At 41.0% G+C, this 72,089-nt stretch overlaps 3 long non-coding RNA genes across 3 annotated transcripts in view; all 3 read right to left on the bottom strand.

The window, feature by feature from the left end:
* The window catches only part of LOC110080509 (uncharacterized), a 26,776-nt gene extending 4,706 nt beyond the window's left edge, over nt 1-22,070 (bottom strand). Inside the window, exons 1-4 of the long non-coding RNA XR_013544054.1 lie at nt 14,562-22,070; nt 2,177-4,749; nt 1,770-1,825; nt 1-828 (exon numbers count right to left, since the gene is read on the bottom strand). The exon at nt 1-828 is cut by the window's left edge and continues 4,706 nt beyond it. This is a non-coding gene — a long non-coding RNA (uncharacterized LOC110080509). The remainder of the gene's footprint in view (nt 829-1,769; nt 1,826-2,176; nt 4,750-14,561) is intronic.
* A 24,594-nt stretch (nt 22,071-46,664) lies between these two features.
* Nucleotides 46,665-50,171, bottom strand: LOC140705794 (uncharacterized). The gene is made up of 2 exons (XR_012085313.2): nt 50,066-50,171; nt 46,665-48,457 (listed from the first exon to the last, which is right to left on the bottom strand). It is a non-coding gene; the product is annotated as an uncharacterized LOC140705794 (long non-coding RNA).
* A 6,905-nt stretch (nt 50,172-57,076) lies between these two features.
* LOC144588474 (uncharacterized) lies at nt 57,077-58,191 on the bottom strand. Its single transcript, XR_013544053.1, has 2 exons — nt 58,082-58,191; nt 57,077-57,312 (listed from the first exon to the last, which is right to left on the bottom strand). It is a non-coding gene; the product is annotated as an uncharacterized LOC144588474 (long non-coding RNA).
* Nucleotides 58,192-72,089: the final 13,898 nt, after the last annotated feature.

The following is a 72,089-nucleotide window of genomic DNA, read 5'->3' as shown; positions in this document are numbered from 1 at the left end:
ACTGTGCATTTGTATGCTTTATTTTGTAGCTAGCCTTTACGATATAAGTGATGTCTTTGGGAGTTTCCATATACAAAACACTGCTGGAATAACAAGGCTTAAACTGTGATTTCAGCTCTAACTACAGGCTACCTCTAATGAATAGTTAGGTCCATACCTAATCCTAACCCTCTACAATTGGCCCATTGAGTCATGATTGCACTGCCTGTTCCCATTTCACAGGCGGGCCAGGAACACTAACAGCTTCCTCTGGTCTAAGGCCGTAATGCTAAAGCACATACAAAGCTGGCTGCTAAGAAGAAAAGAAACTAGAATGTGGTTGGATTAACATTTGATCACCTTCCTGGTAGAACTTGGAAATATGGGAAAAGTTGACTAGTAAGACGGTAAAAAACTTAATGTCTACCAGCCTCCTATGCATAAAGATTGTGGGAGCAGAGAAATGAAGAAGGAAACTTTTGGGAAGCTTTCGTATAATTAAATTGAAATGCCTTATGATGTTTTCCAGGAAAAAAGTTCAAATACAACATCTTCCAGAATGTGTGCACCAACCCTGCCCTCATTTTTCTTCCTTCTGCCACCTTGTTCCTCCTGAAAAACATTCTGTGTGTGAGTTTCTCCTTTCTCACTCCCTACATCTTATATGCAGGTCTTGTTTTCAAAAAGTAGCAGACACTGAATTTGAGAAATGGAGTCAGATCCACAGTCTTGGTCCTGTGGGGTTAGGGGTCCAGGTTTGCTAGGTTTCAGGGTGCTGTCTTGAAGTTTCAAGGAATTGCTTTGCTTCTCTGGTCTCCTGGTATTTTACACATCTTAAGGAAAGTGGCACTGGAGGAGGAGAGAAGTTTATGTGTCAGGAGACTTCCAAAGCCTGGGCACCAATCTCCATGTATTTCCAACTGCTGCAGAATTCATTGTCTCAGTGTGAAAATGTTACTTTAAATGGTGTGATGGGTGCTAAGTATGGCACCCCACTGTCTCCCTCCTCAGTCCCCTTAACCTACTCCTAGCTTTTTGGTGCACTGAAGCTGAGCCCCTGAAGAAAGACATGGTGTGGACACAAGTTATGAAATTTCCTCTTGCACAAGCTTTGGCAATGGTGGTGCAAAGCCGGAACACTCTGACCCCCTACCAACCCTAGCCTGCCCCATTTCTGTGACATCATAAGGATATACTCCTTGTTCTCAAATGATGGCCCTGTAGGGGGATGGGATGATCCTGACCTGGCAAATCTTCATGGGTCACATACATGCATACATGCGCGCACACAGGTATATGAGGGCTCAAGATCTCAGAGATCAGAACCTGGAAAAATAACTTTTTTAAAAAAATTGTAACTCTCCACGTATCTCAGCCTATGAAGAGCTATGCAGTTGTAGTCCAGCTTTTCTAGGCTTTAACCAGGATACAGAGGAGGCTCCAACAGTGGGGTTGCTAATTCTGCACCAAAATGAGCAGCAGAAAAACATGGGCTCCAGTTACTAGCGGTTGTGCATTCAGTAATGGTGATGGGCCTGAGATGCATGTTAGACCTTGGGAGGCCACCTGCGATGCAGGATTGTACACTGCTGCTTTACAGAAGCATGCTTGTTGGACAAAGTATTACTGTGGTGACATTTGCTTTTTCCCTCTTTTTACCTGTTATCTCTCACATCCGCATAAAACACTGTCAGGGAGACTTCTCTCTTAGTATTACATATTTCTTTCTCCTTATAGCTGCAAGGTGAATTTAGGGATTTGAACGGGGCCAGATCCAATTTGATATTTACCTGCTTGATGACAGTCCTCCTGTCCAGGACGACAAGATGGCTCTTCCTCTTCCTCCCTGGAGGCACAAAAGACAACTGGACTAGCAGGACACCATCCTTTGTTGCCCCTGGGAATAGTGGCCTAACTTTGGGGACAAAGAGCAGAACACATGGCACACCCAGTTTTGACCGCTAGCACCTTTAGGATCTGCTGCTTGAGGCTGTTAAGGGTTATGTGATGATAGGCTTTGTAGCACCAGCAGAGAGGAATATAATTCTCTTAATTGCACAATGAAAACACTAGTAACTTTGGGAGTGAAAATTGAGTAGCAAGTCCCCCCAAAATACACATTCCACTGCATTTAACCAGCTTAAGTAATTATTCAGACATTGCTTTTAATATAAGAAGAAAATAGATCTTTACTCACTGATGCTGAAAGTTCTAGGCTTGATCTTGATTACATAAGTTTCAATAAGGTCCAAAAGACTCCAGAGATTTATAGAAGGAATGAAGAACAAGGTTAAAATAGTAAAACAAAAGGTGGGTTCTCTCAGGCCTCATGGCTGAGAAAATGGTGGGCACCCTCTCCCACTTAGATGTCCCAAAAACATGTGGGCCTGAACAAAGGCTTTAAAATAATTGAAGATATGGGAAGGGTAATCTTTGCCAGCCAAAAAAATGGAGTGTTTGTTAATTGATCAAGAAGAGGAGAGGAGGTCATGCAAGCTACCCAGCATGTTAGTTTACAAGCACTTCCTTCCTCTGATGTGATCATGAGAGATGGGTATGAACCACAGCTCAGTGGCTTGGCTCAGTTTGGTGTGTCACTGACACAGGTGTTCTGCAGATGCCGTACACTCCCCTCTCCTGCCTCCTTTTCAGGCTCCCCCATTCCCAGTGCAATTGACCACTTACCGATCACAGTGCACCTCTTCTGATGGCTGCACACTCAAAGGCAGGCAGCTCTGTGGGCTTCCCTGCCCCACCTCCTCATCTGAGTGGGGGGCTTTTGGAGGAGGCAGAAAAGGGGAGCACACACTGCAATAAGTGAGTGGGCAGTTGTGTAGAGGAGGCGGAGAGGGAAGCGTGCATTGTCTGGGAAATGGGCAAGCATGCAGAGGAGGCAGGAGAGGGGAGTGCACAGAGCCCATGGAACACCTGTGTGAGTGCCGTGCCAAACTGGGCTGAACTGTGGTTCACACCCATCTCTAGCGATCGTGCATTAATTTGCATGTTGAATTGCTAACAGCTCCAACAGAGGCAGCTCTCTCACTTTGGCTATAGGCTTGCTCATCATCCTCTCCTCATACACACAACTGAATAGTGTGTGTTGTTAGTGTACCATGCAGAGATCCTATACACACAGCTGCTTGTGTAATATGATTCTTCCTTTTCAAATAAGGTAAGATTGAGAGGCTGTGCCTCTCAAACGAAAGCTGAACCTCCCCTCTTCCCCTCCACACCCCTACCTCAAAGGCACCACTGTGACCGTGGGCAGTTACACAGTATACACAGATAGGGAAAGAAAAATATTTTCTTAATTTAAAAAAGTGATGCATTGCTTCAGTGATGGAGATAATTTCACTTCCCCTGATCCTCTGCAGATGATCAAGGGAAGCATTTAATTGACAGCAGGAGCCAAAGTGCTGTTTGCACAGGAGTTGTGTGCCACATGTCACATCACTCCTCCCCAAACTCAACTTTTAGGCCCAATTCAGCCTGCACCAAATATCATGTTTTTGGAAGGTACCATCACAAAATTCTAGAACTGCTAAAGTTGTTAAAAACAGTTTAGCAGCTCTATTTTTGTCAGTTCATATATATATGACTACACATATGTATATGACTACACAGATATTTGTGGTAAATTGTTATATCAGAGCTCTCTCTCTCTCGCTCTCTCTCGCTCTGATATAACAATTTACCACAAATATCTGTGTAGTCATATATTTAAATGTTAGCCATCACAATATCCTTCCCAAATGCAATGTATAATTCCAGAAATCTCCTTAGGTTCCAACTACAGCACATGTTATGGTTTATCCATTGACTGGGAACCATCATCATACAAATTGGAAATCATGTTATCTCCCTTTCTTTTTCTTGAGTTAGTTAGTGAAGAAAAAGGGGGCAAGCAAATCAGTTTTGTTTTGATATTATGGGCATTTCAATGAAATGGATGACAACATTTTGCCTTGGTAAAATGAAAATGTAGTCTTGTGGTTTACGGCCAGAAACTGATGTGGAAGATTCCAGGGGTACTCTTAATTCTCACCTAATCACAAAGAAGCAGATCCCCACCCTAGATTGTCCATTGCTTAGACATATCTGGTCTGTGCTGCATACACTCTTAACAGAACTATGAAAAGGAAAAGGAAATAAAGGAAAGGAAACACACAGCCAAGCAGCATTTCCCTGGATCATCCAGTAAAACTGGCCAGATCCTCAATAGTTAGGATTCTGAGAAAACTGGCTTCATCAGTGATTAAATATTTATCCAGACTTCAGGGTCATATTCAGTGCTGGCCAACTAGCCAGTAGAATGGAAACTGCTGGGAGAATAGATTCCTTCTTTTTCCTGTACACACCAGTCATCATATGGAGGCTCTCCAACTCTGTGTCTGTATCATTTGTATGTATTGCAGCATGGAAGTCACTTGCTAGCTGAAGATAGTTACTTTACTACTAGTAGTAATGTACTTAGTAGTTACAAGTTACTATTTAGGTGTAATGAGTAATACTTCAGTTACTTAAATATAATAAACAAGACTTTGTTACTTTCAAAAATTACTTTAAAACATTTTAGAGGCATTCTGACAGAGATTTTTCACATTTTATGCCACCCTTAAATGCAAAAGAATTCTTTAGTTTTGCCTTTTGTCTTTTTGTATATTTCTGATATTGGTCACTAAAGAGAATTGGTCACTAAAGTTACCTGGAGTGTCCTGTGTTTTTCTGGCCAGCAGATAACAAAAATGCAGTGTGTTGAGAGCCCATAACCTATTGGATGAACAGTGGTAAAATCAGCCTAGCTGCCTCTAAAATAATAAGTAACACAAGTTTCTTCTAAAATATAATCTTCCAGGCTCTAATCTAGACCTACATCCACATCTATGTTTTTTATAGCCCAGATTTCACACCAGTTCTATACTATCTTGTCTATTAAACTATGGTGTATATAATTATTTCTAAGTTTGGACCCTCTTTTGTTTTCCTTTCTATCTGGGCTCTGATAATTCAGAAACATAATTTTCCCATCTCCCCCTAGTTTACATCATGTTATGGACACTGAAAGTGCTCTCAGCTCTACGCGTGAAGCATTGTGTGATCTGTGTTATACGCACAAATGAAGAGGAAACACAGCAGTAATTTAATTACTCCTATATATGCATTACATACATAATGAAGCATAATAAACAGAAATGAAGCAGGAGAACGACTCATAGAGTTCTGCAAACCAACGATCTGTATAGGCAAATACATGCTTCAAACAACCAAACAGATGTCTGTTCACATGGATATCATCGGATGGTCAATAAAGAAATTAAATAGAATACATAATTGGAAGCAAGCGATGGAGAAGCAGTTTCTTGTCTGCTGAAACATGACTAGTAGCAGATTGTGGTGTTGACCATGAACTGTAAATATCCAACATTTGAGTAAAGCTGAGAAAGAACACTAAAAGAATTGTAGTGCCAAAATATAATTTAAATAGTATTCATCATGAATTTACAGTAAAATCCATGTAAGGAACAGATTTGCATTTGCAAACTCAGTTGACCATGAACAAGAATAACTGTAAATTGTAAAGGCCAGGTGAGAAACAAAAGTAAAAGATGACAGAAATAGGGTCAAAACTTCGAATGCAACTTTTCAGCAACTGTCATGTAGAAATATAGAGAACTATTACAATATCCAGTGCAAAGAAATAGAAAACAATAAGAGGGGGAAAAATGAGGGATCTCTTCCAGAAGATCCAAGAAATCAAGGGGAAATTTAAGCCTAGATTAGGAATGCTGAATGACCAACAGGGAAGCATACTATTTGATGAGGAGAAATAAAGAGCAGGCAGAAAGAGTATACTGAAGCTCTATACAGAAAAGGATGACAGATTCCTTTGAAGAGGAATCCTATGATGAAGAACTTGCAGTTCTAGAAAGTGAAATGAAAGTTGTTCTGAAAGTACTTGGAAGAAATAAATCACCGGGGTAGATGGAATACCAATAGAAATATATCAAGCCACAGAAACAGAATCTGTCAAAAGCCTAATGAACCTATGTGAACAAATATGGAAAATGAAACAATGGCCCACAGACTGGAAATGTTAAATATAAATTCCAATCCCAAGGAGGGAGATTATTGATATGATTTCAGCAATGCTTTGAAAAGTTTTTATAAAAAGTGCCATCAAAACATTGCTGATTTGCTACATTATTTAGTAACCATTAAAAACAGGAGGAGGTTTCTGAGTAGCTACATACAGCATTGCACAAATTAGTTCAGAACTGTAAAAAGTGTTACAAAAGCCATTGCAAACACCAGTTGCAGTCTCCATCTGCCGTTCATGGTACTGCCCGAAGCAAATTACTTCACTTTGCCACATGGCAGGGCCAGCTCTGCTTTCCTTCTGCACTCCGCAATAAATGTCCCACCTACATTTATTGCCTCTGTTGCTTTTTATGTTGTCAACATTAAACATGTCCTTGTATGTGTTAGGCAGGCCTTTGGCAACTGACCTTGTGTTTGGCAACTGACTCTCTTCAGATGGGGCTTTTTACTGGGTGGATGCTGTATTTTCTTCTTCTGATCTGGGTTTTACGTTGCATTTTAAGTCCTCTAGGTTTCTATTCTTTTTATCTTGCAACTGCAGTTATCTTATTTTGTTGGTGGAATATAGATTAGTCAGCCAATAATGATGTTATGCTGTTTTATTCCTTTAATAGCTCTACTGCTGTTTTTCTTCCTTGAGTGAAAATCCATGAATAAAGTATAGGGTTTCAGGTTGTGTGTGTGTGTTTTTTTAAAATTAGAATTGATATAATAAATAATCCCAGCTTTCAGATACGTTTGTTCCTGTGCTCATTTACAGTTAATGCATTCCAAAGGAAGAAGGATAGTTAAAGAAGAAAGCATGGCTTGATTCATAAGTGCACTGAAAGAAGGACAGATTAATCAGTCTGTATTTTTCATTACATTTTTTGAGGAGAATATACTCGAGCAGTCAGACATCCAAGAAAACTTCAGGCATCTGAATTACCAAGGACTGAATGAACTGTTGCCCAATGGCAAATATTTTTCCATTGTGACAGATGCATATTCCAGATATCCGTTACTGGCATTTTTTCATCGACCTCATCGGATACTTTGCTTCCTGCTCTGGATCCAGTATTAAGCACATGTGGTATCCCATCTTTTATCAAATATGACAGTCGGCCAGTGTTCAGGCATCTTGCGGTTGTTGGGCTTTTTTCAGGGGGGGGTCCCTCCCCCTTCAAAATCTTTTGGAACTTTGGAGGATTTCAAATAGAGAGGCTTATGTCTTGTTGGCCGTACGCCAGCGGCATGGCTAGGATACTTTATGCAAAACAATTTAAACTCAAGATTATAAATTGAATCCTATTAAAAGCACTCTGTAAATCCATTTTGAGATACTGCAGGCCCATGCCTTATCCCAGAAGATGAAAATGTCTGGAGAATATATGTATATTTCTTTTAGATAGGAAAGGTTGCTCTCTTTCGTTGTAGCTAAATGAGATATCTCAAGAATATGGCTAAGGGCTGTTGACATCAAAGAAAAGAAACATTAGAAAGGGTGATAATACCAATTCCCCAAAATTAGCTAAACAGTCGCTGGACTGTGGCTTTCCAGAGTCGCCATTCCTAGTTAATAGTCATACATTTAGCATTGGCCTGCTGTACACTGCAAGCATAAATATAAAATATTCTTACAGATCTCATTCGAGAAGACAAAGGTAAACAGATTAATTATGGTCCAAGCAGGTTCATTGCCCAACTTTGTAATTTGCCTTGCACACATACCATAATTAAAAGTCTGTGCAGTTGAGCTACAGGTTTACCTCTCAGTTCTTATCCCTGCCTACTACTGTTGTTATGTGCCACCAAGTCTCTTCTGACTCATGGCAACCCTATGAATGAGTGTAATCTCTGATATGCCTTATCCTTAACTGTCCTGCTCAGTTCTTGCAAGCTCAAGCCTATGGCTTCCTCTAGAGAGTCAATCCATTCTTGGTCCTCCTCTTCTGCTGCTGCCTTCTGTCTTTCCTAGCATTATAGACTTTTTCAGAGAACCCCACTTTCTCATGATGAGCCCAAAGTAGAACAGTCTCAGTTTCAACTTTTTTTGCCTCTAGAGATAGTTCAGATTTGATTTGATCTAATATCCACTTGTTCCTCTTTCTGGCAGTCCAGGGTATCCGCAAAGCTCTCCTCCAGCATCTCATTTCAAAGGAATCATAGAATCATATAAAAGCAAAGTTGAAAGGGGCCTACAAGGCCATCAAGTCCAGCCCCCTGCTCAGTGCAGGAATACAATCAAAGCATATCTGCCAGGTCATTATCCAAGTTTTTCTTGAATGTCTCCAGTGTTGGAGCACTCACCAACTCCCGAGGTAACTGGTTCCACTGCCGTACCTCTCTAACAGTTAGGAAGTTTTTCCTTATATTCAACTGAAATCTGGCTTCCTTTAACTTGAGCCCATTGTTGCGTGTCCTGCACTCTGGGATGTTTGAGACCAGATCTTACTCCTCCTCTTGAAAAGTGCTATCATATCACCCCTCAATCTTCTTTTCTCAAGGCTAAACATGCCCAATTCTTTCAGCCTTTCTTCATGAGGCTTGGTTTCCAGCCCTCAGATCATCCTTGTCACCTTCCTCTGAACTTGTTCCAGTTTGTCAGCATCCTTCTTGAATTGTGGTGTCCAGAACTGGACACAATACAGTGGTGCCTTGACTTACAAACTTAATTGGTTCCAGACCTCCAATCGTAACTCGAAATGGTCGTAAGTCGAAGCACCATTTCTCACAGGAATGTATTGAAATGCAATTTGTCCATTCCAGCCAAAGAAAAAAAAAATCACTGAAGAAAAGCAATCAAGCATGCAAGACCCATTGCAAATGCACAGAAAACAAACAGAGCAGATTGGAAATGCACAGAGAACAAAGGGACAAGGTCGGAAATGCACAGAAAATAAAGGAAAAAGCAAGGGAAGCATGCAGGACCCATTACAAATGCACAGAAAAAGGAGCAGATTGGAAATGCACAGAGAACAAAGGGACAAGGTTGGAAATGCACAGAAAACAAAGGAAAAAGCAAGGAAATGCAAGACCCATTACAAATGGGGGAAAAAACCCCAAAAGCAACCAAACCCCAAGACCCATCAGAAATGGAGAGGGAGCCAAAAAGCAACCAAAGCCCCAAGATCCATTGGAAATGGAGGGGAAAAAACCCCCAAAACAAACAAACCCCCCAAGACCCATCACAGCACAGAAACATAACCCCCAGCCTAAAACCATGCTGCAAAAACACCCAGAACAGTTTTTAAAAAGCAGAAAACAGCACCTTACCTTACCTAACAGGCAGTCCCAAGCCCCCTGCAAACACACACACACTCACGGAGAAGCCAGGCAGTCCCTCCTTGATCACACTCACTCTAACCATTGGGGCAAAAGAGCTACAAAGAAGCAGCCTCTTTTGCCACCTACAGTGAGCAATTTGAATTACCCACCTTTTTTTCTGTTTGTAAGTGGAAGTTCCAGTTGCAAGTAGAAGCAAAATTTTAGCACCGGAGCTGTTCATAAGTCAAATTGGTTGTAAGTAGGGACGGTCGTAAGTGGAGGCACCACTGTACTCAAGGTGAGGCCTAACCAATGCTGAATAGAGGGGGACTAGTGCCTCACAGGATTTGGAAACTACGTATACTTCTATTAATGCAGCCTAAAATAGCATTAGCCTTTTTTGTAGCCACATCACACTGTTGGCTTATATTTAGCTTGTGATCTAGGACAATTCCGAGATCCTTCTCACTCGTAGTTTTGCTGAGACAGGTATCCCCCATCTTGTAACTTTGCAATTGGTTTCTTTTTCTGAGGTGCAGTACTTTGCATTTATCCCTGTTGAATTTCATTCCTTTGCTTTTGGCCCAGTGTTCCATTCAATCAAGGTCATTTTGAATGTTGTTTCTGTCTTCTAGGGTATTAGCTATTCTGCCCAATTTTGTATCCTCTGCAAATCTGACAAGCGTTCCCTGTACTCACTCATCCAATCATTAATAAAAATGTTGAAGAGCACTAGATCCAGGACTGAGCCTTTCGGTACACCACTAGTTACCTCCTCCCAGTTACAGAAGGGCCCATCAATCATCACCCTCTTGGTACGATTCTGTACCCAATTGTGTATCCACCTGACACTTAATCTATCCAGCCCACACCTAGTTAGCTTGCTAATAAGGATATCATGGGCACTTTTTCAAAATTTTGCTGAAGTCAAGATTAGAGACCGGGACAATTCAAAAAAATGACAATTTGTTTTGATCTGTTATTCGTCAAGGTTAATGGCTCAACAAATACAATGTCTTTCCTCAACATGCTTACCAACTTTGGTGAAGATTGAATATTGGACATATGAGTTATTCACCCACAAATTGGGTCCCCCCAGAAGAGTTTACCACATGGCACAGAAGCCCATTCTGCCAACCGGCCACCAATTAGCTGATTAGAAGCTGATAGGCAGCCACCCCCCACGCAGCCAGCCCCCCCAACAGCCTACCCTCACACCCCCTTTCTTTCCCTACCTTAGCTCCCACCCCACTCCCACCGACACCCCCTTACCTTAATAGCTGCTGCCGAGATCTCCATCAGGCCTTCACAGCCACTTCGTGTAAAAAGGGAAACTAGCTGCCCTTTGCAAAGATGGTGGCTGTGGCTTCATTTCGAGTAGGGAAGCTGAAGCTGCCATCTTTGCAAAGAGCAGCCTGGATTCCCTTGCCCTTTGCAAAGATGGCAGCTGCAGCTTCCCTACCCTCAATGAAGCCACAGCCGCCATCTTTGGCAGCAACAATTGAGGTAAGAGGGTATCAGTGGGGGGTGGGTGGGATGGCATGGGGTCTAAGGTACGGAAAGGAAGGGGTGGGGTAGGCTGTGGTATTGGGCAGCTGTGTGGGGTGCTGGCTGCCTTTCTGCCGCTGATCAGGTGATCGGCGGCCGGTAGGCAGAATGGTGTTTTGGTTTTTTAAAATATGAAGGACGAATAAAAATGCGTAAATATTCGTCCCTTCGTATTTGTGGAGGTCTCTGGAACCTACAAATACGGATTGACAAATATTTAACCAATTGGATATATTCGTCGGAAAAAGCAATCCATTTTTATATTTGTCCCCATCTCTAGTCAAGATATACTATGTCTACAAAATTCCCTCTGTCTGTCAGGGAGTTTACCCAATCAAAAAATGAGATCAAATTAGTTTGGCAGGATTTGTTCTTGACAAATCCATGTTGGCTTCTAGTTATTACTACATTGTTTTCTAGGTGCTTGCACAATTACCGCTTTATGATCTGTTCCAGAATTTTGCCTGGGATTGATGTCAGGCTGAATGGCCTGTAATTCCCAGGTTCCTCTTTTTTGCCCTTTTTGAAGATAAGGACAACATTGGCCCTCCTCCAATCCTCTGGCACCTCCTCTGTTTCCTATGATTTCAAGAAGATAATGGATAGTGGTTCTGAGAGTTCTTCAGCCAGTTCCTTCACTCCTCTCTGGTGCAGTTCATCGGGCCCTAGAGATTTGAAGTCGTTCAAGGTGGTAAGGTATTCCTTGACTATTTGTTTATCTATCTCCAGCTGCAATCCCACCCCCACTTGCACTTCCAATTTATATAGAAGTTCATTGTCTTATGAGAAAAGACTGAACTAAAATTGGAATTGAGCACCTCTGCCTTTTGTTTGTCCTCTCTTATCATTTTTCCATCTCTATTGCGGAGCTGTGCCACTATGTCTTTTGTTTGTCTTTTGATACCCATAGACCCAAAGAATGCTTTTGTATTGCTTTTAGTGTCTCTGGCTAACCTCAGCTCATTCTCAGTTTTTGCCCTCCTAATGCCATCCCTGCATTTTCTTGCTCTTTGTCTTTATTTATCCTTGGTGGCCTGGCCTTCTTTCCATTGCCTATATATGTATTTTTTGGTTTTTAGGTCCTCCCTGAGCTTTTTGTGAAGCTGCACTGTTTTGTTTTGTTTTTTTGCTGCCTCCCCCCTTTTTTCTTGTTGGAACTGTCTGTAGTAGTGCTGTTAGAATTTCTTTTTTTAAGAAGCTCCCATTCTTCTTGGACTTCTTTTCTTGTTAGGATCTCCTGCCATTGGACCTTATTTATCCTTGTTCTAAGATTTTTAAAAATCCAGCAGATGTGTGTGGCTACACTCTGCTTTTGTGGTCACTCTCACCTAGAATTCCCCTTACTGCCACTTCCCCCACCAAGTCATCTTTGTTGGTGAGAATCAAGTCAACAATAGCAAATCCTCTAGTTTCTTTCTCCACTTTTTGTAGGAGAAAATTATCAGCCACACAAGCCAGGAATTTCTTGGAAGGGCCATACTTGGCAGAATTTCCCTCCCAATACATATCTGGATAACTGAAACCTCCCATCACTGCTACATTGTGTCTCATTGAAAACCCTGCAATTTGTTTTTCAAAAGTTTTGTCCTCTTCCTCTCTTTGATTGGGCAGTCGGTAGTAGACTCCGACTACCAAGTTCGTTTTGTTTTTTGTCTCAACTAGATTGATGCAGATGCTCTCGACGGGACAGACACTCTCCTCCTCCTTTATTTCTGTGCAGGAATGCGTATTTTTGACATATACTGCAACTCCACCTCCCTTTTTATTCTCTCTGTTCTTATTTCCTGTCAGCTTTCTTCACTGACCAGCTTTCATATCCATACATGGCGACTAGAAGCACAAGAGTGTGGATTATCTTGGTCTCCATTGACACATCCTTACATTTGATGATATTTTCTAATTCCTTCATTGCTGCCCTTCCTAGTCTGACTTCTTCTTCTCCATTTGGATTGATGATTGCACCAAGATATACAAAATGTCTAACTACTGTATTTCGGTTTCTTCATTGTCAATGTTGAAGTTGTGTAGTTCTTCTGTAGTCACCGTTTTTATCTTCTTAATGTTCAACTGCAGCCCTGCTTTGGCACTTTCTTCTTTCCCTTTCCCTAACAGTCGTTTCATTTCTGCTTTCTGCCAGTAAGATGGCGTCATCTCCATACCTTAAATTATGGATGTTTCTTCTGCCAATTTACATCCCTCCTTCATCTGAATCTAATGTGGCTTACTGTACATGCTCTGTGTACAAATTGAACATATGATAAAATGCAGCCTTGATTGTCCATAGAAAACCATTTTGTCTCTACATAATCTGTTTTAATGGTAGCTTTGTGTCCACAGTTCAAGTTATGCCTCGAGACAATTGAGTGCTGAGGCACACCCATTTCTTTCAGAACAACCCACAGTTTCTCATGCTCTACACAGTCAAAGGCTTCACTGTAATCCATAAAGCATGCCTTCCTGCTGTTAGTGGGCTTTATTCTAAGTACTCTTGATTTAGTTATTTACATTTAATTGACATGCACATTAATATCTCTCCAGCCAGTTTTGCCCCATTCTATGCTGTAAAGCCATGGAAGAGGCCAACAGCACACAGACATTTCTGCAACCATGAAACTGTTCATGAATGTGTAGGCCACCCAAACCCATGATTTATGGTGAGAGAATACAGAAACAACAAATATTTTTAGGGTGAGAATGAGGGGATAGGTAGTCAGAACAGACACTGATCACACTGGATGTGGGATGAATTTGGGAATCATTTAGGCTGATAGAGAAGCACTTTCCCACAGGGTTTTCTTCCCTGCCTTGCCCCTTCATGTAAATAATACTCAAAGCAGGCTGTAGCTCGCTGGCATTACTACCCAATTTTTTTCCAGGACTCTTGCCCTTACAGCAAATCAGAGCTCAGAAAAGGGATTTCTTAAGATGGCATCTCTCCGATTCTCACTGCAAGCATGACCCAACAGCACTGCCTGAGGGATTCGGGGACCTGGAGTCCATAAATAAATAAATAAATAAATAAATAAAATAATAAACATTCCTATTCCAATTTCTGTGACAAAATATAATTGGGGGGGAGCTCTCTATGGTATGAAACAACTCGGTATCAATGAGTGCAACTTCAGCTGTGTTTGCCAGGGAAGAGGGGTGAGGAAGAGAAAGAGAAAGAGGAAAATAAGTCTGGAATGTAAGCTGTCCATATGTGTCTGGATTCCTTTATGGTCTCCTAACACATAGTTAATTGTAAAGCTCAGTGCTGACAATGAAATTAGTGTCATGGTGTGTGTGTGTGTGTGTGTGTGTGTGTGTGTGTGTGTGTGTGTGTGTGTGTGTGTGTGTGTGTGTGTGTGTGTGTGTGTGTGTGTGTGTAACAGCTTTGGCCTCTGGGTGCACCTGTTTATGGCTTCTTGGCAGACTTGGTCAGGAGGTTATGCGTATGTATGGGTGACTGTGTCTGCCTTTGCAGCTGTTCCCTAGCCATTAAAAGGCTACATTTATTTAGCCTTTCTGAACTCTGCAGTTTGGGTTAATTGAAAAAACAAAAGGAGAGAGAGAGAGTGAGAGAGAGAGAGAGAGAGAGAGAGTTTCTCTAGTGCTATGTCTGGACTGCGACAATAGTTTGGATAACTGATCCTTCCTGCATGAGAATTATTAATAATAGCATTAAGACGACAGGAAGGAGCACTTACCTCCTATCAAGCTTACACACAGGAACCTGGTGAGTGAAAGAGCAGAGATCATATACTCGGAGGTTGGGAAAGCTGTTGAGCAAAGATTGGAAACATTCCTTCTTTTCTTTTCTTTTCAAGATTACAGTTCCCGCAATCTTTCAGCCAGCATGCTGGCTGCAGGATTTTGGGAGCTGTAGTAAAATAACTTGATTAATTGAGTAAAACCAAACTTTTCCAAGTTCTCCTTTTGACTTCCTCCTTCCATGGAAGTCCGTAAGCCACCTGAGCAGACATGGGAGAAGATCACAGGTTGACTCAGTGGACTGACTGCATTTGCTGTGATTCCACATTAATGCTGGATGTGAAGTGGGGAGGAGCCTTTTATGCTCGTTGACAGAATGGACTACAAATCCAACTTTGAAGTAGCCAATGAACATTTTCAATGTATTACTATATTTACATAATTCGTTCCCAGCACCTTTCCCTATGCAGCAGCCTCTAATACCCTTATAGCAAGCAACATGAATGGTGAGAGATCAGTTTTTAAAAAGTTTTAGTTTTAAAAGGGCCCCATCTCACTTGTACATAAACTAAAACATTTAATTAAATTACTTTAATGTTGAGCCAGAGACATTTGTTATGTTCATGTTTATAAAACAAAATCAAGCTTTCTGGTTTTTAAAATAATTTTTTTTTTAAAAAAAGCAAGTATACATAGTATTACACAAACAAAAAGTCACAATATTACCACAAATCTATTTGAGGTGTGTGTATGTGTGTGTGTGGGGGGGGGGGGTTAACCACCACTACATACCAGTTTAACCTGCAAACACCAAACCCTCACCCCATCAACCTGAATCTTGTAAAATATCCAAGTATGTTGTGGCTGGTTTTGCCAATAATTTAGAAAATTTGAGTTTATGAAGTGCAGAAGTGTTGGACTAAAAATGAAAAGTTCTTTTCAGAAGGTGTCTTAAAGGTTGCTGAGAAAGTGGAAGCAAGGGAGAAGTACAGCTTGTTTTTCAGTGTTTACAACACAAGTCCAATTTGTTTGGGAACATAACTACCGGTAAGATAACATGGCAGAGCAATCCCATTCTGAACATGCCCATTTTTATGAGAAAGAGTAAAAAACAATTCAATGATGTAATGTAAGCAGGAGAACAAGAGAGAAAAAACAAACTGTATTATAAAATGACATTTATGTTGTGCTTTACCTTAATGTTAATTAACAAACCAATACCGCAAAACATACATGGACAACTGTCTTAGGCTAAGGAGATAAACATATATTGCACAACAGACACTTTTACATTGTGTTGTAGAAGGAGAAAAAGATAAATGTTGTTTTAAGCTGTTTTTTTTAATGATAAACAAGCAGAGAAGCTGAAAAAAGTATCATTTGTTTTATGAGGCTCCAGTCATGAACCTGTAGTAATTGTATTTTGAGAATATAATTATATGTTATCTGGTAACACCATCTATTGGCATTAAAATGACCTGTTGTTTGTTTAGTCGTTGTCATGTCCGACTCTTCATGACCCCATTGAACAGAGCACGCCAGGCCCTCCTGTCTTCCACTGCCTCCAGAAGTTGGGTCAAATACATGTTGGCAGCTTCAATGACACTGTCCAACCATCTCTTCCTCTGTCGTCCCCTTCTCCTCTTGCCTTCACACTTTCCTAACATCAAGGTCTTTTCCAGGGAGTCTTCTCTTCTCATGAGATGGTCAAAGTACTGGATCCTCAGCTGCAGGATCTGTCCTTCCAGTGAGCACTGAGGGTTGATTTCCTTTAGAATTGATAGGTTTGTTCTCCTTGCAGTCCAGGGGACTCTCAAGAGCCTCACCATAATCACCCATCTCCTGAAAAGAACAAAAGATGATCCCACAGCTATAAATACTCAACTCCCAAACAAACTGCACCAGAGCAGAGTGCTACTCCTGTCCTCTGAAGATGCTGGCCACAGAGACTGGTGAAACGTTAGGAAGAACAACCTTCAGAACACGGCCAAAGATCCCGGCCATGAAAGCCTTTGCAAATACAGTCGATTACCCCGTTTAATGACAAATCCGCTTAACAGAGTTTTTGCGATCGCAAAAGTGATCACAAAACGATGTTTAGATTGGTTTTTTTCATTTAACGACGATCTATTCCCTGTTTCGGGAACCGATTTTTCGCTTTATGATGATCAGGAAAAAGCTGATTGTCAGGTTTCAAAATGGCCACCAGCTTTCAAAATGGCCTCCTGCTGTTTTCTAGGACGGATTCCTCACTATACAGGCACCGAAAATGGCTGCCGTATGGAAGATCTTCGCTGGATGAGCAGGTATTCAGACCATTGGAATGCATTAACCGGGTTTTAATGCGTTTCAATGTTTTTTTAATTTCGTTTGACGATGTTTTCGCTCTACAGAGATTTCGCTGGAATGAATTAACATTGTGAAGCGAGGCACCACTGCATTGAAAGGAATGATTTTAAGTATTTATTCCCACTGTTTTACAAGATGTTTGGATATTATATCAAATCCGAATGTATTCATATGGAATGTAGAAGATGTAGAAACAAAAGGCTTTGTAGAAAATTAACAAACCTTATTGCAACCATGAGAAGACTTATAATTGAATACCCAGATGAGTTTGGAAATGCTTTTCACTGATTGTCTGCTTTCATTCTGGGATTGACCCTTTACTGGGCGAATGTCAACTAGGATGAATCATAGGCTTCTGTTCTTTGCCTAGGAGGTCTATAACTCTCTGTAGGACCTCTGGGGGAGTCAGCCATCCTCATCAGGAGCTGACAGTCTCACTATTGAGTTCTCACTCCTGTCTACAAACCAAATAAAAGCAATCCAATATTTATAAACCAGTTATAAACTTATTAGCTTTTCAGCAATGGCTAACTTCCATACTCTTTCATACCAGATATTAATAGATAATGTTGCGTTAGCCATCCATCTTTCAGATAATTCTATTCTAGAAGCTATTAGTAAGAAAAAGAAGCAATTACTTATGGGGGATAGTATTGTTTTCATTTGTAAAAATATTTAAAGGGCCTAATTCTAATGTCAAAACTGATTTATGGTTTTAAACTATTGGCATGATAAACATTGACCAGAAATGTGTTAATTCCTGCATGTGCTACTTGAAATTAAGGGAAAATAGTAACAGGTGGGAAGGGGAGAGTGGTAATCCCAGTTATGGAATCATTCAGACTTGTGAATTACGATGTACTTTGCAAAATTACTGTTCAAACTTGTCATGTTCTGTACTCTTACACTGTGAAGTACCTTTCCATGTTCTTGTTTTAATAGAGAAGTTTTGAGAAATGCAACTTTAAATGAGAAAGCAGCTTCACAGCAAACCATAAAAGGATCAGCAGAAGTGGGACCAGAGTAAGAAAGGATTGGCAGAGGCAGGACCACAGGAAGGAAGAAAAAAAGGGAGGTCGAGCTAGAATGCGCCTTACATCATATCTAGTATGAATGATGAATTCTCAAACCAATCCATAGTCCCTGCGTGAACACTGGTTGCTATTTCAAATATAATACAGTGGTGCCCCGCATAGCGACGATAATCCGTTCCGAAAAAATCATTGCTATGTGGATTCGTCGCTCTGCAGGGCAAAAAAGCCCATAGGAACGCATTAAAACACGTTTAATGTGTTCCTATGGGCAAAAAACTCATCGTTATGCGGAAATCCTCCATGCGGCCACCATTTTTGCTGCCCGGTATGCGAGAAAAGGGCGTGAAAACACTGCGGGTGGCCATTTTTTTCCTGGCGGCCGTTTTGGAACCGCCGATCAGCTGTTTTTTAAAACATCACTATGCGAAAGCGATTTTTTGCCAAAAAACAAATCGCTATGTGGATTCTTCATTAAACGGGGCGCTCATTAACCGAGGCACCACTGTACAGTCTGTGAAATCACAGCAAAGTGTAGTCATCCCTCTGACTCATGATGAATATGATAAAGAACAGAAAAAAGGATACTGTAATTTGATAGCATAGAATTATTTTTATTTTTTTATCACTGTGGTAGTATCAACCAAAGATCTATGTCTCGGCATCAATGCATCATTTACATATAACCATAATTCATGATTTAATATCATGAGGACCGGCTGCAAAAAGTTTTTGCCTTGTGTACTCTTTTCTCCTTCCTCTAGAATGACTGAAAATAGAAGTGTGGAATCTTTTGTTTGTATTTAACTTTAAAGTTGTGATATCCAAATCTACAAAAAGTATGGTTTGTCTCAACTATGATTAGTGAAAACAAGCCAAATGTAAACTATTATTTATGAAGCCAACTTGTTTTCATTAATTAAGATTAATAATGTTTTAAGATTTGTACATACCATTTGCACATACACATACTGTATTTCAATGTCCTCTCCACTGCCACACTAGAAGAAGAGAGGTAAAGTGGGAGTTTGTAAGTCCACAATTTGCTGCAAGTCAGTATTATAGTGTTAAATCATGGTTTAGTGATCATGAAATAGATAAGTGGTTTTTGAGCCACATTTTTTTCTCTCCCAGTTTCTTCTTCAGAACCAAATACATGGTATTTCTAAGGGGAGGAAAACTGTTTTTAAGCTGTGGTGTTAGTTGAAATGTGATTTTAAGTTAGCGTATTAGGCCTGTGTTGATATATTATTAGGGACGCACATTATGGATTTTTTGGACCACAAATCCTATAATTTCCCTTTCTGGAAGTCCCACTTGCACTATCCAGACCTTACAGAAACCCAAATTGTGCTCATCTAACTTCCAGATTGTTGCAGGAAATTTCTTTTTCAAACAGGAAATTTGGCCATCCAAAACATGAAGCCTGACAGTTTGAGCTTCTCTGCTGGTAAGCACAATTTAGGTGTCTGTAATGTCTGGTTCCTGCAGATGGGACTCCCACAAAGCAGAATTATGGGACTTGTAGTCCCAAAAAATAAAAAATGTACAGCTGTATATCTGTCTGCTCCAGATTCTCTTCCGAGTACTCCAACAAAGTTAGCACAACAGCTGGGGCGGTTTATAGGGGAGTGGGATGTAGTAGTGGCTTCTTCAGTGATCCAGATCCTAGGTGGTTCACAGTTTGAAAGCTCAAAAAAAGAGCACTTCACAAGGTGCCTGTATGCAAACTGAGAGGCAGGGAAAAAATTTTTTGAGCAAAGGTACAACATGCTTGTGCCATCTAGACCTTTTGAGGGCAGTATTCAACACTGGCTGAAGTTTCTGGAAACATTTCAAAGGAAGTTGCTTGTATCATACTTTGGGTAGATCAATTCTAGATGTTATAGCAACAGTGCCACTGGAAAGATTGGTCAGACAAATAGAAACATTGCCAGAGCATAAACCTTAATTCTTTTGTTGCAGCCCATTGAGGGTAGCGAGGATCACATAGGAATTGTGCCACTTAATGTGTGGATTAGAAATAGCCTTTTTTTTAAAAAAAATGAAAAGCACTGATGGTAGGCAACTCTGAGTGAGAGAAGGGTGGATGATACAAATGTGCTGAATTCCTGAGTGGCTCCTGGCATTCACTGAGCACCCACAAAACTTAATATGAAGATGGGGAATCTATAGTAGAGTTCACTTCCACCTCTCATGCAGAATATATTTTCACAAATGGGACCTGCCACAATATGTGAAGATCTAGACTGCTCCTTTTTTAGAGATAAGACATGAACCACTCATTTGGTGGTTCGTGTCATTTCATCCTTTGGACAAACAACTGTTAGGTGCTCCTGGTGGGTGCTAACTCAAAGGAGGAGCACCCAGAGTAGGTGAGGCAGGGAAGCCGGGGTGCTGCCGTTGAGTGGGTGCTGTTTATTGATTGTAGAAGTAGAAGTCAAGCACCCTCTACTACTAAATTGCTTAACCATTAGGTGGTCTGCCTTCTGTGACATCACAGCATTCATTTTCTCCAGCATCCCTGTCCTCTGACATCTGGGTCAGATTCATTGTGATATCAGAGAACAGATGATTCACCTCCTGTTGGAGCTGACAGCACACCTAGCTTTTGGATTTTAGTACTGGTGGAGGGGGGATACAAACAAAACACACATCATGGCTTTGGGGGCAATGAGACCAATACAATAAGTATTTCAGCCTTTTTTAATTCTTTAATTGCATCAGTTTCTTACGATAATGCATCACAACATTCATCAGCATTGACTATGCTGGTCTGGGGCTTTTTTCAACACACCTGGAGGGCACCACCTTTGAGGTGACTGCTAGATAAAAATACAAAAAATAAATGTCCTCCCAGGAGAAGAACCTTTCCCGCTCTTTGATATCACTGTCTGCTGATAATGTTTGCCAATTTCATCCAGAATGTAGGTTCTTCCAGAATCTCTAAGCTGTGTTGTATTAGGAATTCTTGTAACTGTAGTCCACAAAAGCAACTTTCCAAAACTCTGATTTCATCTGATATAAGCACCCACCCATATCACTATCCCATCTATTTGTTTGCTCCAGAGAGCTGTTTATGAAGCCTGCAGATAACTCATTCATGCTCATTTGCTTCTTGACTTAAACAACAATCCAGTGGGAGGCAATAAACTTTAATGATGAGAAAAACTCTGTCACTATAAACTGCAACCTCTGTCCGTCACAGAATGGTTTTTAAGAGCCCCATAATGTGTATGAAACTTCCCTTCCCCCTATTTCAAACTGCAGACATTAAGTATGTGAGGAGCAGTCACAAGCCAATTGGCATTTAAAAATATAGTTGTTAGCTAGATCCTTTAAATTGAATTAATGATCCAATTCTTTAAAATATGAAAGCAAAAAAAAAAAAAATGGCAGTGTAGTAGTGGTCTAATGCTGTACTTCTATCCCACTGGTGGATTAACATCTAAGTGAAATTTTATTTCAGTTGTATAGAGGGTAGATTACAACCAGAGGCTCAGTTGCCACTAAATGGAAATTTAATAAGGTTCCCTCCATTAGAGCATGGCTTGATAACATTTGGCAAAAAAGACATCTCATTCGCCATGTAGCAACGTTTAAAAAAAGACCTTTTGTGTTTAAAGGAACACAAATGTTTTCATTTTCTTTTCATTCATCAATTACCAAAAGATAACCTCTTAAATCCTAATGATTTCTATTAATGAAAGAAAGATACAAATTTTTATTTTTTGTGAGCCTTTCCCATTTTCAGTTTGAACTTTCTTTCACCCTTTGTCTTTTAAATCACCCCAGAATTTTTCATCCAATAATGTCATTGGGCAGCTGCCATTAGCCAATCAGAATGTCCAGGAGGGTGGAACTGGGAATTTTGAATATGTAAAAGGACCTGGATTGTTTGGAACCCACTAGGAGTGCTCTTGTTTGCTTAGCCATTCCTTGTTAGTGTGCAGGTTCCTGGGGCATTCCATCTTGGATTGCATTGCCTGCCTGCCTGCCTCTGTGCCTCAGTATTGTATCCTTTACTATTTTGACATTTTTTCTTAATTTTGGGGGGAATTGTCTCCCCTCTTTTTGCTGCTGCCTCTAGGCAACCTGCATGTGCCAGATTGCCTCCTTGGGATTATTATTATTATTATTATTATTATTATTATTATTATTATTATTATTATTATTATTATTATTATTATTATTATTATTATTATTATTATTATTATTTAGTGAGAGAGAAATTTCCTAACATTTCAGTAATTTTGATGGGGGGGGCTTTGACTTTAGGGGAGTTTCATTTTCTTGGTTTCTGGGAGTGAGGGCTGCTTTTTTATTTTGCTATTTTTCTCTCTAGGAGTTTTCCTTGTTTGGATGATTTTTTAAAAAAGGTTATTTAGTTAATTTACTGTGCATTTATTTAATTAAAAGTGTATATTATGATGCTCTTTTAGGGGGACCGTATTGTTTGTTTCTTAGGGTAGGTGGGCAGAGGGGGGACCTTGTGACTATGCCAGTGGGCTACATGGACAGTGGTGGTTGTGGTCATTTGGGCATAGCTTGGGGCATTTCTCTTTTGTTGTTCTTCCTGTTGTGTTGCTGCCTGCTTGGGTGAGTGAGTACTTCCTTGCCCTTTTTCTTTTGTGCTGCTGAGGCCCACAGAATTTGTTGTGCTGTGTGGATGGCACTGAACTTCTGTTGATATTTTGAATGTGATATAAACTGGTATTCACATAGATGTCTGATGATAATTTTTCTTTCTCATATATTGTTGCCTGCCTTTGGAGCAGATTGGTTTAATGTTCCCTACTTCTGGTTTTTAAAGTATGTTTTCTTTAGGGCTTTTGGAGCAGTGAAAGAAAAGATGAGTGAGGCGCCACTGAAAGAACAACAACAAAAAAAATGAAACAAATGTGGAAATTTTTACTAGACACATCCCTAATAAATACTAGCTTGGTCGTTGTGGCAAACGTTGTCTTGGCCTGTAAGACAGTCGGAGTATAAGAACCTGAGAAAAGCCTTGCTGGAACAGACCAAAGGTCCACCTAGTCCAGCATCCTTTCTCATAAAGCAGCCCTCAGATGTCTCTGGGAAGCTTGGCTATACCATCAGGCAGTGAAACAACTGCCTCAGGTGGTATGTCCTGAGAGTCAGCAGAGGTTGCTGTCACCATTGTCCCTCCTGAACTTGCCAACCTTTCCCTTCTCTTCAAGGAAATTATGTCTCCCAAACACACACACACACACACACACACACACACACACACACGCACACGCACACACACACGCACACACACACATGCACACACACACATTCTGTGCTGCCCATGTCGAGCTACCACCCACCCTCAGGTGTATTGGAAGGCTCACTTCAGTTGTCAGTGCTGAAGTAAGATTCCACAGCTACTCCAGGCAGCTTATATACATGGAATGGAGAGGCACCATGCTGTCTTCTGCAAAAGGTCTATAAACAGGGCATGAAGACCATGCCCAGAAACACTCTACTCCCTAAGAATTTAGGAAGCAAAATTCTTTCCCCACAATGAGCAGAAAAAGCAACTTAGCGGTGGAATGTTGAGTGAACCAGAGGGTCTCCCAATGGAAGCCTGTGCGCCTGCTTCACATTTAAGAAACAAACAAACCCCATTCAAATGAGAGGGCCTGATCAAACATCCCTTGTGTAATGTCTAGTTTGCTCCACAGCTCCATGGGAAAAATGGGTTTTTGTTAATGAACAGCACATACCTTCTTTGATTTGAATGCTTTCAGAGTGCTGAAAAGATTCAAAAGGCATGGCTTCCTGCACCAGCAGAATGCCTTTATACTTCGCAGTAGTTCACCTCTACCCAGCTGCTACATCTCATTAACAAGCACTTGGCTCTCCTAGCAGACTAGAGAGTGTTGACACTTGAAAGGCAGGCATTGGCAGGCCAGCTCGGCTGCTGCTGCAGCAGCAGGAAACTGCCTGAAGATGGCCGCAGAGGTGGGCAGCTGGCGGAAGACTATGTAGTGCAAGGAATACAAACAGGGACTGAAGGTGGGAGACAAGTTTCACCTGAATCCCAGACTGCATTCTACTCTATTTCTCCTAGAGAATGTTGTGGAAAGCATTGAGAACAAAGGCCCTCCATACCTGCAGATGGGGCAGAATCCCATCTCCTGATATGCAGGGCTTCACCTTGTTTTCTCTTGGGTTGTCAGACTTGATAAAGTTAAGTCTCTGTGACCTTCTGTGGATTGTCTTTGTATCAAACATTTCTTCATAGCTTCCTTTACACTAGAGTGTGGCCCTGAAATGCTACACATATTAAAGGAGATGCCAGAGGTACCTATGTCTAATTACAGTGGTGCCTCGCACAACGAGCGCCTCGTAGAGCAATGAATTCGCTCTACGAGGACGCTTTTGTGATCGCTACTGTGATCGCACAGCGATGGCCCCAATGGGCGAAAATCGCAGAGCGAAGGTTGGTAAGCGGTTTGCTTACCGACCTTCGCTTTGTGACCTGCCGATCAGCTGTTCCGCGGCTTCAAAATGGCCGCCGGAAGAGCCGAAAGGGCCGGGTGCAGCGTTTTCGCGCCCTTGGTAAGCAAGGGGAGGGCGCAAAAACGCTGCTGGAACAGCCGAAATGGCTGCGCGCAGCGTTTTCGCGCTCTCCCCTTGCTTACCAAGGGCGCGAAAACGCTGCGCCCCGCCCTTTCGGCTGTTCCGGCGGCCATTTTGAAGCCGCGGAACAGCTGATCGCAGCCATTTTCGTGCCCTCGTTCAGCGAGGGGAGGGCGCGAAAATGGCTGCTGGACCCCAGAAGCATCGCTGAACGGTGAGTTTTCAGCCGATTTGGAACGCATTAAACGATGTTTAATGCGTTCCAATGGGCTTTCCTGTCCCGCTCAGCGATGTTTCACACAGCAAGGGTTAATCCGGGACGGATTAACCTCGCTGTGCGAGGCACCACTGTACTTAGTACAAGGAACATTTAATGGCATCTGAAATAAGCCTTTGAGGTCTAGAGATGAGAGAAAACATTGGTGAGCAGGAGTTGTCAGATGGAAACCGGAAAGGAAGTTGGGGCACAACCTTCAATATTGACAGAGCAAAGAATGTCATCTCCTGAATTTTAACTTAGCTGAACCAAATGTTAGAAAGCTAGAAGCAGATATAGTTGCTGTGGCCAAAAGGACATGCATCACAGCTGAGCTTAGTTCTGAGGAAAGGAAACGTCATATTGTGGAGTATTTCTGTTTCATGGTTCTCTGAACCATGTCGAGCTGTATAAACGCATTGGCAAAGCCGCTACCATGTTCTCTAGACTCACAAAGAGAGTATGGCTCAAAAAGAAGCTGGCGGCGTATACCAAGATCCAGGTCTATGGAGCCTGTGTCCTGAGCATACTCCTGTACTGCAGTGAGTCCTGGACCCTTTGTGCACAACAGGAGAAGAAGCTGAACACCTTCCATATGCATTGCCTCCAACGCATTTTTGGTATCACCTGGCAGGACAAAGTTCCAAATAGAGCAGTCCTAGAACGAGCTGGAATTTTTAGCATGTATACATTACTGAAACAGCGACATCTACATTAGCTTGGCCATGTCATGAGAATGGCTGATGGTCGGATTCCAAAAGATCTCCTGTATGGAGAATTAGTGCAGGGAAATCCCCCCAGAGGGAGATCACAGCTGCAATACAAGGACATCTGCAAGCGGGATTTGAAGGCCTTAGGAATGGACCTCAACAGATGGGAAACTCTGACATCCGAGCGTTCAGCCTGGAGGCAGGCGTTGCATCACAGTGTCTCTCAATTTGAAGAGACCCTTGTCCAGCAAGGCAAGGCAAAGAGGCAGTCCCGGAAGCAGCAAAATCAGGGAACTGGACAGGGGACAGATTGGATTTGTCTTCAGTGTGGAAGAGATTGTCACTCTTGAATTGGCCTCCTCAGCCACACTAGATGCTGTTCCAAGTCCTCCATACAGAGCACATTACCATAGTCTTTCAAGACTGAAGGATGCCTAACTGGCCACTTAATGCAAAATGCACACCCTAAACGTCGTGATCTAAGAAGGCCTATATGTGACTACCCCACATCAGATTCAGGCCTGTTTATATGGTAATTGTACAATTTGATAATTTTTGGATGTAGACCTAAAGTAAGTGTGTGTGTGTGTGTGTGTGTGTGTGTGTGTGTTTATGAGTACATTAAAAATGTGAAACACACATGTAAACACTTATCGTCTTCATTTGTAAGTTTGATTAACCAGGTTCCAATTTTTGAGTAATTGCTATCGGGTTCTACTGTGTCAGATGACTTAATCCAAAGTCATCTGTGTCAGATGACTTAATCCAAAGGTATTTATTTACATGGTCTGCCCATCTGAAGGTTTTGCTGAATGGCTCAGTGTCTTCCATTTCATTGTCATCATCCTCATATTCCATTCAATTATTTTAAAAACCTTTGGTTCTTCTTCGTGACCTCTGTGAATGCACACAATTGGGTTGTTCTGCGCCTGCGCAGGACGTCTTGAAAGTTTCTAAAGCTTAAAGACATGTGATTAGTAGGATGTTTCCCCATGGAGTTCATGCTCTGCCCTCCAAAAGTTCCCTCAGTTCTTTTTTGCCGCTGCTTCGGTTGGACTTGTTTTGGAACGTTAGTGCGATTACTGAGATCAATCCTTTAAACAGTGGTTCTTAACCTTGGGTTACTCAGGTGTTTTTGAACTGCAACTCCCAGAAATCTCAGCCAGCACAGCTGGTGGTGAAGGCTTCTGGGAGTTGCAGTCCAAAAACACCTGAGTAACCCAAGGTTAAGAACCACTGCTTTAAACCATTTTGGCTATTTTCAATTATCTATTCCATATTTTCAATCATCTCTTTAATTGTACGTTCCCCTGTAAGTTATCCACTTCTTCTTTTCTTTTATTTACTCCATTCATTTTCTCTTCTTCCTGTGGTTTTTTCTCGCCCCCCCACCTTTCCCTTCCCTTTCCCCCTACCTTTTATGCCCCCCAGGGCCCTTCAAGCGGTGCATGCTTTGCACGAATAAGATCCTGCTTACCTATGGTCATGACTGTTGCCTCTTCTGCTTAGGAGAACAACACTAAACACACTCCTGCCCCGAGTGCAAAAAGCTTACTAACCCTGCTTTAAAACTATGCTTACAAAGGCTTTGCTACTATCTTTGGGAAAGGTCTCTTAATCTGACCTCCATGGATCCGGCAACCTCTCCAACTCCGCATCCAGAATGTCGAGAAACCTCTCACCCAATATTGAGCCTAACAACTCCATCACCTCAACAAAAGGACGCTTCTAAGTTGCTTTGAAGTTGAACTCGACCTCCATGTTGAAAGCTCCATCCTGTCCCAATGACCCATCTAAGAAAAAGAAAGATAACACTAAACCTAAGAAAACTAAGAAGCCTACAAAATCGACTCAAATACATCCACCTCAACTGGTGATCCTATCACCCATCCTCTAGGAGTCATCTAGAGTTCGATCTTGGATAGAGATGATCTTGGATAGAGATGATCCCACTAACACTGGCTCAGGCTGCAGCCTCCATTGCTAGCCTTTCGCTGAATACTGGTGTATCTCCAGCTTATCATGAGGGTGGGCGATACCTCTTCAGGTCTCTAGCTCAGAGTCGCCACATCACTCTCTCCGCAAACATAGGACAAAGAGACAACACCTTTCTCCAATCTAATATCTCCCTTCGTACAGGGAATTTTACTATTATAACGAACCATCTCGGTATCCAACTAGAGATGACCATGGGGAGCGGTATTATCAATACAACCCCTACTATTCTGAAGACCTGACTGAACAGGTCTATTAGAGATATGCTTCTTCACCTTCCATATCACCTTCACCACCACGACATTGACGGACTTCATCCTCAGCATACCCAATATCAACTCACCATACATCGATCCCTATAAAATCGGCCCTCAAACGTACTCTCCTGGTACCAGATTCTCAACCGCAACCCAAACAAGCTAAGCACTCTTCCAAGCACTCTCAACATCACCACCACCTACAAAGGGCACCCAACTCCTCCCCCTGACATCGAACAACGTCCGGTATCACAACTACCTCCACCATCACTCCCATCAGCATTGGCGATGAAACCACTACACCGATTATCCTCACAATCGTCCCTTTCCATTCAAGATTCAACATCCAGTATATCCCAGGAATCACCTTCTAATTTACCTACTCCATCTTCTGATGGTGGTGAAAACCACCCTCCACCCCCATCAAAATATTTCAAATCTTATTCCCAGCTGGTTATGCGAATGGCAAAATCATTACAAAATCGACATCAAAGAACCACTGCCTCAGAAAAAAGACCTGGTCAAGATAAAACACCACCTCTTAGTTTGAGTTTCATTCCGGCGATCCACGATTTAGTAAAGGAATCATGGGACAAACCCCCCTCATCACTTCAGATTTCACAATGAGTGGAGAATGATTATAAAATTCACAGCCCCAACACAGCTTTCCTTTCCAAACATCCCACACCACTCCCAAAGCCAACTACACCAGAGCACAGAGTGCTATACTCTGAAGATGCCTGCCACAGAGACTGGCAAAATGTTAGGAAGAACAACCTTCAAAACATGGCCAAAGAGCCTGAAAAACCCACGACAACCATTAGATCCCGGCCGTGAAAGCCTTCGCGAATATATCCCACACCAAATTCAATGATTGTAGAATCTAATCACTCAAGAGCACATAACAAATCATCTGTGGTTCCCACCAACTGAGAAGGAAGGAAACTTGACATTCTGGGATGATGACTCTATTCCCTTATATCATTTATCATGAAGGTCATGAACTACCAAGCCACTATGGGCACATACCACTACCAGCTATGGAGTAGGACCCTACCTATCATCCAAGCAGCTCCAGACACCACCAAGACAGAAGCCCTGAACATTCATGCCGAGGCTGAACAGGAAAGAATAGCTTCCCGCCATACCATGGATGCTGCCTCTAAGGCTATGTCCACATCTATTGCCTTGAGGCACCATGCCTGGCTGAGATCAGCAGGTATCTCAGATGATACTAGAGCAAGGATAGAAGACCTTCCTTTTGATAGTGTTGGCATTTTCAATACTAAAATGGACGAGGTCATGGACAATCTCCATAAAATCCGCAAAACGGCACGCTTGTATTCCACCCAGCAACCTTACTGGTCTCAGTGTCCTCAATTCCAAAGTCAACCTTTCTTTCAACATCAGTTTCAACCATACCAATAACCATATTGATCATACAAGCCGCAAGTATCTGACAGATCCTATCCAGGCCCATCTACATCTACCGTACCTTCCTTTTGACCTCAACAGCAACAAGCACATTGACAGCCCTTTCTACACCCACAAAAAAAGAGTAAGCAGTATCCATAAACCCCTTCTATCTACATTTCAAATTGGCTTCATCCCTTCATCTTGGCTTGGCTTGTTCAAGCTGGATTGTTCAAGCTATTTCATTGGCCTATGATCTCACAGGCAAGACATCTCCTGAACATTTAAGAGCTCATTCTACCAGAGCGCTGTCAACTTCTACTGCCTTCCACCGTGGAATAGAGCTTCCTCACATCTGCTGATCAGCTACATGGGCTAATCCATCGACCTTTGTGAGGCACTACCATCTGGAAGAATGATGCTGCTTTAGGCAGAGAGATCTTGACATCTTTTCTACTGTGACGTCCCACCATCCAGTAAGTGAGCTTGTCAGTCACCCATTTGTGTGCATTCACAGAGGCCATGAAGAAGAAAGAGAGGTCACCTACCTCTAACCATGGTTCTCCTAGTGGTCCTCTGTGAATCCACACATCCCACCCAACCTCTTCTGAACTAAAGACTTGCAGGGATACGGGAAAACAGTAAAGTACAGTTTATGATTTGTTTGTAGATCATTCTATAAATTCATGTCCTTAACAAACTTTCAACTTCAGGCAGACAACCATCCATGAATATGGCAAGCATGTGAAGGACACAGAAGGGTCCTGGACCCACAGTGGATAAGTATGGTGACCACATAACCAACAGCGAGTGCTAGATGGCAAAGGGCAACAGATAGGGCTGATTTTCTCATATTTATCAAGTGGAGTTTATACTATTAAGTCACAATTGGCATATAATATAGCAGGAAGAGTGTCTATAACACCTGCTTGAACTATGAAACACTTGCTGAGAATGTTTATTTGTAAAACTGATCTGGTCTGTAAGCACAGCAGAATAAGATGCTAGAAGACTGGGTTGCACCAATGGCATCTGTGCATGTGTGGGTTGCAATTTTTTGAGCGTTCCCCATTTCTTGCATGTTAGAAAATATTACAATGGGATGAACAGTGGGCTACAACTTTTCTTCTTATGTGCCAAAATGGGGAGAGTGGTCACTAGTGAGGATTTTATGTTTTAAAATAAAGGTAAAGGTAAAGGTTCCCCTTGACAATTTTTGTCCAGTCGTGTTCGACTCTAGGGGGTGGTGCTCATCCCCGTTTCCAAGCCATAGAGCCAGCGTTTGTCCGAAGACAATCTTCCGTGGTCACATGTCCAGTGCGACTTAGACACGGAACGCTGTTACCTTCCCACCGAGGTGGTCCCTATTTATCTACTTGCATTTGCATGCTTTCGAACCGCTAGGTTGGCAGGAGCTGGGACAAGCGACGGGCACTCACTCCATCGCATGGATTCAATCTTACGACTGCTGGTCTTCTGACCCTGCAGCATAGGCTTCTGCAGTTTAGCCCACAGCGCCACCACATCCCATGTTCCCTATGTTTTAACATAGGGAACATTAAACAGTAGTAACCACCTCTGTTCTGTTGCTTGTAAAGAATGTGCCTCACTTCTCATGAGAAACCAAGCAAAGTTGGGAGCAAGCAGACTATACATTTTTTTTTACATCTGAAGATCCAGAAGGACATAGCTCTGGCTCCAATCCATTACCGTGAGAGGAAAATGTGGGCTGAATTGTATATCATGCTTGAGACTGTTTATGGAAACTTATTTTCCCTGTTTCTGTGAACCTTTTTGACTAGATACGTGATTATTCAGATCCTTGTGTAAAGCATTTTCATGATCCACTGTCATTTTATATCACTACCCTTTCTTTAAGGAATATTTAACACCATGCCTCCTTTTTTCTTTTAAAGAGCGAAATCAGCTGTTGGAGGAATTATCCATTCATTCTCTAAAAGTCTGTGGTTTTCTGTATTCAACTGCTGTCTAGTATCTTTTAACACACTTCCTTACAAGACATGTTGCTCCTTTCATTTCATAGGACTGAGACACTACACACTCAATTTCTCTCCCATCTTTTGTTCTATTATTTTCCCATTTTTTTTAAAAAAATAAACATGTCCTTCATATCAGGGAAATACTCCTTTTTTCCTTATCTGTACTCAGTGGAAAAATTGCAGTAACACTTTTTTTTTAAAAAAAATAGAAGTACTTCTCTGTAGTCTACATCTATTCCTTCTAGGAACAAAAATGTAAAAGAAAACAATATCTCCCTGCAATATGGATTCTGTTCCAGAGGACAGGTTGTTGCCTGCCCAGCACAGCAGATTAAGATGTTGTATGTTTTTAACCAAAACACCTGAGAGCCAGGAGATAACAACAAGAATGAAACAGAGAAGCAAGAATGAGCACTCAGGTGAGAGCTTATGCCTGTTTCACCATTCTTCTGACCGATAATAATAATAATAATAATAATAATAATAACAACAACAACAACAACAACAACAACAACAATAACAATAACAACAATTATAATGAATGAATGAATGAATGAATGAATGAATGAATGAATGAATGAATGAATGAATGAATAAATAAATAAATAAATAAATAAATAAATAAATAAATAAATAAAGGAAGACTACAAAGAACCCAAAGTGAGGTGCCTGAAAATAGTCATTGTTATTTTGGTGTAGCCCAGTTATAACTGGTACAGAGTAATTAAAACAATGACATTTTTCACTTTTAGGTTTGATCAGGAAAACACTGTTTTCTGTGCCCTGCAGCCTTTTGACCTCCATCCTAACAGCAATGATCACCCAAAGGCCAACATTGAGTAACAGGTTAAGTCTGTGTGAGTTTTTGTTGAGGGGAAAGAGACTGTTGGCTTCTACTTCCTCTTTCCTCTTTCCGAATAATGTAATTACTTTTCTACATTCAGAATTCAGTCATGCAGAAGTGCCGTCTTTCTAAACCAAGACATATGTGTGTTCACAAAGTGCACTGAAGAAGCAATAAAGGTAGAAGTTGTCTACATGGGAAGCTCTTTATTATTTACCAATATCTGTTCTACATTTTGGGCATTGTGTGTCTCATTACTGTATTTCCATGGACAGTTATTTCTGCTGTGTTGTGTGATTTTTTTTTTTGCCTTATTCTATGCCAAAATAACTTGTATGCTGTACGATTTTGCTGATGCAACACAAGCAGAGAAATCATAGAATTAAAGAATAATGGAGTTGGAAAGGGGCATAAGGTAATTGAGTCCAACCCCCAGCTCAATGCAGGAATCCAAATCAAAGTATATCTGACTGATAGTTGCCTAATTTACTATTGAATGCCTCTATTATTGAAGCGGTCACCCCAAGGTAATTGGTTCCATTGTTGTACTATTCTAACAGGAAGTTTTTCCTGATATTCAGCCAAAATATGACTTCCTGTAATTTGAGCTCATTATTACCTGTCTTGCACTCTGGAATGATTGAGAACAGGTCCCGCCCCTCGTCTGGATGACAGCTTTTGGGCTGGCTTGTTTTTTGGAGAATGTAATCTCAGTCTTTCCTTAGGATTATGCATGTAACAGAATGTGTGAGGATGAAATGGAATCACTAGTCATACTCCTCAGTGTCCACAGACTCCCCTCTCATGTGTTTAGTGGATGTGTTCAAGGAATGTGTGGAGAGCCCTCCAGCCTCCCCTTGTCTCAACTGTTCCTCTCAGACTCCTGTCATGTTAGCTATGACCTGTATCTTCACACAGCTCATACTGTGCTCTCAGACAAATCTTCCACTTCAGACTTACAACAGTCCAGTAGCAACTGCATTCAGTATCTGGTGGATTATGGAAATTGTTGGTTGGTGAACATGCTAACATGCTGCTAGGTATAGGTATAGGTTCCCCTTGACATTTAGTCCAGTTGTGTCCGACTCTAAGGCGTAGTGCTCATCCCCATTTCCAAGTCATAGAGCCAGCATTTGTCCGAAGACAGTTTCCATGGTCACGTGGCCAGCGCGACTAGATATAGAACAGAGTTACCTTCCCACCGAGGTGGCACCTATTTATCTACTCACATTTTTTACATGCTAGGTTGGCAGGAGCTGGGACAAGTGACGAGAGCTCACTCTGTCATGTGGATTTGATCTTACAACTGTTGTTCCTTGACCTTGCAGCACAGAGGCTTCTACAGTTCAACAGCACCACCACTCCCTTAAAAGACCTGTAGTCTCCCACATAAATTTGCCTGGGTTTTAAGATTAGAAGGAGATTATATTTCAGTCCCATCAGGCTCAGAGTCAAGTTTTATAGGGACAAGAGTTTCTCAATGGCTATTCCTGGAGTAGGGAATCCCCATAGTGTATACCTGAGGAAAGGGTGTTTGTGTTTTCTTTTAAAGGGTGCATAACTGTGTTTTTAAGTTAGCTTTTAATACAAAGATAGACCTGTGTCTTAATATTACAATTTATTGTTTTATTAATTTTCCAATCTGCACCTTTCACAACATCTTTATATGATCTGTCTTGAGTCCCACTTTTGAGAGAAAGACAGGATATTAATGCAATAAATTAATGTCAAAGGTGATTAGAGTAAGCAAGCCCAGGACTCATAAATGTATATCTCTGCTTAATAAGCTGATATCTGCATATCCAAAGCTGGACATCGACAGAAATAGTGACACAGAATCATTGTGTGGCCAAAGGGCTAACATGCAATAGACTACAGACAATATACTGTAGACTATAGAACAGCTTTATATCAGTTCAGATGCTTGTGCATCATGTTCCTCTTTTCCTGGATTTTTTTTTTAGTCAGTGATGAATATATGAGAAATACCTTGCATTTCCGAGTCAGTTTGTTTTGAGTTTAAAGAAAGGAAATCCAAAATAGGTCAGCTGAATAGTTTTCAGTACCAAGCTATCGTTTCTCTTACTGAGTTCTCTACGCTACCAAATAGGGTAGTTAGGAAAAGATTTTTCTGACATTCTTAATTATTTTGAACAAGCATTTCCCCCCTCTGTGTTCCTCACAGACGCCAAGTTTTGAGAAGGAAGTGCTTTGTCTTTCAATTAAAAATATCCAAACAACCCCACAGAGTCATGATGGGAGAAACCAAAACAAGTCCTCAACTGCAGATAAATGGAGATTGGCTGATCCTGATTTGTAGAGAGGCAGAGGAAGACCCCTTCTCTGACCTCCTGACCTCGGGCATCACAGGTGGTGAACAAGCACAAAGGGGACTTGGCTGTGGATGCTGCTTGGGGGTGCTTTCCATAGGACAGATTGTAAACTTGTCCTTTTATGAGCTCCCTGTGGGGGTTCTCACCAAGTCAGCAGACGAAACTGTGGCCGGAGGGAAATAAACATATCCATAAAAGCTTTTCTGATTGCCACTATTAATAAAATTGAGGGCTGTAAACAAATTTATAGCTGTTGTTTTTGAGTTAGGGTGGGGCTCAGCAATAAAGTGAGGATGTGAAGGAGCAGGAGGAGGGGGGAAAGAAAGAAAGAACAGACTGTTACAAGGCAACATGGATCCACTGAAAGGGGCAAAGAAGTAGGAAACCTGGGTGCAAAAGTCCTGAACATTATCCAAACATTTTAATGCAGTAGTTGCCCTACCACAAAAGATCCATGTGCTTATGAGAAATGGCCGTCTGGGCTCCTCCTCCTCCTCATCTTCTGTCCATTTTTCGATGTCTCTTTTTTGGGGGAAAATGCTACACAACTTCAAAGGGAACCCCCCCCCCCAGTTTAAAACAATGAAGCAAATCAAATAATTCATCCCAATTAAAGGAGACCCATTGAATGGAGCTTTTAACTAAACTTTTCTGCAACTCCCATTGATCCAACAGGTTTACTCTAGATGGGACAAACAGTTGGATTTAGCCCAGTTAAAACCAATACTTCACCTTCCTGTAGCCACTTTTAGGAATAACTGATTCACCTAAGGACATACTTACTTTGAAATATAATTAATCAGAATAGTTAACAAAGTCCAGCTTTTTAAGTCATCAAAATTCAAACATATGCTATTTCCATACTGTAAATTTAAAGGAAAGCTTACTGTGAGAGAAAAGAAAGAAAGAAAAGGAGGTGTTTGCTCCTTCTTCCTTTCTGTTTTTAAATTGCAACATATCCTCAATTATTTTATTTATCTATTGATTTTAGCTAATTTCATCCTAGATATAAAATTCTCCAAGGCAAGTGACATAAGTACAACATTTTCCAATGTATGCACCAAAGAACTGCTGGATAGCTCAGTGGTTTAGGTCTCTGGCCAAGAAGCCAGAGTTTGGGAGTTTGATTCCCCCACAGTGTCTCTTTGACAGGGGGCTGAACTTGATGAAAGGGTTGCTTCTAGCTCTGCAGTTCTAAGATTATATTGATGAATATGACGATGATATTAAAAGCAATTCATAGAACACTGAACAGAGACCAGACTGCCTTACAATCTCTATGCATCTGAAAAAATGGGCGGCAGTGCTTTAAAGTCTCTATCAAATGAAACTGGCCCGTTTGTAAGACGCTACATGACTTTTTGCTTGTTCTTCTGGAACAGACTAACACAGTTCTCACCCCTGCATATATTGCATCTAGCACTGTGGAGGTCAACTGCATTCAGCCAGAATCTGTGTCTTCCTGGCACAAAGGTCTCTCTAGAGGACAGTGGAAAGGAAAAATAAAAAGGGGTTGATGTACTTCTAAGCCAAGGGTCATAGCCTTTCGTAGCAGAAGATTGTTTCTGATTACAGGAAAAGAAACTTCTGTGGCTGTAGACTGGAGAGTGCTTTTGAGGTAAATAGCATAACTTAGAGTGACAAGCGCTATAATGATTGGTCTAATTGCTGCAATCAATATTTCTCTTATTTGCATTATCATCCCTTTCTAATTTCTGAACTAAACGACTCAATTTTTTAAAACACGGGCACATAATTTCAGCACATATATGAATGGCTTGTCCCTGCCCTGTCTCTCTCCTGTCCAACGTATCCATGGATAGTCACCTGCAATTCACCACAGACATGCCTAATACTTTGCATTTATTTTTTGGTTTATTTCTGCTGATCCCACATAGAAGGGAGGGAGTATTGTGTCAGTCTGTTTTCAAGCACTGAGATGAATAAAATACACATTTCAAGGGGAAATGTTTTTTAACAAAGCCAAAGAGTCTGAAATGTTTTTGTGGAGCTGTTTGTTCATAGTATTTGGACAGAATCAAGCCCAAGCCAACCATCTTTAGATCCTGGGTCTTTTTAAATGGGGGATGTAAAGATATTCTCAACTTACCTTACATTGAAATCAAGTGGATGCTAAATGTGGGAACAGTGACTGGGACCACTGCTCATTATACCACTAGTTCAGAAAATCAGGTTGTGCTTCAGGCCTACTGAAATCAGTGGGATTAGCGAGTTATCGCTACTAACCTAACCCCTTTCACTTGCAAGGGGGCTGAAATGTGAATCAAGAGCTGAGTAGACCTGTTGTGACCTGTGGAAAGGTTTGATGGCAGAGCCTCGAAATATACAAAGTCATGCCATGCTCATAATAGTAGGGCAGGAACGACAGCAGCCTTACAGTTTTCTTCCCTTCCCACCCTGTTCCCTCTCCCTTTATCTAACTCCTTCCCACTGAAAGCAAAGGGAAGAAATTGAGGTATGCCAGTTCTTGGGCTGGCATAGATTTGTAGCTAATTTGGGGGCATGGATGCAGACCAGGAGAGCTGTGGAATGTTTGGACCTGAAGCTTCTCCCAGCACATCTACGATCACACATCTTTCCACTCCTTTCCAATACCAGAAATATCAGTAAAGGATAAAGATGCAACTATATGGTCAAATATTGTGAGATTTGTCCTACTTATAAAACAGAGAACTCCTGCGCAGGCGCAGATTGAACCCAATTGTTGCAATTCAAGGTATTTTTTTAACATACCGGCTAACTAGAGGCTGATTCAAATTGGTCCAGACCTTTTTTGCTCTCCCAGTGGATTTTCCCCCCTCTTCTGCTGGGGGGCTTCTAATTTTTCAAGCTGGAATGATTCAAATAAGCTTTTTAACATGTCGTTAGTTGTGATGTGTTCTTTTAAAGATGGGGTGGTGGTGTTTGTAGGTAGTATTCCAGTGACACAGGCAGTTGGGGTATGATGTTCAAGATACCCCTGCATTCTCTCCTCTTCCCCCCCCCATTCTCCTCTGAATTTTCTAAAAACATTTCTTACGTATATGAGATTAGCACTAAATCACCCTATTGCTGGGTCGTTGCTAATATTTTCCATATTTATGCCCCTGTCATTTCCCCATCAGATCAGCAGAGGTGGGACTAGAAGAAGGAAAGAAGGGAGGTTGTGCACTAGAATGCAAATCACATAGCACCTGGTATGGATGGTGACTTCCTGAATCAATTTGCAGCCCTGTGTGAGCACTGACCACAATTTCAAATGTAATATGAGCTGTGAATCAGCTCTCAGCAAAGCTGAATTACATTGATTTAGCTTTCCAGTGTAGTTGCACCATTAGACACAGATATTGCCATGGGGGTTGGAAGCATGGCTCTTGTTCTTCAATGCAAGATCTCTCTCTCTCTCTCTCTCTCTCCCTGGATCAGATTTTTTTTGGGTAGCATGGAGGGAGAAAGTTCTATTGTAATTGCCAGTGGGATGCTCAATTTAGCTTAAAATTCAGTTCCTGGATAAAGACACACATTTCATACAGGTTTACAGTATGACCTGGCAGACCATGTATAAAGTGTATATGCATAAACACAATGCATAAATAGGCCTGGCGAAGTCACACAGATACCAGATGAACACTGGATCAGAATACATAAAAAGGAAAAGGGCAGCAGAGGGAGAGATTACTTCTTTATTTATTTGCTTCAATCAGTGGCCTGTGTTATCTTGTATTTTCCATTCAAGGAAACAAAGGAAAGGAGAGCTTTAAAAGGATGCAGGTCCATTATTCTCTGTCATTAACATCTGCAAACTGGACATGCTAATCTGAACCATGTGGTGTGTAAATCAATTATTTCTTTTAGGTATATGAAATTCCTTATGTTGAAGATAAAGGATGTTACAAGGCTCAATGAAACGAGAGAATAGGAATGATAAATCAGAACAGATTGTCCCTAGTTTGGGGAATGTCATAATAAACTGCCACCCAGTTGGCAATTTCTATTCCATTCATTAGTTCTTAATTAATGCTCTATAACATAAAGAGTAAACAATTATTGCTCTGCTTTGTTGCTTAATTAAGCAGAACAAAACTTTCCAAAATGTGGAACCTCAGGAGCGGAAGGTATTGTGCTTGTATGTGAGCAGCTGCCAACAATAATATGAAAAAATGTCTTGGTCTTGCCAAGACTGCTTTTCCGTGAAGTTGAAGCTTCTGCGAGTTATACGAAGCATTTTCTCCACACAGGGGTTCCTTTCCTCCCCTTCCTTTCCACACAGCTTTTTCAATGTCGGTCATCTTCCCTTCAGGCTGGAAGCTTTCCAGTCCTCTTGAAATACTTGACTAAGAATGCCACCCTAAACCCGCTTACTAGCAAGCAAGCAGCCTCATTCAACAATTCTGAAGTTATCTATGGAAGGTCTCTTCCCTGCTTGCCTCAGTGGGCCAGTACAAAGATGGGGATGTATGATCTCCAGGCTTAAAAGGAATGTACCTCATAATGCCAGCTGCAGGGGAGGGGTATTAGGAGACAGGGATCTACAGTGGGGTCTCTACTTAAGAACGTCTCTACTTAAGAACAATCCAACTTAAGAACAGCTCCATTTGCTAAATTTTGCTTCTACTTGAGAACAGAAATCCAAGATAAGAACAGGAAAAAAAACCTTTCCTGCTCTTTTTTTAACCTTAGGTCATCTTAGGTTAAAAAAAATTCTCCCCCTAGTGGTAGAGTACGTATTAACCAGCTTTGCATTAGTTCCTATGGGAACTAATGCTTCAATGTACAAACACACCTCTACATAACAAAAAAACAGCCAGAACAGGTTAATTGGTTTTAAGTCCATTCCTATGGGAAATTTTGCTTCAACTTAAGAACGTTTCAACTTAAGAACACCATTCCAAAATGGAGTAAGTTCTTAAGTAGAGGTTCCACTGTAGTTTCTATGGACGGAAAAGAGCAGATACGGATTAAATGGTTTTTCAATGCATTCCTATGGGAAATGCAGATTCAACATAAGAACTTTTCAACTTGAGAACCACCTTCCAATACGGATTATGTTCTTAAGTAGAGACCCCACTGTAGTTACCTCCTGTGCTCCCAAAGGCATCTGGTGGGGCCACTGTGAGATACGGGAAGATGGACTAGACGGGCCTTTGGCCTGATCCAGCAGTGTTCTTCTTATTTTATGGTTTGCTTCTAAAGAGAGGGTCCTTCAAAAGCTGTGCTTAGCTTCCAATGACCTATCACCAAATAAAGTGAATTTGCAGTTTGCAGAGCTGAGAAGCCTCATATGAGGATGAACAAATGAATTTCACCTATTAAGGTGCTCTGCTTTTCATGTCAGGCTGTCTGTCACATCTGTTTGGAACCCAGGCTTCTCATCTTCACCATCCGGTAGGCTGTGGACCAAAATATTCATTACAGGTAGTCCAATATTTGAAGAGGGAATTTAATTTTGGGGACATCTGATTGTAAAAACAAGAATAGTATATCACACAGGGGGTGCAACACACAGATTCTGCTGTGGGTACTTGGTGTTTGTGTGTGACAAGAGCATTTGGTCAACTTGTTATTTGATTTTTCACTACATATTAGCTATTCTGTTGTGACAAACTATTGTGTTCCACACCACAGTTTGAACTTCCTACAGCTATCCATGAGCTGCTACTGTCTATTAAATCATTATAAATTACAAGGCTGTGTGTTATTCAGCTGGTGAACTATCCACTCAGAAAGAGCATAATTTCCATGGCCTTTTCCTCAGCAGGTTAGCTACATTGTGAATAGTTTCCATGGTGATCCCAATGAGTCGTGCTTCCTAAAATTTGAAAAATGACAACACAACAAATTACTGGGGTATGGTGCCATCAACTGTTTTGCTTTATTTAGTTTTTTGTTTTGTTTAGTTTCAAGAACCACAGCTAGATGTCATGTTAGCATGAAGAAAACCTGGCAACAATAAAGTTTATTACAAACAGTCTTCCAAAGACATGACATTTCTACTGCCATCAAAATCAAACAATGTGTGATTTTCATTTTTTTTTTTTTAGAAAAACAGCAGGTACAATAATGTGATCAAGATTGGGACCAATGCATACCCCCCCCGGTGCTCTATTTTCTTGAGCAAAATTCCTCATGTGAAGTTGCCATTTGCCCTGGAAAGGATTTGACTTTAGATATCTATAGTGGGGGATAAGCACCGTGGTGTAGTGGATAGAGTGATGGACTTGGGAGACTCATGTCAAAATCCCTGTACAGCCATGGAAACTCACCGGGGGTGCAGAAACTGGTGAAACCACTTCTTAAATATCTCACTTAACTTGAAAGGCCTATTAGGGTCACCATAAGTTGGTTTTGACTTGCTGGCACACTAAAACCACCACCTGTTGTGGCTTACCTGGTGGGTGGGAGTGGGGTAAAAGTCAAATGGAAATATTTTGGTATGGAGTTATCTATCTATCTATCTATCTATCTATCTATCTATCTATCTATCTATCTATCTATCTATCTATCTATCTATCTATCTATCTATCTATCTATCTATCTATCTATCCATCCATCCATCCATCCATCCATCCATCCATCCATCCATCCATCCATCCATCCATCCATCCATCCATCCATCCATCCATCCATCCATCCATCCATCCATCCATCCATCCATTACCCATCTGGGCGAGGGCCACTCTGGGCAGTTTACAATACAGAATAACAATATCCAGAAATCAAATCATCAGGTACAACTCAAATCTATTATTATGATTACTATTATTAGTAGTAGTTTTATTTATATTTCTCCCAACAAGGGATCCAAAACTCTCTGTACATAAATAAACAATATAACAAAATCAAAATCAGACAATTTAAAATACATTCTACAACTTCCAAACATTTAGACATAATTAAATTAGTGGTAGATAGTGGCGATCAATCGTTAGCTTGAATGACAACAAGCTCTGTAGGTGGCATAGTTTCAAGAGGTAAAACAACCAGTTCTTTCCCTTAAAATCCCCACTGAAGGGGCCAGACTGATGGTGGGGCAGCTTATTCCATAGGTGTGGGATGACTACTGAGAAGAACTGATTTCTTGTCTTCTCCCTCTGGGCCTCTCTCAGGGTCAGGATGGGCAGTCCCAGTTGGGAGTAGACATTCTGTCACGTATCAAGGTTCCAAACCATTTAGGGCTTTGCAGGTTAAAACCATCACCTTGAAGCTGGGATGGAAATGAACAGGTAACCACTGTAGGGCAGCCAGAATCAGGGAGATGTTTTGGTATCTATTAGCTCCAACTAATAATCTGGCCACCATGGTCTGGACCTGCTGAAGTTTCCATATCAGTCTCATAGATAGTCCCATGTATACAGCATTACACTAATCTGTTATTGAGACTACCAGTGCATGGACCAACATGGTGAGGGACCTAGTGTCAAGAGCAATCTGTCTGAGGTGGAAATAAGTGGAGCAGACCACAAACTCTGCCTTGGTGTCCATAGGTAGAACTGAATCAAATAAATTGCCCAAACTGCACATCTCATCCTTAGCAGAGAGAGTAACGTAAAGGTAAAAGTTCCTCTTGACATTTAGTCCAGTCGTGTCTGACTCTAGGGGGCGGTGCTCATCTGTTTCCAAGCTACAGAGCCAGCATTTGTCCGAAGACAGTTTCCGTGGTCACGTGGCCAGTGTGACTAGACACGGAACGCCGTTACCTTCCCACCGTGGTGGTACCTATTTATCTACTTGCATTTGCATGCTTTTGAACTGCTAGGTTGGAAGGAGAGAGTAGCCCTTCCAAAAGAAATGGAAGCACCCAAACCATAGGCAACAGAAGCACCCATGCAGAGGACCTCTGTTCTTGCCTGGGTTCAGCCTTAGTCTGTTGTCCCACTTCCACCCCAGCATGGCAGCCAGGGAGCGTTCAAGGGACAGGACAGCATCTACTATAGATGAATGGAAAGAAAGATAGAATTGGGTGTCAGCCGTGTATTGATGACACAAAACTCCAAATTCCCTGATGACCTCTCCCAACAGCCTCATATAGATGTTAAATAACATTGGAGATGATTATTTGTTGAAAGAATAAGGTGGAGTAAACAGATAAAATCTATGCCACCTTAAATCCCATCACCACATTTTTGATGTGAAGATACAGAAACATGATCATATATTTTACCTGTTCGAGTCATTCACAAACATCCAGGTGTGTCATCAACTATTTTAATTCAGTTTCATGTTTGAAATACATTTGAGGCCATGAGTCAGAGCATGGAAATACTTATTACAAATGACAACTTGCATTACAGTAGGACCCCCCTTTATCTGCTGGGGATTGGTTCCAAGTCCCCCTGTAAATACCTAAAAGTGTGTCTATGTGTGACCTCTAAAGGGTGCCAGAGACCATGCTATAATTTCTTCACCATCAAATGTTCATAGCAAAGTCTTTGGCTCCCTCTTCTATGGCCACTTCTGGTAATATATGTGTAAATACTTTTTTTCTGGATTTTTTTCTTTTAATATTTTTAATATTCCCAGACTGTGGATAAATGAATCAGTGGATACAGATCCTGTGGATAAGGAGGTTCTGATGTATTTTATATTAAGGTAGAGGTCAATTGATGCAATTCTTTAGTAGTGTAACTGGCTTAGAGTTACCTTTATAGTTACAGGATATATATATATCTGATTACTTAAATATGGGGCTTTTTTCTACCACAGACCAACCATCTGTAGAATTCTTTTTTATATCTTCTTCTTGGTGCAGAGAAAAGCTTGGAGAAATTTGCCCAGTCTCACTTCCTCTGGAAAAGGAAAAATGATCAGTCTGGATTCTTCTTGGTTAAAAGAAACAAAAAGCTTTTCCTTACACTTCATGGCTTTGTTTTTGTATAGTGTGGAATACATCTTCACACATCTATCTTTAGAGAGCAGAATATGGAGCAGAGAGGAAAGATGGCTAACAATGGAAGCCACACCTTCCAGAATAGGTGGTCTCAAAGATTTTGCAGTGTGGGAAGCACCCCTAAATTTAGTTATAGATACAGAATGTGCTCCCCACATGTGTTCAGGATTACAGGGGAAGTGTACAAGGCTGCAATGCTCCAAAAATAAGTGCTATTGCTATGCTTGTCTGGAGAGTAGATTTCTCCCTGCAGTGATCTGAAACAACTGTTTATAATTAGTGTGAACATGCTGTCTCAACAAAGAGTAAAACCTAGGCTTCTCTGTCCAACATGGGCACAGGTCACAATAAATGTCTTATGTAGTATGGTTCATTTTGCTATCCCGTTATATGTAAAGGAGATGCATACCGTGTTTCTCCAAAAATAAGACAGGGTCTTGTATTAATTTTTGCTCCAAAAACGCACTAGGGCTTATTTTCAGGGGGTGGATAATTTTTTTCATGTACAGCAATCTACATTTATTCAAATACAGTGATGCCTCACATTACAACGTTAATTCGTTCCAGTGAAATGGCTGTAGAACAAAATTAAAAAGTCCATAGAAAAGCATTAAAACCCAATTAATGCGTTCCTATGGGCTTGAAACTCACCGTCCAGCGAAGATCCTCCATAGCGCGGCCCTTTTCGCTGCCCGTGCAGCGAGGAATCCGTCCCAGAAAAGAGTGGGGAGCCATTTTTTTACCAGGTGGCCATTTTGAATCCGCCGATCAGCTGGCCGAAAATAATCGTTTTGCGAGAATCGGTTCCCGAAGTCGGGAACCGATCATCGCAAAGCGAAATTCCCCCATTGAAACCATCGTAAAGCGATTTCGTTGTTAAACAGGGCGCTCGTCTTGCGAGCCACCACTGTACATTTGTGTCATCTTCTTGCTGCACAATGGTGGAGGGCAGGGTTTCATTTCACTGGGGCTTATTTTTGGGGTAGGGCTTATATTACAAGCATCCTGAAAAATCACATGAGAGCTTATTTTCAGGTTGGGTCTTATTTTCAGGGAAACAGGGTAGCATCTCATATGCAGAAGTGGAGTTCATACATACGCATAGTCATGGATCATAATCCACAAGTACACATATTGTTGATATAAAACAGTAGAGTTGGCCCTACTTTTAGGCAAAGGGAACAGCAGGTGCTGTTTCTTGAGTAAATACACACACGCGCGCACTCACACACACATGCACACACCCAAAAGAAAACACTACAGATATACCCAACTGCAGATATACATATGCAAAATTATTTCTGAGTGTGGAATGTGTATACAGTATCTGTGCTTTTTGTTAGCAAAAAGAAGTATACCATAATTTGCATCGGATCTGAAATTTTGGGCTGTTTGAAGTCAACATCTCAGTTGTCCTATTTTATGTCATCAGCTAAGTTGCATTTAAGTTTCAGCCATGCAGACATTTTCCCTGACTGATTTATTGCATGCCCACACAAGCGAAACAAAGTGTTTGCACCAGAAAGCTCTTTGATATCTTTACTTCATCAAGCTTTATTTTTAACCAGCCTTGGAAACAATAGCATCTGTTCTACATGAGATGTGTGCATTGGCATTTGCTGCACATCTGTGTGGACGATCTGTCCAGACGAACTTATGATTTAAAAATGTGTACCTTAAAGGGGCTGGTAGGAAAGAGGCGAAATAAATAAATAAATAAATAAATAAATAAATAAATAAATGCTGGTTTCCAACAGAGAGGCTTGGGACAGGAAGGTTATTTTTATCCTAGGATGCTTTTAATTTGAATTTTAAAAAATGCTTTACCACATTTTCTGCCACAAGTTCAAAAGGCTTGGCAACAAACATTTAATCTTTTTTAAAAATCTAGTATTGGCACTAAGCCATCATGAAGAAGCATGTGCAGTCAAATAGCTTATCTCCACCAAACTGTTTCCATTAATATGTTCCTTATTATGATCCCATATATTGTTCACTGTGACCAGCTGAACAATGTGGCAGTAATTCCTTAACAGGCCTCAATGTGCTTTGAACTGCAAGTACAGAAGGCCAGAACGGAACCACAGCAGTGGGACAGAGTGCTGAGAAGCAAAGCCAGATGCAGCCTCTGGAGAGCCATTTCCAGATGTTCTCCAGAAAGGGACCAGATCTCACAGCTGGGAATGTTTTCCCCTCACCTCTCTTGGAAAATACTCTGAAGATTTTTCATTAAGGATGCACCATTCGCTTATTGACGTCTGCAGCTATCCAAGGAGGTTATCTCAACATTCGTGAAATGTTAGCAAATGCAAAAATGACACTTCGGGGAAGGAGGAACACTTGAACTGTCATGCCTTCAGACATTTTCTCTCCTGAAGCACTAAGATTAAAATGATCCCTCACTTTTCTGGATTGGTCTCCAATGCTGTACAGAGATAAGAACACAAGAAAGGCCCACCTGGTCCAATGTTTGGGTCCTGCAGTGGGCAACTAAAAATAAGAAGCAGGACATAAGGGTATAGCACCCCTCCATAATTGCTGCTCACCCTTGACACTCTTAATAAGGAAGGAGGTAGATCAATGAAAAAAGAACAAGGGAAAGCAAAGTGCGAGAGAAGTTTATAAAAGGTGAGTAGATAATGTAGAAAGAATAGGCAGAGCTATTTTATACAAGTAATTATGCTACCCTGTGTAAATGGGATTCTATTCAGGAAAGCCTGAGGAACTGGATCTTTATAATTCTTGACTTAAATTCTTTTATTGGTACCTTTTAGACTGATGTGTAAAGTTTGTCATGAGAGAACAGCACATAGGGTGCAGCCAGCCAGCAAGAATTTCATCAATAAGAGGCTGAGGGAGCAGGCCGCCACTTGCAATACAAAGTGAAACTGAAAGCACAGTGGTTAAGAGTGAAATCAGTGGTTTTGCGGGAGAGTGAGCCAAGAAAGCCAAGACAGATAGGTACATTGTTTAGAATTAGCTATGTAACAGATTTTGGATAGCTAACAACAGAAATAAACTTAAACAATTGCAGTTGCTGCAGTTCAATGCAGCTGCTTAGAGTTCAATGGTAAGCCTGGGAGTAAGTACCATTAAGTACCATAAGTAAGTGTGGGGTACTGGTGGCTGAGAACCTAGAGCAACGTGCAGTCTTTAGACTAATTTCCAAAGCCTTCTGGAAAAGGTTCAGTATGGACCTCTAGCATGGGCAAATTCTTCCTCTCTCAGCAGTCTTACATGGGAGTTTTGGTAAGGTGAGGGAGGAGGGAAAACAGAAAGAGAGGAATCCAGAAGAGTGAAATGGCTGAGTTACCTCTGGCCCCACCTACCATCATTGTGAGTCTGACACAACTTACCGTATTTGTTTGTGTATAAGATGCCCCCATGTATAAGACACCCCCACTTTTCTAACCCAAAATTTAAAAAATCAATATTTTAAATATGAAACAGAACACATTTTTATTTAGTAATTAGGTAACATTTACATACCAGTACTGCCTTATTACGCATCACACTGTAATTTTATTCAACCTCTGGGCTCAGAACGCTCGGACATTACAAATCCCTGTTGCATCTGAGCACTGTTGCAATTGGTTTGTTCAGCATCAGCTGATGTTAGTTATATAAGTCTCCTGATTGTAGGAAGCTAAGCCTCCTGACTGGAGGCAGCTAAGCCTTGGGATTGAGGAAGTCTGTTTGCAGAGGCAAGGCATGGGCCATTTTGTTCTTTCCTCGGCTTATTTCCGTGTATAAGACAACAGGGAATTTTAGTCTAACGGTTTTAGGAAAAGTAGCATACATGGAAAAATACGATATTCCCAAGGGGGTGTGCTTTCTGAACACATTTAAGGATCTATTTTGAGAGAAAATGGCAATTTAAACATATATTTAGAAAGGATATGGGATGAATATGGGAACAAAATATTTTGGAATTCAGAGTTTTAAAAAATGTGATCTGAAAAAGTAACACAGATGAGAATAGGAAGGTTTGTCCATTCCAGCCCCCAGTGAAATGAATTACTAATATAATTGAACATGAAAAGATAGTCACAGCCAATCAATAAACAATAATAGTTTTGTAACATCAGCATTGGAATGTTTTGTTTTTATATTATTTCATTTTTTATATTTAAAAAACCCAGAGAAGCTGTGGTTTGTAAAAGAGGCAGTCCGCAGACCCCATATTTCTTTTAACTTCACAATTCATGCAACCAAATCACCTCAACTTTATTAGGGCCCAAGAAGTCTGGAGGGAGCTAAAATGATAGACAAAGCTTTATGGTCCAACAGATAGCAGTGGGTATCAGACATGGCATCAGGGAATGGCTGTGGTAAGGCTTAACACCACTCAAACAAGACTGTGGTTGTGGCACCTGGCCAATGGCTGAAGTGCAAATGCAGAGTGACAACAACTTCCTGCCAAGATATAGTATTGTCCCACAGGCTTTCTTATTATTCAGCAGTTCAAAACACTCCACAGTCAGCCAAACCAGCTTCATCAAATTGTATGAAAGTATTCATGCTGTGCTGGTTCAAAACCAACATTGGTGCTTTTAAAAACATGGAAAAAATGGTTCTTGGTAGATAGGAAGCTCTTGCACCACAAAATTTTTATATTGTTGGGGAGTAAAGAGAGGAAATACACACTGACATTAGGTAGACAACTTCAAATCAATGTAAGTCCAGGACACTACACGAGTCTTCAACAAGAAGGTACATGTATTTCATTCCTTGCCTGGTTAGGAGGCTTTGTGCCTGAGGCAATATATACCCCGGAGTTATGTGGTTGGGAAAGAATTTTTACTCTGCCTGAAAGCCACAAGGAGCTTATGGACTGAGAAAGTAGGCACCTTCCCCAGTTTTTCAGCTCATCAGCCACCAGGTCTATAAACGATCCTCCAACACCATGTCAAAATCCAGAGAGTAACCTCCTGAGGAGAATGTTTTCAGTGTGAATGGCCTAGCACATTTCCCAAGCTCCCTTGTGTCATCTTTTCATAAATTTTGAACAATGTAATGAGACCATGAAAACTCAATTAAGTGCGCTTTGAAACTGCAGTAGGGAGGAAGTGCATGAAGGCTGTTTTGCTCTCAAGATGCTCGCGGTCTGGGCAGTTGCATGATACATACCGAGAATCTTTCACTCAAAGCACTTAATGAATGCTAAATGTGGCATATGCAAACGGAAAAGCAGTGACATCACATGTTGCTTTCCTCCATGTTATCCTGAAAAGAGAGAGAGAGAGAGAGAGGATGGAGCTGCAGATTTTTGGTTTGAACCCTGCAGTTCTCATAATCTCTACCTTCACTCTTACTCTCACTATGTAATACCTCTAAAGGGTTTCCTGCATAAATTATGCAGTTCCCCATGGACTACAGAATACTGTGTTCCATCACATGCCCTCATGATAGTGAGCAGTGCACAGGATAAATGTTGATGGTATGAGTCTCCCGGGGTCGGGGAAGAGAGGGAAGGTGCGCCTCTTCTGCTTTCCTTGCCTAGCCATGTTCAAATGTCTTTTTCCCCTCCCTCCTTCCCTTGTTCATTTTGGTTTCACAGTGTTCCATTCTGTACCTCATAGGCACGTAATTTATTCCAACTCTTTGGCCTGACCTGTAATCCCCCCTCTCCTCACCGATCTGACCCATCTGTGTTTCATTTCCCACTCATCAACGGCCAAGGAGCTAGGCCTCGGCCCTGTTTGGAACCCTCAGACAGGGGTTGGCAGTGTTCCCTCTTCCTGCACCACATCCTCCCCTGAAAAATATGACCATCAGATCAGAGAACAGAGTCTGCTTTGTCCCCCAGCAACCAAGATCTGGAAGTACTTTCAATCATTTGTACTCTATACCCACTCTCAAATGCATTAATGTGATCAACATTGGGCCTGTTGTGGGCACTTGCCCCCACCTCTCTCCCTTCCTCCCTCTCTCTCCCTCCAGCAAATAGCTTGCTAACATTCCAAGCATGTACTTCCCTGAAAACAAGGCCGAGACGGGGCCCTGAATATTCAATTGGAAAATCACCAAGAGCGAGAGCTTAGCTTGGCACGGCTGGTGTTGATTCTTAATAAGTGACTTCCTAAAAGCTGAGGCATGGGGCTTACGACTTCAATGCCTTGTTTGAAAAATATTTTGTAGGTGCCTCATACCACTTTATTTCCTGTGGTATGCGTCATATTGTGAGTTATTCTGAGCCAGGCTGTTTAAGAGCGCTAGCATTTTTTCCGAGATTGTGGGGTTTTAACGCAAAAAAAAAAAGTGCTTATACAAGATGAGCTCATGGCTATTAGTGCTGAGGTAGATTTAACTACTTGATTACCAACGCCACTGGGGTTTCATACCTGCCAGCAATGATATGTGTGTGTGTCTGTGTCTGTGTGTCTGTGTTGGTAGTGTGTGATGAGGGGAAAACAAGGAAAGTGGGAGGGAGGGATCAAATGTTTAAAATCTTTACCAAAGAGATGGGAGCAATTCTGCATTTTCCATCTTACCCCACCTGTATTGCAACAACAAGTTTCTCAACATTTATATTTTGTTCCTTGTATGGTCGCCATCAGATGCAATAGTGTGCATTTCATTTGTCTTGGGAAAAGACTTGTACTTTAAAGATTGTTGCTTAAGTGGCACCTGAGCTGATCTGGAGGCTCTCCGAACTGACTATACCCAAGGGAAGCCTTTTTGCCCAGGACAGCTGGGTGCACTAGATATATCCTAATGTTTTATTCATTTTCTGTGGCCTTTCATCGCCCTTACTGCCATGATAAGACAAGATTGTCTGCGTTGAAGGGGGCCAACTTGTTTTTGTATCCAGAAACAGGAATGAGTCCTTACCAGCCCATTCAGCCAATCACAGGACAGTATTGCATTGTTTTGTGATGTCAACTTGAGAGGTTCTTTCAGTCATTGTCTTCCAGGTTTGGCCCCCCTTTTCTCCAATCTGAAAGAAACTGGATGTATTATGTGGATGATACTTGAAAACCTGAGTGGCAGGATTTGTGCTCCCTCTCCTCCACTTTTTAAAAAGTCTTGCTAGTGAAAATGATGGTGTGTTAACCCTTGGAGGGGAATTCGTTGCTGTACTTTGGGCAAATGAGTTCACATTACTACTTACCATGGGACCTGTTTAGAATACTTATAAAAGATGGCCAGCCCTAGTGCTTATTAAATTAATTGATGACAAAGAATATGATATGTATGCATAGCTTTAATTAATTATGTGTCTTCAAGTAGATTCCAGCTTATGGTGTCCTTCCTGAGTTCTCCAGGCATAGATACTGTACTTAGAAATCATGTACCATTGCCTTCTTTCGGGGGCATTATGGGGCAATGCAGCTTAACCAAGGTAACACAGGCTGGCTGTTCTCCCAGGAAGCACAATGAAGTATCAAATTGCTGACCTCTGCCTCCACAATCAAATACCATATTTTTCGCACCATAAGACACACTTTCCCCCCACAAAACAGGGGGGTGGAAAGTCTGTGCGTCTTATGGAGCGAAGAAAACAGATTATATTTTCCTGTTTTCTTCTCCTAAAAAATTGGTGCGTCTTATGGAAAGGTGCGTCTTATGGAGCGAAAAATATGGTACCCAAGTCACAGAGCCAGGAACAATGTTTTACACTATCTATTTTGGAAGCCTGGACCTGTTAGTCCCAACTACAGTAGACCCACTGAAACAGTGGGATGTTGTCTTACCATTCAGCAGCAAATTTAGTCTGTCTCATCTAGCTTGGACTAGCTGTTGAATTTAGGCCCTGTATTTAAATCTTTGTTCAGAGAAGCATTGAATATAGTGAGATTCACATGGATGAGCCAACTGCAACATATATTGAGGATTCAACATGTGGCAGTCAGGGTTTATCAGAATTTGGTGAAGTTACTTTTTCAGATAGCTGTTCCCATCATAACCAGCCAGCTAATAAAGGGCAATAGTGGCTGACAGTGATGGGAATTGTAGTCCAACATATTATTATTATTATTATTATTATTATTATTATTATTATTATTATTATTATTATTATTATTATTATTATTATTATTATTATTATTATTATTATTATTATTATTATTATTATTATTATTATTATTATTATTATTATTTTATTTATATCCCACCTATCTAGTCAATTAAGACCACTCTAGGTGGCTGGAGATACCCAAGTTAGGAGGAAAAGATTGTTCTGGAAAAATAATACATGCAGCATTTCTGTCTCGATTATTCAGTTATTTTGGATCCCCATGTTACAATCCTCATGTTTTATATATGTGCTTTCCCCCAATATTCTTCTTTTCATACACTCATGTAGAAATAAGGGTATTTAAAAAATTAAAAATAAAACATCTGCTATGTAGTGTTTTCCCCCCTAAGATGCAGTAGATCAGGGGTCCCCAACCCCCTGTCCGCAGCCTGGTGCCCGTCCATGGCCCGGGCTGGACTGTGCCCCAGAGACAGATCTCCCAGCCACCCCTGCATGCACTCCCCCCCACAGCCCCTTTGTTCATGCACATGAGTGTTTGCACACCCCTGCAAGTGTCCCTGCCCCTTTGCGCATGCATGCAAGTGTGCGCCCACCTGCGTGAGCGCCCCACTTCCTCTTTGCTCCTGTGCGTGAGTGCACCTGTGCCCACGCAAGCACCCTTTGTGCATGCGCACGCGTGAGTACACCCTGCCCGTTTGTGCATGCGCACGAGTGCAGGGGTGCCCCGCCTTTCCAGCACATAGACCCTCTCCTCCCCCAACTGGTCTGCGTTGTGGAATAGGTTGGGGACCACTGCACTAGATGTTGCACCAAATTTGGGTGAGTTGGCTACTGCAAGCACTTAAACACCAGCGATTCTATGCTTTCAGCCAAGGCATGTGAAGGGGTAAACTTCCTCCAAAGGGGTGGGGATCACCCTGGTGTCTTCCATCATCAATCAGGAAACTTACAGTCGGTCTGCAAACAATGAGCACAATCTATATTAGGAACTATTTACAATGCTGCTCCACAGTTCTCCACCAACATGCAGTAATGAGGAATCAGCTACTGTCCAATGGACAATGTGCTTAAGGTTTCCAGACTGTCAGCCACCCCCTTCTCATGTCTTCTGCCAACTGGTGCAGCCATTGGAACTTTTTCTCTTGGTTCAGACAGCAGTGTTGATTTGTGGTTGAGTCCTGCAAACTGATCTGACAATGCAAACTGACTACAGATATTTTGTTAATTGTTGGTTTATATGCATAGTATGTGAACAACCCACATTTGGAACCCTGCTTGGGTAATAGGGTTCCAAATAACCCTACTGAGATTTGCTACTGGATTTCAGTCTCTATTACCCAAGTAGGGTAATAGAGACTGAAATCCAGTAGCAAATCTCATCTATAGTAAGCCAGTTAAATCAATGGAATTTGCATAGGTGTTGACTCATCAAATTGCCACTGATTCAATGGGCCTACTCTAATTGTGACTTACTAGTGGGTTTCTTGCAGTCTCCAACTACAGTATTGGCTTGGTCATTGGCTGCAGCACTTAAATGTTGTCCAGTGGTACATATTTTTGGCAGCAGCATCTGAAAACTATGAATATGCATTCATAGTACCATCCCTCTGGCTGACTGCATAGCACCAGCCATTTACCATCAGTATTCTCCATTGATTTCACATTATTTGTAATGTATGTATTCAGCTTTCTTTCAGTGGTAATACCAGTTTGATTACAGATCTTTTGTTAATTGCTGGTTAATATACATAGCATACAAACAGATATCATTCCTGAAAAGTAAACCCCTGGCACCAGACAGGTATGATTAACTACCACTTCCTTTAGACAGATTACTGGTTAATGATCCAGAACTGTTAGTTGATTTTTCATCAATAAGAGCTACTTGGAGGCATTTAAGAGAAAATTGGCCAACCATTTGTCAGATCTACTTTGATTTGGCTTCCTGCATTTAGCAGAGGGTTAGACCCAATGGCCTTATAGGCCCCTTCCAAATCTATTTTATGATTCTATGATAATTATAGGCAGATAGTCTCCTATCTCACTGTGTTCTTGAATGACATGCAAATCAGAAGTTGGTGTGGGTGATGTGTGCATTATTTTATGTTATTTTACTCTCTCACCTTTCTAGTAAAAATGTATCAAAATGACTGACAGTAATACAGTGGTGCCTCGCTTAACGAGCGCACCGTTTAACGACAAATCCGCATAGCAACACTTTTTTGCGATGTTTTAGATAGGGAAAACATCGCGATATGCTTACCGGTCTCCGCATTGCGATGTTTTAAAAACAGCTGATCGGTGGTTCCAAAATGGCCACCCGCAGCATTTTCACGCCCTGTCGTCGCTTACCGGGCAGCGAAAATGGCGGCCAGATGGAGGATTTCCACATAGCGGTGAGTTTTTCCCCATAGGAAAGCATTAAATGTATTTTAATGCGTTCCTATGGGGTTTTTTCCCTGCATAGCGACAAATCCTGATAGCGACAATTTTTTCCGCATGGATTATCATCGCTATGTGGGGCACCACTGTATATATATACACGTGTGTGTGTATGTATATATATTACTGTATATATTACTGTTTATATATGTTACTGTCAGTCACTTTGATACATTTGATACACTTTGATACATATATATATATATAAAATGGACTATAAAAATGTTTAGCACAGTAACATTATAATATCTTTATGCAATCCAATATCACTGTACTATGACCAATGTGTGTCTCCTGTTCCCTTCCCCAGTATATTATCATTGGATAATCATTCATGTGTTCCTCCATCACATGTGAACATTGACACATTGACACCACCAGTGGCCAGGAGATGAGATGTTGAAATGTGCATAGACCAGAGATTCACATGAAAGCAATCCAGTGACAGCAGACAGAAGAAAAGTTGAGGAATATGCCCACAGAGAAATGTCACTGTCGACATGAATGATGACAGCATAGGTGGCACTGCCTGCCAAACAAGGGAGTGAAGGACTGTTGTATAAAAGTGGGTTCCACATGATGGATTACTGGATCAAAATTTGGCAAGGTTTTTCCCCTCACCAGTTTAATTGTGGTACAGTATACATAATGACTAAACTCGGAGAATTATGTATCCCATACTGGGTACTGATGTGCGTCAACTGAATATCAGGTGCAGAACAGGAATATAATGTACCTTTCAGTAGCATACAACTCCCATATGGATTTGCTGAAAAGTAGTTGGTTATGACATCTACCTATTTGTGCAGCTGTACATCCCCACAGCTCATGATTGAGGAAAGCAAGGCAAATGATTTATATATAATAAAATGTTGGCATGACAAAACTGTCAGATGGATCCAAATCTAATTGTAATTAGAGTAAATTCATTAGAACCAATAGTGGTTAAATTAGTTAATACTAACTTGAATTGATGTTAATGGGTTGTGTTTAAGCAAAATTAAGTCAATTGTGTCTAAGCAAAATTAAGTTAGTTCTAGAAAATTACTCTTTTGGACTAGAGTTCCCAGAATCCCCCAACTTTTATTACCAGTTTAGAGTTAGCACTATTTTATCAGTCATGGATTTGTCCCAGGTAATTACCAGCACATTTTTCTCTAACAGTTTTGAAGCTCCTGTTTCATAAAGTTTAAGCAAACCCGAGTTTTCTCTTTGCTTAGACTCATAATAGATTTTTAATTTGCCCCATTCCCCATGGTAGTAAGGTGAAGATTATAGCTGAATCCTAAACAGAATGGTTTATTAGACTCATTCATTCACTCTCTTTATACCATAATGTGTGTTTCCATGCAACTCTCCTTCGCCGGGCAGTGCATACAAAACCTCAGGAAAAAATGAGCTTAATTGGAAACCTAGTTTATAGTTTCACCTGAAAAAATACATTTTAACAAATCATATATGGGTTGACTGTGCAGATTTTCTTGTCAGTAAATTCTTACCAGTTAATTGCATTAATGGTCCTTCTTAAACATTGACAGCCAATGAGAAACCAGACTAAATCACCCATAAATATCCAACACAAGGACCCACTCACTGATGCCCACCCGACACTTCTGGCAGGCATTACTAGAGTGTTTATTTCCCGTAAAAATGCCTTCCACTATCAGGAAGGGATGTAAAATGGCAAATGAAGGAATGTGATCTTATTGCAATCTATTGTTTATAATAGATTAATATTCTGATACTTGAGACTGTTACAAATTGTGATGTGTCAAATGCAGCTCCTCAGCTATACTTAGTGACCTGGGAGCTACAACCACTAAGTTGAAAATAATGTGAGGAGAGGGAGGAAGAGATGCTGTCATCTGTTAATAAATTTGGAGGGTGAAATTAATGTTATTTTGGATGTAGCTAAAGCTTTATACTTTTATGTTCTGATCAGAACTCTAGTTTCAGAGGTTACAGTGATTTTGATCCAGTCAAGATCACTCTGCCAGCTAATGCTATAGTTTATGTTTCAAAAAAATGATAAATTTGAACACATGCACCATTCGGCAGCAATATAAATTGCAGGGATGGGCGTAGTTATCCAAATAGGAACCACAGTTCTGTCAAAAGGCTAAAACCAAGAGTACAGACCTGTGTCTTTGGACCATAGCTTCTAGAATTCCCAAGCAGAGATGGACACGAAGCTAAAAAGAAATCAGGACATTCGTCAAAAAACATTATTTCATTGATTTGGATTGGTTCAGGTTCATCCAAACTGGAGAACCTGAACTTTTCTGAACCAACACATTTTTGATGATTTGCTAACCTCCTGGTTCGTTGTCTACAGCTTGCTTCTGCCCGCTTCCCACTGCCCCCATTGCCTCCCTACCTTTTCCTGACACCGTCTCCCCTTCCTCTGCTGCCACTGCCATCTTGAAAGTCCGTCCACAGGCTGGTGACCTTTGCACATGTCCCTACCTCTCAGCTGGAACGTATGGACACGCACTGATGGCCCCCAGCCAGCTGACAGGCCGGTTAACAAAATAATAATAATATTTAAAAATATATATTATTATTACTACTATTATTTAGCTAGCCAGCCTGTCAACTGGTGGAGCATCCTTTGTACATGTCCTTGCCTTTCAGCTGGGAGGTGGGGGTATGCACAGGAGCAGTGGCCTCTCAATAGCAGCGGCAGCCATGGTGGTGGAGGAGGAGGCAGCCGGAGGAAAAGGTAGAGATGAAACCGGGCAGTGGGAAGGGAGTGGGCTGCAGGCTGTGAGGGCGGGGAGGTGGCCGGCTTGTTGTGGGTTTTTTTTTTTAGATAGCCACTAATTTTTTTTAAAAAAATATCTGAACAAACGAACACCCAATTCGGGTTTGTTTGGGAAAAATTAGTAAATTTGTTGTTTGTGGTTCATGGACTTCAACAAACCATGAACCAAGATGAATCGGCATTTTGGTGGCTTGTGCCCATCTCTGTTCCCAAGGAAGACAGATCTGCCCTCTTCTATCAAGAATCCTATACTCACACAAGGTCCTTGGTCCAGATCCTATTCCCTGTGCTTATTCTAAAGCAATTAAAAAAAAAAGATTGCTGATCTAAATCCAAATATCTGCATCTAGAGTTGAGTAATTGAATCAATGGAACTTAAAATATTTTTTTTTGTTTTATTGATTCAAGAGGTCTACCCTAACTGGGACTGCCAATTAGATGTAGGCCTCAGCCTTTGAAGTAACAGGCAGTTTGGTATTGAAACTCAGATACTAGATTTCCCACAGCCACCTAGTAAGAAAAAGACTCAAACCTTGAAGTTTCTTAGCTGCCTCTCAGCCTCTTAGCAGCTACATTATACAGTATTTGGAAATTAATCCCCTACAAAGTCACATGGATTTTCGATTGACCCAGGGCATGTTCCATGTATATATGGTTTCATGGGAACCATGACTGAAGCATGATGACAAAGCAAAATATTGAACTGTCTCCCATCCATACCTTCCTAGTGGCTTGTGAGATGCTGATGATATTTCTTTCTTTCATCAATGCCATGAAATTATTTTCCCTCCTGGTTTTGAAAATATGTTCACCTTGCATTTTCTGTGGTCTTGATAGCTGGCAGCTTCTTACTTGAACATTTGAAATACATCAGGCAAAGCGGCTGGGAAACTGCTGCAGAATTACGTGTTTAAAAAAAGAAAAAGAAAAAAGAAAAATAACCATATTCCAGGCATGGAAAGTATGTGGAAATGAAGGGAGGTCTAAAATCCCCTAGATGGAGTATTCTTTGTGGGAAGTGCATATGGAATTATGTAAGAAAACATTTTTAAGCTGTGGATTTTTTTTTTAAAAGAATAACTCTGTAATATATATTCATTGCTGCATCAATAGGATAAACTGCACAGTGTTCAGCAATAAAACAAACAATAAAACAAACACACCTGCACACAGCTAGAAACACATGTTAGAAAGCATGGAAAAACACAAATAAAATCTGGATTAGTGCTAGAATTCGTTTACAAAGAGAAACATTACTTTAAAAGTGCCTTTTCCTCCACTCGCTCCAGTGATTCTAATCTGTTACCTGAACCTCTGTAGGGTGCTCTACACATACATAAATCTCCTGATTATCCACTGTTGAATTCGTGGATGAGCTTTGATGGGTATCTCAAGGTTAAATGAGAAGGTATGATAAACTCATAGCATGCAAAAGAACCTTGCTTTCTTATTATTTGCAATTGAATTGCTATTCATGTTGCAGAGTTTTAAATATCTGGTAAAAATTTCCTTTTGCTATGCACTAGAAGTACAGCAAGCCACAGAAGAGAATAACTACAAGTTTGCCAGAGTTCACTCCTTTCTCATTAACTGGCATGTAAAGTCTTAATAACTCATTTTGATACATTTGTAGTAAAATGAATAAAAACATTTATTTACTTACAGTTTGTTAGAATTACAGACTCGTACATGCAGCCTTCTTCCCTGCACACCTACTTGGCAACTAAGTGAACAGATGAACAGCAAAGAAACAACTGGCACCACCAAATGAACAATCAGCAGAGGGGCAGGGCTCTCTTTGAATCAAAGTATTGAAGGAATGATTGGTTAATGCTGGATAGATAACCACTTCCACCCAGAAAATTCCCTCCCAGTCACACAAACTACAGACTGCATGCAAGGTTGCAGATAAAATTCCGACAGTTTGTTCTGTCTAAAATGTATGGTGTGGTTTAAAATGTATGGTGAATGGTGACTGCGCACATTAAAATGAATGTGATCCACACACAAGTTAGCTCCAGAAATGCAACTGTCCAAAGCCAGGAAGACTGCTGTGCCTGGTTAACCTCTAGTCCAGTGGTCAGGGAACAAGGGTAAATTACTCCAAATGGGGTAAAAATGAAAATCCTGGGGGTAATGAGGATGAGCAGAGCCCCAATATCGATGCTCTCATATCCAAGATGAAGCAACATCATTTCTCCAAAACCTGAAGTTTTCAAGACAGTTGAAGCTTTCAAAGTAATTTTGAATAGATTCAATAAGATTTTGAATTCAAATAATGTATGATTTCCTTTCTTTCAAATCAAGTGGGTAATGTCGGTGTATATAAATTTTTTGGGGGGATAAAAGGTAAAAAAGTTCCCTGATCCCTGCTCTAGTCTCTACAGGAGCCAGAACCACATTTTGGGAAGAGGGTGATTCAAGAGGACAGGCCACCTGGATACAACAGCCCCCCTCTTTCAAAGAATAGTGCTTCTCCAACATAAAGATAGCTGGCTGGATAGTTTAGTAAGTTCAGCTCTCCTCTATGCATCCTAGAAGAGCCAGCCCGTCTGGACCTGGGCAAGCTGCGTGGTCCCAGGATGCCCCCAGAAGTAGGGAATGGTAAGCCACTTTTATGTACTCTCTATCTAGAAAACTCAGATCTTCTGATGCACAGGATTTGTGCCAGGGATACTACTGCCAAAGCCAATAAAAACTGTGTTGTTTTGTCCACAAAACTCTCTCTGTGTGTATATGTTCTTCCTGAGGCCCAGGACATGCTAAGCTTCAGGCACACAACCCCCTTTTCATAATGTAATTGTTTACTAGATTATGTCCGAGAGCAAGTGATACCTTATGATGCAGTGGTTAAACTGCTGTAATACAGCCAAAACTGTGCTCATAACCCAGGGCTCAATCCTAGGTATCCAGAGCAAGGTTCACTTAGCCTTCCATCCTCCTGAGGTTGGTAAAATGAGTAGACAGCTCACTGGGGGGGGGGGAAGCAGTGTGTATCCTGCATAAATTGTAATCCATCCAAAGAGTGCTTTAAGTGCTATGGGACAGTATACAAGCAGCACACTTTGCTTTGAGTTTTTCTGAGCTTTACAAGACTTCTATGCAAAAGATCTAGCTATACATACAACAGAAGTGGTTGTATGCTCTACTTGCTTGAGGGCATTCTTCATTTTGAAAAGATGTGCAAGGGCTGTTCTCTGTTAGAAGGCATTTTCTTTTTAAATGTCTAGTCAAAGTAAATGAATAACTATTTTTCTCTTTACAGAAAAAATATACTATATGTTGTAAATGAGATTCATAGGTGGTCTTCAGCCTCTACTGAAAACAGACACAGCTTTATGAGACTTCACTTTCTATTTTGATAGAAAATAAAACCCAGTTGAGACCTAGAACTTCAAATTCCAATATACCATCTTAGTCAGTGTACCTCCTATAAATGTTGACTTCTTACTCATCGTGGTACTAATGCATGGACTTCATTTTAAAAGGAAAAACAAAGGTCTTGAAGCTACCTACCAACGCTTAGCACCAGGAGAGATGATGGATCAGGTACACAGTCTACCTCACTTTGGTGAGATGTATTGTTATTTCTCTTTAAATTACAGTGGTACCTCGCTAGACGATGACCCTGCTAAATGATGAATCCGCATAACAATGACTTTTTGCGATCGTTATAGTAATTAGCAAAACAGTCATTCCAATGGGCGATTTTTGCTTGATGACGATTTGGTCCGTGCTTCGCGAACCGTTTGTTCGCAAGACGATGATTTCTACAGCTGCTCAGCGGCTTCGCAAAATGGCTGTCCTGTGTTTTCCGGACCCATGCTTCGCAGGACAGCCATTTTTACTGCTGATAGGCGCTTCGCAAAATGGCTGCCCTATGGGCGATCTTCGCAAAACGACAAGGTATTTTCCCCATTGGAATGCATTAAACGGGTTTCAATGCATTCCAATGGGGAAATGGTTTTCGCATGATGATGATTTCGCTAAACAGTGGTTTCTATGGGACAGATTATCATCGTCATGCGGGTATAATTCTCATGTCCAAATCTGCATCAATCCATATAAAGTAACATATGCAAATTTTATGTAGATCTGTGACTCCTTTGTCTTCTGGTTTGGTAAAGCATTTCCTCTTTTTTTAAAAAATTATCTTCAACATTTTGCTTGTTCTTATGGTGATTATTATTATTTTGCAATTCATATGGAATCATCTAGTTGCATAATCAATGACTTCCTGCTGTGGTCTTGGAAGGTACCTAATTTAGTGCCAGAGATGTACTTCCCATATTGAAGGCCCCTGATTTAGCCCCTGACTTCTGCAGTTGAAAAGTGTCTCAGGTGGATGGACGTGAAAAGGCACTGGCCATAAAATTAGTATTGGTTATCATTCCCCAAGGTCTGACTTCATGTGAATCTGCTTCCTATGCCATTCAATTGTTCAAAACATATAGACCATTATATAATTAATGTCATCTGTTTTTTATCTCACATTAATCAACAGAGCTGATAGGTTCCAGATTTAAAGGCGTTCTGAACCCATTAGCTGGAATTGATGTCAGTGCACTGAACAGTGTACCCGTAAAAGCCTCTGCACTTGTTAAAAATATTAAGACAGATACACTTGTTAAAAGGGGCTGTTCTTTCACAAGCCCCCTAAAGAAACATACAAAAACAACACCTTCTACATTTTTATGAATACAGACTAACACTGTTGCATTGAAGGCTGATTTTGCTTAGTGCACTTCAAAATTGCTATAAACAGATTTACTGTGGGAATCTGGTAGAGGAATTAGTTCATGAATAGGAAATATTTGACTGTGCTTTGCAAATTGAGAGAAGTTTACACAGTTTGGTAGGATCTTTCAAAAGATTCAATATCCTTCACACATGACTTAGAGTAACATTTTGTGAAACACACCATTTATTTAAGAATAGGAAAATTTGTATAAGTAGGGAATTACTGGACTGTGGAAATTATGTTCTCACTTGTAAGAGATCTTGAAATTGACATTTTAGTTTCTCTGCTATTTGTGATCCATTTCAAATGAAAGTTCAAGAATAGAAACGCACAAATTTTCTTTGAAAGATTGCTGTTAATTTCAATTAGCACATTAAAAAAAACAAATCCAAATAATTTTTATTTATTTATTTATTTAATTTGTACCCCACCTATCTAGTCAATATGACTACTCTCACTCTCTTCTCCAAAGATTAACAAAATAGTTTGTTTCCATTCCAGGGTATTCTTTGTTTTTCAGTTTAGTTTGATTGCGTTAAAGGAGAAATCTTAATATGGTTGCCCCTTTCCCCCTCCATCCTTCATGCACTGGCCTGGTTTATTGCTGCTGACCCACTTTTTTTGCAACAGTTACACGAACATTATTCATAAGGCACCTGTACCCATAGTGTTATTGTACAGCAGGATATGCATCAATCTGATTGGATCAGCCCCTGTGTATAGCAATACAACATTTATGACTTTGCCGGGAAATTCACATTGGTTAGAGGTGTATATATTTAAGCCTTTGTTCTGCAGTTCCTAGAACTCCTTAGCCACAGTCAATATTGGCCATACTGCCTGGGGAATTCTGGGTATTGTAGTACAAAACCACAGCTATGCACACCTCTGGAGAAGACGACTGGCTTGCTGGCTTGCTCAGTGGTTTAGGTATCTGGCTGAAAAGTCAGAGCTTTTGAGTTTGATTCCCCACTGTGCCTCCTGGGAGTAGAGGCAGCCTGTGTAACCTTGGGCAAGCTCCACAGGTCCAGGGAGCCATGGCAGAAGAAGAGAATGGTATACCACCTTTGATAGCTCTCTACCTGGAAAACCCTGGAAAGGGTCAACATAACTCAGAATTGACTTAATGGAAACATGGTTATTTATTATGGAGAAGATGAATCATAATGGTGAATTTTAGAAACAGAAGACATTTTATAACAATTCATTATTTAGAATTCCCAAACCTATTACAAGCTGGGTCTAAACATCCATTGATATTTAGGCTTTTAGGCAGACTTTTCTTCTGCAGACCCCTTTCCCTGAGAGGGGCAATGGGAATGGCTGGTAGGTGAGAGAGTCATCACAAAGGTCAGCCTGAGCACTTTGATTCTCTTCTACAAGTGCACAGTGAGTTGGAATGCATCATGTATATGCATTGCCCCAGTTCCTAACAACGGTAATCACAGCTCTCATACAGTTCATTGTAGGGAAATAGCAAAGATGTGTAGGTAACCAGCAGAAAGTCTCCAGCAGTACCAACTATTTGACTCCCACTCGGAAATGTTCCAGCTTTTGTTCTTTATGATTTTGTGCCATTCTTCTTGTGCTTTTGCTTTTATGCATGGTGGGAAAAAAAACCTCTTCTAGTTGGAGGTACACAAGTCAGGAGCTACTGGTGAATCTCTGGGTGATTTGCAGTAGACGCAGAAACCTTACTGATGAGGGGTGCCAGTTTTCAGGGCAGCAGCTGAATTGTCAAGGAGTTGCTAAGGTAGATTTCAAGGAGACGGGATCTTAACAAGTTTAATCTTTGTGTCTGGTGTGCTTTCGTGCCTCGTCTGCTTCCGTTTAGCACCAGGGTTCAATGGGGGTGGTGTTCGTGCAACATCAGCACAAACAAAACAAAACAAAACAAAAACAGGAGTATGAGGAGGGGAGAAAACTGGTAAACTGGTGGGTACAAGCGCTTGGGATAATTGTGCCATTTGGAGCAAGGAAAGGGAAGAACACCTTGACTATGACTCCTGTGAGCCTAACACCAGCAATAGAGGGGACTACATTTCTTGTGGGCTGTAGGGATCCACATGGGATGTGAACCCTGATGGGAATCTGGGCAACCTCTGCAGCTCCTGACTGCATTTTGCTGCCTGGCCAACCACTGAAAGATTGAGTTTTTTTTTTTCTTTTTTGCCATAGTAATTGGATAACTAGATTTTCACTTGGATTCTGGACCTGTTTACCTGATTTCCCTTCATGCACATTTCCATTACTAGCAGTCCAAGAAATAGTTCTGGCCCCTTTCTCAACCCTTGCCTGCCTTATGTGGTGCCACAAGGACCTTGCCTGTAACCTCAAAGTTTGGCCCTGACTTCTGAGGGAGCGGGGTGCTGCTGGACTCCCCATGGTATTTTCTTGCTTCCAGTTGTTAAACAGCAGGAACAACCAAATGACCACCATCCCCAGCCTAGGTGTCCTGCAGAAATGAAGAAAGCTTAGGGTGTAGCCGACACTTATTAATATTATGGAGAGAGTACAAACTTGCTCACTTTATGTTCAAAACAGATACACGGGCGACAAGTTTTAAATTTCAGGTTTTTATCTCTTTGCACTTGGCTCTAGTAGGTTGTTCTAGTAAAACATAAAGTAGATTCCATAAGTATGCAACAATATCTTCACATGCATGATTCTTCTCACTACATGTTCCATTTTAGCAAGTGCTTTTTATCACCTTTGAAGATCAGCAAATTAAGATAGGCTTTTATGTCAAACGCAATGTGCTATCTCTGGATTGTTCTGTAGATTCTGGGAGGTGGTGATAGGATGAAAGAGCATCTTTTTTTTCTCTAGGTCTTATGAATAGCATACCTAGCGTTTCATGCTTTTCAAGTCTTTCTAAAGTTTAATAAAATCAAGCCATTGCAGAATTAAAAAGAAAAGAATGATCAACAATACAACCTGCTGGACAAGGGCCCCAGCTTGTATAGAAATCCTGATTGAAAGATTTATCTTCTGGAGGAAAAAAATCCATTTTTGATAAAGTGGCTAGATAAGAGGGATGGAATAGCATACAGTAGGAAAAACAGGTTTGGCGAAATGCAATTCTTTTGTCCTTTGTATAACATATTCTAAATAGCCTTAAGGTACATGTTAACTAGAGAGTTATATGCCTCCCCTACCCGCCCCCCCCAAACCCACAGAGACATTTGTGATTGGCTTGGAAAGAATGTTCCTTGAAATATGGTGATGATGGTAGCAGATAAATGAGTTTTATAATACATCCTTTCTTTGCCACTGGAGGAGCACCTGGATGAGAACTGGAAATACCAACAATCAAATTAAATCACATAAGCTTGCTATAAACATCACCACAAATCACATGAGCTGACTGCAAATATTCTTAACATTTGTACAATCAGTGGATGAAAGGGGAACTGGCGAATTGCTGTGGCCATGTTTTCTCTGTCTTTATCTTTCCTTGTAGAGAGATCATATGTGCACATGAACTGTTTGTGCATAGCCGTTTTCTGAATAAATCAATCTGAACAAGTCATCTGCATGATTATAGGGCACAGACAGGACAGTCTCCACACATACACAAAGTGGTACATGGGGAGCATGGGTGCATAAGGTGAGATCAATGCGTGGATGCGCCGGATGTCATTTTCTAGTTCAACCTTAGTGCATTCATTTATTCCACTTTAGGAATGTCTGCATAGGCTGAAAACCATGGAATAGAGAATACAGAAGCCCCTTTAGCCTGCTGAAAATGTCATACTTAGGAGATTAGGTTTCCTACAATAGGGGTGGGAAACGGGTGGCCTGGAAACCACGTGCAGCTGTCCGCTGGGTGTGCAGCCTTTGGCGCACCCATGTGCTTCTAGATGTGTTGATCAGTATTTGGGGGACATTGTGAAGAAAACCCCTTTTCTTCCTTTCCTTTCCTTTCCAAAGTGAAGGCAACACTCCAGAGAATAAATCTGTAGGATTTCATGGTGTCGTGTGTCGCTTAGGCACTGCCCAGCTTCAAATGTAACGTTGATGGCTGTCACAACCTCTGTGGGGACCATAGATTTTTGGCAGGACCTGGCCATTTTCAACACCACTGGGACAATACAGCTCTTGTTGGGCTGGAAGAGGCCCAGTGTGCCCCTGCTCCAAACATGATGCACCCCACCCTTGCCCCACTGGATCCCCATCCTTTGTCTCTTTTTCTGCATGAATCCCCTTAGCAGCCTTTTGCACTCTGTCTATGATTCGGTGTTTGCAAGATTGCCTGCAAGTGTAACGAAGTGGCTTTACAGTCTCTCTTTTGAGCGATCCAAGGTGGGGAAAAACACTTAGAACAAAGACAGTCCTGTGGCTAGGTCTGAGACAAGCGTATGAGCAGGGATGAGGCCATACATAGACATCTCCACTAGCTCCTTGATCCCAAATGTGACTTTTTCCCCCCATTAGAAGATGTCAGTTACACTGCCCTTTAAAAACATTCTCAGTACACTGATCACAAACACATGTTCATCGAGGTAATTTTTTTCAGTGTGGTCCAAATCCTTGTTGACACTTCCATGGATTGCCAAGGAAGTAGAGAGGACTGCACATGCACTTGGAAGCCTCTGGATATAGCAAGTGTCATTAGAACTCCAGATGGGGATGGGGATGTGTTACGACAGCAACGGAAGGTTAATTTTGGCAGACTACACTTCCTACAACCATATGTCTTCACTTCCATTCAAGTTGAGGCACTGTCCCACAATACTGAGGAATTCAATTTATTTATGTAGGAGTTGAAAGTATTGTCTAGGTGATGTGTTCTAGTTGACAGCTCTATTATTATATTTGAATTATTAGTTATTCATTGCAGTTTTGAATTTTGGCTAAAAAACCTCTAGCTGCACAGCAGAAGTGCAGAAGTGGAGGGACTTACAGAGTAGAATTAGCTTCAATTCTCCCCAGATAAACAAATTATTTTGTCTAATCAGCTGGCACTTACAGCCTCAATAACTCACTCTTAGACTTGGTAAGAGAAGGAATAAAAATGTTTCATTTACTCACAGTTGAATATTTTCTTTAAAAAAACAGCATACTGTACAAAATAGACTGCTTACAACACCATCAGCAACAGGCCTAACAACTGCATATTAACATCTCTAACTGCATAACTGTCAGCAGACTAAAAAGAGAGGGAAAAAGAGATACAGAGCAGAGAGGCAGGACTCTCTTTGAAATCAGAAGCAAGAAACAATTGGTTACTGCTGGGTTGATTGACAGTCACTGCAGCCCAGAATGGTCCCTCCCAGCCAAACCTAATAATGTTGCATACAAGGTTGAAGTAATTACAACATTATTCTGATTACTTTTTGCACATTGTTCTCACAGAGTGAAGATAACATGGACTGTACAAATGCAAATAACAGAAATAAAACATTTCTGCTGCCCTCAGTTTTTCATATTAAAATACAGTACAAAACATCTTCTTGTAAGTTCATCCCTTCCCCTTTTGTTTTGTTGATTCTTTTGCAGACTACATTTGTTGCTGTTTGCGTGCCTTTGGAAGATGGAATGAGATGTTTGGCAGCAGGCACTGTTTAGGAAATTTGTTTGCTGCCAGACAGTTACAAAACAGTGGGAGGAAATCGACTAGACAGATCCTTGGTCTGGTCCAGCTGTGACTGTTCTTCTGCTCTTATAGGAAGCTGGAGTTTGTAGAATAGCAGCAGCAGGTGAGAAGTATTCTACTTTGCAACCCAGATTAGATTGCATGGTAGCCCTTGCAGGGTGGTGGCGGTGCAGCAGTTGGCCAGCTGCCTAGGAAACACTTGGGGGTATAGCTGGACTTGCGGTGGACTCTAAAGAGGGTTGTTGCCATGGAACACTGTGCAGTATGGTCATGAGCTGTGGGTTCATTGAATTCATGGACTACAGCCTCCAGCAGTCTTCAAGAATTCCCTCAGCCAGACTTTTGGGGGGCTTACTCTAAGCAATCCACTCTTTTCAATTGTCTGTGATCTCTTTCAATTGAGAAGTAATAGCTTGTCTGTGACACGATAAAGACTGGGGAAGTGGCTGAGCAGGGCTAAGCTTTATGAGACCTGCAAGACATTAGAGGTTTGGTGGTCTTCCTGCTTTCCATGTTTTCTGCACAATGTCTCTCAAGAAACTACCAGACTCATAATGCCTTACAGTTCCCATAGAGCTTACCCTGCCTAGCCACTTCCCCATCTTCAGAATGTCAGAGAAGCCATTATTTCTTAGCTGACAATGATTACAGACACATGAAAGGACTGTTTTTTGTTTGTTTGTTTTTTGGTTACAGATGTCTGACAGGGGAAATTCCTGCAGACCTCTGGGGACTGTAGTCCATGAATTCTGAAAATTTCTGTCCACTGCATACTCCATTAAGAACATGGTTTCCTTCTTCAGCCTTATGGAATGAGGAGTAATGATGCAACTCATATACCTTTGGGGACCACGTGGAACAGACATTCTCCTGCTTTTGAGCAAAGCTATGGGAGCTTTCCTACTCTCAGGGAAGGGCAATGGAATTAAGCATCATATGCCAAACGTCTTTGTGCTGCTGTGGTCTGAGGGAAATATCAGGGTGTGGAAGTGTTGGGTGCTGTCTGTCTACTGTTCCTCATTGGCCACAACCCAAGCTTCATGGATCCCACATCTCTGCCAGCAGCCAAGTGTCTAGTTTAACCAAGAAAAGCTAGGTACAAATGACTGCATCTTGGGCCACAGGACGTTAGCAGAATATAGCATGCTAGCCATCAAATCTTAACCATACCTGTGAAATTTAATGCTGATTATTTTACACAAACATTTAATGTAGTCTTAAGCCTATCTTGCAGCTCTCACTCATGAAAAGCTGAAAGTAAATAGTATTTTATTTACCACAGGAAAGTTCCACACTGCAAGCGTTGACAAGGTCTGTAATTATGGCCATCTGTACCCAATGCAAAAGGAACCTCTCATTTTCTAGTATATGTAATTGAATTTTTTAACTATGTAGGGGGAAAAAGAGATATTTTCAGAGAGCAATGAACCCTAATAATAAAGTAAGCAGACTGAATCATTTAAATAAGCAAATAATGTTCTGTTCTTAACTTTCCTCTTCAGTGGAGGAAAAAGAGACCCTTTTAGGAATGACTCCAATATTTTACTCAAAAAAAGTACTTCCTCCAATTAAAATTAGCTCGCTATTTGTTCAGGGATTTGGGGTCAATTAGGCTCACTAAGAGTTTCAAAAGACAACCATATGTTGACATGCCCTTGCCTCCTTGTATTGCCTTAATGGTATCTCACAGCATTCTTTTCATATTTAATACTCAAATAGTAAATGTCCAGAAATGCAATGGTTTTCAGAACCTGGAAAACTGACTATAAGTGTATGTAAATTATATATTACATTATATATATTCTATTGTGCAGTGCTCTGATATGAATAAAGAAAGAAATATTCTATATAGATACAACTGTGTGTGTGTTTATGTTTGTGTGTGTCTGATAACTTTATATGTTATATATGACTGTTGTTAGTTGACCCTGATTTACAGCGACTCTATGCATGAGCAATCTCCAATATGTCCTCTTCTCCACAGCCCTGCTCACCTCTTGTAAACTCAAGGCTGTGGTTCCTTTAGATATATATAGGCATAATGAAGTGAAAAATTAGGAACCAGTAGGCCTGACTTTGAGTCTCCACTACCCATGGAAGCTCACTCACAGAATCATAGAGACATAGAATAAATGAGTTGGAAGGGGCCTAGAAAGCCACTGAGCCCAACCCTTGGCTCAATGCAGGAATCCAAATCAAAGTAGATCTGGCAAATGGTTGTCTAGTTTTCTTTCGAGTGCCTCCAGTGTTGGAGGACCCACCACCTTCCGAGGTCATTGGTTCCATTGTTCTACAGCTCTAACAATTAAGAAGTTTTTTCCTGATGTTCAGCCTAAACCTGGATTCCTGTAGCTTGAGCTATATGACTACCCTTCAAGTATTTGAAAAGTGCTATCATATCTCTCCTCAGTCTTTCTTTTTTTTTTTTTTTTTGTCAAGGCTAAACTTACCCAGTTCTTTCACTCTTTCCACATAGGGCTTGGTCTCCAGTCCCCTGATCATCTTTGTTGCCCTCCTCTGAACTTGCTTGAGTTTGTTGGCATCCTTCTTAAAGTGTGGTATCCAGAATTGGACACAGCACTGTAGAAGGGACCTAATGAGAGGGGAACTAGTACCTCGTGGGATTTGGAGATTATACTTCTATTAATGCATCCTAAAATAGCATTTGCCTTGTTTGCAGCCACATCACACTGTTGGTTCATATTCCACTTTTGATCTATAACAACTCCAAGATCCTTTTCAGTTGTAATATTACTGAGCCAGCTATCTCCCATCTGGAAACTGTGTGTTTGGTTTCTTTTTCCTAGGTGCAGAAATTTGAACTTGTCCCTGTTAAATTTCATTCTGTTGTTTTTAGCTCAGTGCTCCAGCCTATCAAAATCTTTTTGAATGTTGTTCCTGTCTTACAAGTATTAGCTGTTCCACCCAATTTTATGCCATCTGCAAATTTTATAAGTACTCCCTGCACTCCCTAATCCAAGTCTGATAAAAATGGTGAAGAGCACCGGGCCCAGGAATGAGCCTTGTGGTTCCCCACTTGTTATCTCCTCCCAGTTTGAGAAGGAGCCATTGATGAGCTCTCTCTGAGTACAATTCTGTAAACAATTGTGTATCCACTTGACACTTGTTCTATCTAGTCCACACCTAGTTAACTTGCTAATTAGAATATTGTGGGACACTTTGTCAAAGGCAAGTCAATATATATAATGTTTACAGCACTTACACCATTTACCAGGGAGGTTAACTGATTTAAAAAGTGAGATAAGATTTGTCTGGCACGGTTTGCTCTTGACCAATTCATGTTGGCTTCTAGTTATTACTGCTCCAGAATTTTCCCTGGGTTTGATGTCAGTCTGACTGGTCTGATGTTCCCTGGTTGCTCTTTGTTTTGTTTGTTTGTTTGTTTGTTTGGCTCTTTTTGAAGATTGAGATAACGTTAGCTCCTCTCCAATCATGTGGTACTTCACCCATCCAAGATTTCAAGAAAATAACACACAGTGGTTCCGTGATCTCTTCATCAAGTTCCTTTAATATCCTTGGATGCAGTTCATCTGGCCCTGGAGATTTCAATTTATTTAAAGTAATAAGATATTCCTTGACTATTTGTTTATCAATCTCAAACTGCAGTCTTATCCTCTCCCTTTTCACTTCACATTTGCCTGGAGGAGTATAGATTGTCTTTTGGGAGAAGACCTAGCTGAAGTAGAAATTGAACACTTCTGCTTTTTCTTTGTCTTCTGTTATCATTTTTCCATCCCCATTGAGTAACTGAGCCATTATTTCTTTTCTCTGTGTTTTGCTATGTATGTACCCGAAGAACATTTTTTGTTGCTTTTAGTAGCTCTGAATAACCTCAGATCATTCTCAGCTTTTGCCTTCCTAACACCATTCCTGAAATTCATTTCAACTTGTCTGTACTCTTCCTTTGTAGCCTCCTGCCAACTTCCTACATACGCCTTTTTTTAAAAGTTTCAGGTTTTCTCTGAGCTTCTTGTGAAGCCAGGTTGGTCTTTTTTTTTGCTGTCTTCCATCTCCCTTTTTTTGTTGGAATTGTTTGTAGTTGTCCCTTTAGAATTTCCTTTTTGAGAAACTCCCACCCATTTGGGACTCCTTTTCCTGTTAGGATCTCCTGACATGAAACCATCCTTATAATTGTTCTACGTTTACTAAAATTGGCTTTCCTAAAGTCCAGTGTAAATGGGCAGCTACACTCTGCTTTTGTTTCTTTTGAAATCAAGAACTCCAGTAGAACATGGTTACTTTCCCTGTTCCTCTTGATGTTACTCCTTCCACCAAATCATCTCTACTGGTTAGGATCAAGTCCAGGATATCTGTCTTCCTTCACTTTTTGTAAGAGGACCTCCTTAAATATCTCTCTTACCTGGAAAGCCCTATTAGGGTTGTTGTAAGTCAGTTCCTACTTGACAGCACATAACAGCAAATATATATATACATATAGCTGTATAGATAGCAGTTAATATTTATAATACGTATATATCTGTGTGCATTTGTGTGTCTGAATACACACACATATGGTATCCTTCAGAGCAGGGGCGGGCAGACTAGATTCATAAGGGTAGCTGTGCTCCATCAATGGAAACCTGTTACCTAAGAAAGGCCAACAGAGGAGTGCGCAATAATGGGCCCATGAGTGTGTGCTCAGCCTAAGCATTGATTTTTTCCATACAAAAACTGGACCTAGCACACACGTCCTTTTACCTTGCTCAGTTCTTACTCCAATTAGCTACTTCTTGCCCCTGCCCCAGCATTCTTGGTTTCAACATGATAATTTAGGAATTATTGCCCTTCTACTGCACATCGCCGAGAGTTAAGATGCCCTTTGCCTGCGCCTGCTTAATATTTCAGCAACCACTTTTCTGTGCATTCACATAATCATCCTGGCCCTGCATTGGGCCAAAGTTTCAGGGTCCCCCCTGATCTTAGACCGGAGCTTATAGAAGTTACTTTTTTGGAATATTACTCCAAGAATCAAGCAGAGCGATTTTTAATTGTGGGAATTGTAATCCAAATAGGTTGTTTTTCTGAGCTCTTGGCAAAATTCAGGTGGACCCCGTGACTAGTGCTTTGATGTTACTGGATAATAGGATGAATCCGTAAGAACTGTACTTCTCACAACTGTACTTATGTATTTGTGTAATACATAAAGAGGACCTGTGATAGCCCAATATATGTAACCTGCTATGTTTTAAAGCAATGAAAAGCATTCTTCTTCTCTTCCTAAGAAAACTATAGCTTACCATGAGAGCTAAGTGTGCTCTTCATGTGCTGAGAAAGACACTTCATCAATGCATCCTACATTCTGAGGCAACA

This window comes from Pogona vitticeps, chromosome 3 (genome assembly GCF_051106095.1).
Source record: "Pogona vitticeps strain Pit_001003342236 chromosome 3, PviZW2.1, whole genome shotgun sequence".
Classification (NCBI taxonomy): domain Eukaryota; kingdom Metazoa; phylum Chordata; class Lepidosauria; order Squamata; family Agamidae; genus Pogona; species Pogona vitticeps.
Note: the sequence above shows the minus strand (reverse complement) of the source record. Positions and strands in the feature narration are given on the sequence as shown.